This window comes from Meriones unguiculatus, chromosome 2 (genome assembly GCF_030254825.1).
Source record: "Meriones unguiculatus strain TT.TT164.6M chromosome 2, Bangor_MerUng_6.1, whole genome shotgun sequence".
Lineage (NCBI taxonomy): Eukaryota > Metazoa > Chordata > Mammalia > Rodentia > Muridae > Meriones > Meriones unguiculatus.
In genome coordinates, this window is record NC_083350.1 from 41,999,940 (window position 1) to 42,072,028 (window position 72,089).

Genomic DNA, 72,089 nt, shown 5'->3' on the forward strand with positions numbered 1-72,089 from the left:
CCACTGATAGGGGAGGTCCTCCTCCCCTTCCTTCTGACCCTAGCCTATCAGGTCTCATTAGAATTAGCTGTATTGTTATTCTGTGGCCTGGTAAGGCTGTTCTCCACTCAGGAGGAGGCGATCAAAGAGCCAGCCACTGAGTTCATGTCAGAGACAATTCTTCTTCTCCTTACTAAGGAACCCACTTGGACACTGAGCTGCTGTGGGCTACATCTGTGCAGAGTTTCTAAGTTATCTCTTAGAAACCCTGTGCATGGTCCTTGTTTGGAGTATCAGTCTCAGAAAAGACCACTGTGCCCAGATTATTTTGGTTCTGTTGCTTTCCTTATGGAGCTCCTGTCCCCTATGATATCATTTCTTATTTTTCATTCTAAGTATGTAAGATGTCATAAAGTGTAATAGTTCTTACTCTAGATCATTTATAATTTTCCATTTATTTATTCTTTACCTGTATCCTTTTCTCTTTAACTTCATTTTCTACTTCTGGTCATTTTTCTGTGTCTGAGACATCTTGTAAGATATTCAGTGAAGATCCACAGACAACAGCTTGAACTCTTTACTTGTCCAATAATGATAACATTTTATGGTGCCCTCATTCTTGGTGGCATCCTTTTGCTGATTATAGAGTTTTAAGTAGACATTTTCTTTTTAAACTGTTAAATACCCTTCTTTGTGTTCTGGCTTCATTAAATCTTCTTTCACATTGATTAATTGATTGATTGATCGATTGTGTTGGGAGTGTGTGTCAGTGTGTGTGTAGAAATCAGGACAACTTGCAGAAGTCAGTTCTTTCTTACAGTGTCTTCTGGGTCATCATGATTGATAGAAAACATCTGTACCTTAGCAAGCATGCCTTATCAGCATCACTGGCTATTACTTTTTAAATTGAGATTCTGTCACATCTTCTAATTAATCTGTTTGTTTGGGTGGTTTGGTTTTTCAAGACAGGGTTTCTCTGTGTAACTTTGCTGTTCTGGACTTGCTTTGTAGACCAGGCTGGCCTTGAACTCATCTAAATTAACTTTTTAAATTAATCTTTTTCTTTAGCTTTAAAGTTTCTCCGTCTCTTTGACTTTTCTTGCAAACAAAAGTGTCAGGTTTTCTCTCTAGTTTATTCCACTAGAGTTTAACTGGATTCCTGAAATTGCAGGTAGCATACACCTACAATCTTAGGACTTGGCATCTGAGGAAGAGAGATACCAAATTCAAGGTAAGCATGGATTAGTTAGCAAGACACTGTTTAAAAACCATCTAGAGAAAACTAGGCCATTTTTCTTCATTTGTTGCTTAAAAGACCATATTCCTTTCTACTTTGCTCCTGTGACTAATTGGAGACATATGTCTGCAAGATGTAACATTATGTTAAGTGTTGACAAACTGGCTCGTGAAACAGACAACTGTTTTTGTAAATAAAGCTTTGAATATAGGTTGATGCCTATAGAGTTTTGTTTTCATTTCTTGAACTACATGGAAACATTTAATTGTTGCAATAGAAAGAATATGGGTAGATAGGCTTTGGGATTAAAAATATTAACTCTGGCCCTTCAGGAAAAGTTTATCAATCCATACTGTATGTTTCTTTTTCCTGCATCCTTCCTTCCTTCCTTTCTTTCTTTCTTTTTTTCTTCCTTCCTTCCTTCCTTCCTTCCTTCCTTCCTTCCTTCCTTCCTTTCTTCCTTCCTTCCTTTCTTCCTTCCTTCCTTTCTTCCTTTCTTCCTTCCTTTCTTTCTTTCTTCCTTCCTTTCTTCCTTTCTTTCTTTCTTTCTTCCTTCCTTTCTTTCTTTTCTTTCTCCTTCCTTCCTTCCTTCTTTCCTTCCTTCCTTCCTTCCTTCCTTCCTTCCTTCCTCCCTCCCTCCCTTCCTTTCTTCTTTTCTTCTTTCTTCCCTCCCTCTCCCTCTCTCCTTCTCTTTCTTTGCAGTTTTTCTGAATATTATCTCCTGATTTATACCACAGTTCTTTGTTATAACTTTTAGCTACATCTGATCTATTAATTCAAGAAACATCTTGTTTTTTGTTTGTTTGTTTGTTTGGTGTTGGGGCTTAAACCCAGTGCCTTGTGAATATGAGGCCAGCCCTCTGCGTTTAGCAGACTCCTTATTTATTAGTTTCTTAATTGTGACTATTACAGTCTAGAATTTCCATCCAGTTCCTTTTCAAATCAGTCTCTCTTTATAGATCTTACCTTCCTGATGAAATGTTCAGCATTTCACTTTATCTTTGTGTACAGAAAACACTAGCTCTGAATTCCGTACCCAAAATTTTCAGTATCTGAATTTTTTTCTTCACAGGGTCTCACCAGACAGCCCCGGCTTCCCTTGAACAGTTGACCCTCACTGTGTAACACATGCTGCCCTTGAACAATTTATTTGTACAGTGCTGGGATTACAGGCACAGGCCAACACCCCTGACACGATCTGAAATTGAATGGGCTTGTTTCTTTTGTCTTGCTTGGCCGTTACAAGGACCCTATTCTGCTAGAGTTTTATTTTCAGAAATCACCCGAGCCTTGTCTGAAAACATCTGCCTGTGTAGAACATTTGAGTTTGCTCTGTCACTGCTGGACCTCCTTAACTGAAGTTTCTGCTCAGGATTCTCTGAACGTGCACTGGAGGACACTTGTTTCCTATTCACTTTCTCTCACAGCCTCTTCTCACTGACCTCACCTAGGAAGCTCCACCATCTCCTGCTGCCCTGCCCTCAGTGACTGCAGTGTGGCTCTGGGAGTTTTAGAGTTCTCCAAGCATTCCAGCACACAGACAGGCTTCAAATGTTCTGCTCTAGAGTGAAACCCTTTGATACCTCAACTCTATATGTCGTATTGATCATACTCTCCCCTTGTAGGCCCCTGGATCTGTTTTGTCCAGTGAAGCCACCAAATGTCAAAGCTCCAGTTTGCAGCTGCTATTCCTTATCAGGATAAACTTAACTTCTTGCCTCTCATAAGACCTAAGGTTTTGGCATGAATAGGTTTTATTTCTCCCATTTCCCTGTGGACTTTCATTGTTCCTGCTAAGAAATTTTACTGCCACAATTGCTTTTAGACTTCCTCTTTCCACCCCAATCCCACACAATGCCATTTTGGTTGGATATGGCCTTAGATTTCTTCTCTTCCCTAATTTTCAGAGCAACTGTTGCTGTGCTAGTGTCTAGAGCCATGGTTCGCAACCTTCCTCATGCTGTGACCCTTTAATACAGCTCCTCCTGTGGTGGTGACCCTAACCATAAGATTATTTTTATTGTTACTTCACAACTGTAACTTTGCTAATGCTATGAAACGTAATGTAAATATCTGATATGTGACCCCTGTGAAAGAGCCATTCAACCCCCGAGGAGGTCAAGACCCATTGGTCTCTTTGGTCAAGAGACCCATTGGTCAAGAACCAGTGGTCTCTATCTTCCACCTTTACTGAGTTTCTTATTTTGATTAAATATTGATTTCCAGAAGAAAATACTATGTCTCACTGTTTAATTTACCTATTTATACAAGTTCTGAGCCTGGGCCTATGGGGCAGCACCATCACTTATTTCTCTACAGCTTGTAGGTTTGAAGGTCTTCTATCCTGTGTCATCTGTCTCCTCTGGATATCTTTCTCCTTCCTGGTATTCATCTTTTCTCTTCTGTGCCAGAGATTTTCCTCAGTGACTGGGGGAACCTTGACCCTCTGACTAAGAGTGAGTCTTTAAAAGATGGTTCTGAGACTGTGTGTGTGGTTAGAACTCGATGACCTGTGGATTCCATTTAAGTGGTGTATGAGCTGGATGAAGGCTGGAAAAAGAAAGAGGCTGGAAGCCTTCTCTTTAGAATCATTTAGTTTGTCAGAAAAAGAATTTTCTGCCAGGTGTGGTGGCACATGCATTTAATCCCAGCACTTGGAGGCAGAAGTAAGTGCTTCTCTGTGAGTTCAAGGCCAGCCTGGTCTATATAGTAAACTAGGGCTACATAGTCAAGACCAAGTCTCAGACAAGACAAAACAAACAAAGAAACTTCTAACATTCTTTATATGCAGGTAGCATAGAGAGGCTGGCTTAAGGAAACAGACTGCTGTGTCAGTTAGCTTCTTTTGTGACACAAGCCAGGGTTATCTGGCAAGAGGTAACCTAAGTTGAGAGACTGCCTCCATCAGATTGGCTTGTATGCAAGCTTGTCATCTCTTGAGAATGATTGATGTGGGTGGTGCCGCTTCTGGGCAAGTGGTTTTGAATCACACATATCTGCGCATGCATACATGCATGCGCGCATGTGTGTGCGTGCGCGGCCACACACACACACACATACACACACACACACACACATACACACACACACCTCAAGTTGAGTTGAGTAAGCCAATAAGCAAATTCCCCCATGGCTTCTGTTTCAGTTCCTGTCTCCAGGTTTCTGCCTGAGTTCTTTCTTTAACTTCCCTTCACTTGCTGTCAAATTGTGATGAGGATATGTGAGCCAAATAAACTCTTTCCTCCCCAAAGCGGTTTTGGTCATAGTGTTCTATTGCAATCAAAGAAAACAAGTTGGGACAACCATGTAGCGCAATGATTTCTTTTGCAAACTTTATCTACCGTCCCTGGGCTGCCACCATCTGAGTAACCCTGAGTCTAAGCTGTTTCCAAACAAATTGTGAGGAAAAGAACTCTTTAATTACTGGCCTAACCACACATCCTGCGTCCACATGCCTCCAGCAACAACTATTGTTAGCTGCTACCCTTGACCCAGCCTCACCTCAGACTCGCTGACTCCAAACCCAAGAAGCTCAGTGCCTCAGCTCTTCCTCCACAGTGATTTTTTTTTCTGTATGACTCACATCATTACCTCCTCTGCCCTGCCAATCACTCACCTGTCCTCCGTCTAGTCCTGTCTCCCAAGATTGTGGTGAATTCTCTGTCAGCCTGTTTTCTTTCTTCACTTTGTCTTTTGTGAGTCTCTAATTTCTTTTTGTTGTATTATAGTTCGTTTTCTTTGAAATGGGGCCTCTGGTAAGAGAAGAGACAAAACCCCCTGTCTTAAAATGTATCCTTATTCACTTTAGACTTGTCTGTTACAAACAATTCTCTTGGGTTGTGTTAAGATTGACTTAGATTTGCAGATTAATTTAAGAATTGTCAAATCAGCTGGGTGGTGGTGGCACATGCCTTTAATCCCAGCGCTCAGGGAGGCAGAGACAGGCATATCACAGTGAGTTTGAGACCATCCTGGTCTTAAACCAGAAACTCTGTTTTGAACCCCTCCACCACACCAAAAAAAAAAAAAAAAAAAAAAAAAAAAAAGTTGTCAAGTCAGTGGTTGCCCTGTGTTCTTGATTCAAGGGCATTGGGAAATCTTTTAATTTCTTCTGATGACTGTGACCTTCTTTGAGTATTTGCCATTTCTTCATGTTAGACTTGTAAGTAAAATATTCCTCTGCGGATAAGTCAAAGCGATGTAATTTGAACAGAAACTTGTGGGCTTGAAGAATGGCCTAAGCAGTTAGCGCAGATCACAGCTCAAAAGGACACAGAGAAAAGTATGACAGAGGATTAAGAATCCGGAAGATTTGGAAACTCTGCTGCCTTTATAGCAAGATGTGGAAGAACAGAAAAGAAAGAGTGGATGGGAGGGCCTATTTATTGTTATTGATGCTATCATTTTGTTTTATTTTTAGTTTCCTAACATCTCAGAGTAAGGGAAACCACTTTTATCCTTCTCACACACATACCTTAACCCAGCGGTGCCAAAATTCCAGAAAACTCTAAAAGATTCAAGGCAGAAAAGTAGATTAGCCATGCCTTGCTCCACCCTCACTGCATTGTAGGATTAGCAACAATATAAGCAGCAAGTGAGAGATGCAAAGGCGTATTGCTTAGAACAGGCTTCATGTGCCTCACCTGCCTTGAGTACCTGGAAAAGAACACCTGGGGTCATCACGTTCCGTGTGCGTGTGTGTGTGTGTGTGTGTGTGTGTGTGCTGTCACTGGCCACTATACAGGCACCTCAAATTAGCAGCAGGTGGCTCCTCTGCCTTCCCAGCTGTTTTGATGTCTTCAGACTTCCCTGCTCTCCATTTTAGAGAAGGTCATCTTCCCTAACTCTCCCCAAACCTCTGATTGTCCCTGTGGTGCAAAAAGTGGGACATGGAAAGCATGACCTTGAGGTCCCCGTCCCACTGGAGTAAAGGAGGAGGGAGAATCTAGAGGACCGGGCTGTTGGCTTTGAGGTTACTTGAGTTCCAATCTCAGATTCCTAACTTTTTCTTTAAAGGTGTGAGCAACAGAAAAGAAAAATGTTGCCATTTCAAGATATTCTGGCAATTTCTAAGTGCTCTCTCTACAAGAGTACACTCTAACTCCTGTTAGAGCATTAGGCAAATCAGGTAATGATGTAGCTGATAGGCATGTGTGTATTCCTATATTTGTGCCAGGAATGTTTCATTTGCTTCAGAGGAACACCTCAAAACCAAATGAGGAAAGGGAAAGCGTTAACAAGGACAGTGTGATGACAGGTCTGGTGGCCTACACCTGTAATCCAAGCATTAGGAAGGTGGCATTAGGAGGGTCTTGAATTCAAATGTCTGCCTCATCTACATACTGAGTTTGAGGGCAACTTCAGCACCATAAGACCAACCAAAAACTAAAAAAGAAAAACTTTCAAAAGATTAAAATTTTCTCTCTCTCTTCCTGTGTGCATATGTGTTTTCATGCATGTGTGCCCGTGTGTGTGTTTGTGGGCGTGCCTGGCAGGTGTGAAATGAAGATTGCCACTTGCTGTCAAGCATTTTAATGACAACTGATAATCCGTCCTTGCTTAAACTGCTGCCCCTCCCCTCCTTTGCCGTCTTTCTAGGGAACTGGGTTGTTGCCTATCCTCATAGGCCTCTGGTTCCTCACAAAGCATGAAGACCAGGGTCATTTTCCTGACACATTAGGAACCCATCCGTTCATTCAGTCTCCTTGGGAAGGGAACTGGAGTCTTCCTCTGTGTCCCGCTTCCTAGCGCCTCATCCTATAAGGGAATGGCACTATCCCTGCCTACGTGACAAGCATGTTGTGTGTGGATGTATTCAAATTTCCTTAACAGTATTTAAAAAAAATCCAGAGGTCCTGAATTAACTTGGAATTCAAACTCAAACTCAATGTGACTTCCCTTTCCTGCCATGCTGAGCAGTCTCTGCTACTTGGAGGTGGGTGGCCCTGTAGTCTCTTTCTCTGTCATCTCTCTTCCTTCTCCTTCCTGGTGCTGCAGAGTGAACCCCGGTCTTGCATATGCAAAGCAAGGGCTCTAGCACTGAGCTACAGTAGCTACAGTTAGCTGTAATTAGCCGGAGCCTAACCCTTCGTATACTAAGATCTTTGCACACGGTCATTGTTTAATCCTCATGGTAATCCTATGTTAGTTCCACATAACAGGAGAGAAAACTGGGGACTTCGATTGGTTAATAAATTACTAAACTTCACAGCAAATGAATAAGAGAGCTGGAATCTGACCCCAGAAAATCCATATCTCCCACAAGCCAAGGTTTTTGGCCATATTGGCCATAAATCAGTTTTGCTGACCCATTCTGGATTGAAAGTGTTTAGTATTGAGCTGGCATTCCTCACTTCTTTGATGATGTAAGTAGAAGGCCATTCTGAGGCTTGGCCTCTAAGATCATACTTCTTTGTACCCAGTAACCCAGACAAACGACACTGATATTAGTGCCTATGGAGTAAGGCTGACAGTGGAAAAGAACTGTGTGGAATTAGGAACCTCAGGTCACTTCTGACTTTTTCAAACGGTCAGTCTATTGTCTGATGAGCCCCTGGCATTTTCCTTATGTTGACTCCTTTAATGGTCCCAGAAATCCTTTAAAGTATATTTATCTCTGTTTTGTCTTCATGAGGAAGCAGGCTGATTCGCCAGCTGAAAATCAGACACTAGTTCAGGTGGTAGAGCCAGGCCCAGGTCCTTTTCTAACGCACAGCTCTGCAGGCTGATTCTGGGAGCTAAGTGGAGCCTGACATCCAAGAGGTGAGGAAGCAGGGTTACATCAAGCGGCAGGCTGAAATTACGTAAAATTTGACAGGAAACGCGAGTCAAAAGGGGAAGATGCTCAGGTCTGACGTAGAGTGATAATCAGCTTGGGAAAGCTGAGTCATGCCCTGCGGCTCTCATTCATTCTTGTCACAACCACCAGGGTCTGCCAGCTTGAGCTAGTTTACTGCAGCTTTCAAGAGAATTGCCAGTGATTTGCCTAATTGGAGAGTGCAGTTGTTGGGGAGCCCAGCCAGAAGCACCAGATGAAGGGTAGCTGGACAAGCTGGAGAGTACTGGATTGAATGGAAATGCTCTTCGGGCTCCTAGGGGTAGCATGATAGAAGCCTGCTGGTAGTCTATGGTGGAATCAAAGGAAAAAAAATAGTAATTGAGGCTTGTCAGTCTCTACTGCTCACTAGGGACTCAGGGCTCAGGAGCCCAGTGGAACCACCCAGAAGCCTTTTGGGATGACTACATCCTGGAAACAGTAGACATTGGTCTGGGAAGGCAGGAAGGAGTGTTAATGGGCACCGACACCCTGAGATGGGTTTCACCCTGAGATGTGTTTCACTGCTATGTTATTCAGAGATAGATGCAGAAATATTTGAAGTGGCTCAAAGGCATTCATTTTCATGTTCTGATTTTTCTCTGTGGGAAACTGCTTTCAATAGGCTCCTTTCAATTCGGATCAAATCACATTCTTTTCACCTGCTGCAAGTGTTTATTTGTCATTAGTCTTTTAAAGTGTTAGACAACTGTTGAACGCTTGCTGAGCTGCTGATTCTCCCAGTCTAGGCATTTGAGATTAATTTCTAGCTACTGGCCCAAAACTACTGAGGAAAACAAGAGTCAACGTTGTTGCTCAGATTAAAAACATTTTTTTTTTTAAAATAACTTTTTTCTGAGAAGCCTAGCTGTGAGCTTACAGGTGAAGGTGAGCTGGGAGGGAGTCTTTCCTTGAGGAAACTGGAATTGCAGAAGGCTGGTGTGGTCCATGACTCTGGAGAGGGTGGGGGTGAACTGACCATTAATGAATATTCAAAGGTACCAGGAAGGAAGAGGAAAGCATTGTAGGCAGAGGGGTGTGTGTGTGTGGACAAAGAGGTTTAGACACAATAGAGCTTACATCTGCTTGGAGGCTGAACAGAGGGATCTTGTTAGGAGGTTGTGTAAGCACCCTTTCTTTTCTCCATCCACATGACACCCTACGTGATCGTGTTTCACTTTATGTCTATATGATTCCTGGACGTAGAACTCTCTAAAAAGACCTTTAATTATGTGTCTTTCTTGGTTTTCCCTATTGGTAGGGTGGAACCTTGGTTCACCCAGGCAATTAAGCCATATTTTCACCTCTAACCTATCAAAAGAGATATCAACCTTCCACAGAGATAATCTCAGATCTGTCCAAGTTTCTTTTACTTCTATTACTGCCACAGAGATTCAAGGTTTCCAACTCTGCTTGTCCTTCCATCAGAGCCCTGAATCCAATCCTTCCGTATGCAGCTCCCTCTTCTAACCCTGTCCCTAGCCTGTAGTCAGAATGTTACCAACAAGGCATCGGCTCACTCCCATACTTAAAATCCTTGGATGGCTTCTCAGGTTCTGAACATAGAATCTCATTCAGTTCCTTACTAGAGTCTATGTAGACCTGCTTTGTGGGCACCTCTAATGCCTATCATCAATGTAATTTCTTATGTTAGCTACTTCTGCATGATTCTTTGGTGGGAATCATCTCCCCCATGCACACACATGCACACTGTGAGTGGACTGATACCACCACCCCTTCCCTTTTGGGGAATGTGGACTGTGTAACACCCTACCCTCGAAATTCTCAAAGTAGTCACACACAGTCTAGCGTCTGGAATTCCTCTCCACACAAATGAAGCATTCCCAGCACCTCAGCCTCAGCCTCACGCAAAAACCCCTACCCACTTCTCCAAGGTTTATATAGCCCCTATTCCCCCCCAGTAAAGAGAGCTGTATCACTGGAAGAGCTGTGTCACTAAAGGGGCTGTAACACTAGAAGAGCTGCGTCAGAGGAGGTTTGCTCCCTCTGGGCATTCACCAACAGGCTGGAATCCTGCAAACCCACCCTTGGAGGAGTGAACAAAATGTGAGTTACAAAGGAGGTAACCAGTTGCTGCTTAGGAATTAAGAGTCAATAAGAGATTCCATCTTTTTTGGGGGGAGGGAGTTGTTGCCAGCTAATGAGAAAAGGGCTTGAAGCCATGAACAAGAGAAGCCATTCACTATGGAGCTAGGTAGCAACTGCATATCCTAACTGGCCTCTAACATTCTGCACAATCTGGCACGATCCCCACTCTTTGTAGGAATTCAGAGGTTCCATAGAAGACAACTAAGAGTCACACAGACATCTCAAAAATTTTTTTTTAAAAAGTGATGATAGTTTCAAGTTTTGAAGTATAAGGCTTTACAGTTTTGCTGCAGCTCTTAATGTGTGTTTTAGTTCTTGCGTTATTTTATTTTCTGAGACAGGGTCTCATGTAACAGAGGATGGCCCATTCCTCCTGTTTCTACCTCCCAAGTGCTGGAATTAAGGTGTGTGCCATCACTCCTGGCTTGATGGGACTCAAGGGGTTTGGAGGGTTCATGGAGAAACTTCAGGGAGGGGGCATGCTTTGACAAGGGGCAAGGCTAGGACAGCTCAGCCCACTGCATGCTTGTGCTCTTAAGTAATGTCACTGAGGCAGTAGAGATGGCTCAGTGGTCTAGGGGGCAAGCATACTGCTTTTGCAGGAGAGCTGAGTTCGTTGCCAGCGCTCATACCACCTGCCTGTAACTCCTGCTCCAGGGGGTCTGACAACCTTTTGGGGCTTCAATGAGCACATTCACACACACACACACACACACACACACACACACACACACACACACACACATATTCTCACACACACACACATACACACACAACTAAAAATAAACAAATAAAAATAAATAGTCCCTAAGACGGTGTCATACCCAAGAGTATCCACCACTCCCACAGAATCCAGAACCAGGTCTGGGTTTCAAAAGGACCCAGCAGAGGCTGCGCTGAAGACAAATCAGCAAGTGGGATATGTAACTTGGTGCAGGAGGATTCTCCTTAAGATCTTTGTTCTGCCAAATTGATCCACCCATCTTCTGTTTGCTTTGTAAGGAGGTACACATGTAGCCCAGGCTGGTGGGTTCTCCTTTACTGACGCATCCTCTGGCAGGTCCTCCTCTGTGCTCTCATGTAACTCTGCTTTTCATCAGAGTGTCTCTTCTGTGCTTGAAATGCCCCGTCATGTCTCTCCTCACCACTCAGCTCTTACAGAAGTGATCATTTTCAAAGATAAGCCTTTCTTAGCCTTAGTTTCCTCCTCTGTAAAGTGGGGGTAATAACAGACCTTGAAAAGTTTGTTGTAAGAATTAATGAAGACAGGGTATAACCTGATAACTGGGATACAGTGCTCAATGAATACAAGCCATGCTTGTGCTTACTTGTGTCTCCTCCAACAACATCGAGTCAAAGTGCTCATAGCTCAGTATGTACTCAAAGGAAAATGTGTGTGGGCATGCAAGAGCAGAGAAAGAATATATCTCAAGGGAACATATACCAATAACATATTGTATGTATTATATATTATAATATATATTGCTAAAATATAATCTATCTATACATACATATTATAATCTATCTATATATGCATATATATATGTTTATATATAAACATATATATATATCTCCTAGCACTTGGGATGTGGGGCAAGAAGATCAGGAGACCAAGGCTACTCTTAATTGTATAGCAAATTTGAGGGCAGCCTGTGCTGCCTGAAATCCTGTCTGAAAAGAACAAAACAAAATTTTAAGATAAAAATAAATAACGACATCAAAACTCTGTTAAAACAGCCCGATAAATGCAGAGGGACATGGTAAGCTGGCAAGGTATGTAACAACTCCCTATCAGCAGTTGGTTCATTGGTTGTAGAAGGATGAGTTATCCTGGAAAATGAAGCAGAGAGGAGCAGGAGGCTCTGAAGTGGTCTCCCTGTATGCCAGTAGCCCAATAAAGGGAGGGAGGAGGGAGAGGGTTCAAGAGGATGCCTCCATGCTCAGACCTACCTTCTTAGGAAACGTGAACATGAAAGCTATTTCCTTCAGGAGTTGGAATTTTACTAGTTTGGGGATCTGTGGTCCAAAGAATCTGTTTTCTTTTTTTTCTCCCTTTCCTCTCTTTTCTTTTTGCAGGAGAATGGGAGGTGGCCCACACATCTGCAGACCTTTTCTTTGTAAACCGGTTCTCTATGACAACCGTGGCATGTTGTCATAGAGCTGGGGTAGGAGACAGCTGAGTAAGGAATTAATCAAACCCTTTTATGCCTATTTCATCATCTGAAAAAAGGTCTTTACACAAAGCACTCCTAAATGAGCAGTGAATAAATATTCATAGATAGATTTTTCCCCCCTGACAAGCCGGAAGGACAGCACTCCCACAGCTGTTACTGCTTGATGGTAGGGGTGGACTGTCTTCAGCCTTTGTGCTTTATTACAGAGGGAAATGAATCAGCTCTGACACTGAAGACAGAATTTCCTTGTGTCGGTGATAGACTTGTCAAAGTCCATGGGGACTTTGGAGAGAGAGAATGAAGATTTCTCATGGTCCTGCTTGTCTGCCGTGTGTGGAACAGGCTCACCCGTGTACCACCATGAGCCTCTGGATCGCCCTCTCTGGCCTACGTGACTCAGTTTCTCATAACTTACTTTTTGATCCATTATCTTGCTAGAAACACAGTTTCCAGCATTCTGCCACGCATGCCCTTCAATACCAATAACTCCAACTGAAGAAGAGTCTACTGTTTGTGAAAGGCCTCCACGTGCATTATCTGTTTCCTTGCAAGGAAGGCAGGGTGAAGATCACGAAGCCCACTGCGCTGTGGCAGGGTGTGTGGTTGTCAGAGGTAGAGAGGATGGATGAGAGAATGACGGAGGGTTAGACTTTTCAATAGGTGCTTTTTATATCACTTGCGGTTTGAACTGTGTTCATGAATGAAAGGCTTCAATTCAGTCTAATCAGGTTGTTACTGCCAGGGCAGCCAGCTCCACCATGGGAGCTTCCAAGAGATATGCGCATTAGACTGGAACTCATTGTCCGTCCAGAGGGAACAAGCCACCCTAAATGGAGAGGGAAAATTGAGGGACTGCCCTGAGGCAAGACAGGACAAAGTGACTGCTTAGCAGATGAAGAACTCCCCCCCATCTTCCCCCCCCCGCCCCACCAACGTTGTTTTCAATGACTTTTGGAGTTTGTGGAAATCAGGCCCTTGCCCTGCCCCCCATCCACGGAACTGAGCGATGCCTGTCTAAAATTAAGTGCACACTCTACTGCTGGACTTGACCTCAACCAGCAGGAGGCCTGGAGTGACTTGGCTTCTAGAAGTGAAATCTTGGCACCGAGCGCTTCACCTCACTATCAGGATATGGAGACCTTAAACCACCCAAGGGCAGTGAGCCATTCCCACTCAGCAGCTATCTGACAGGTCAGAGTCTATTCAAAAGAGGCTAAACTTCCTCCTGCACTCAGCCATCCTTTTCTCACAGCCTCACCCTTTCCCAGCTACATATCCCTTTGATGTTTGCATAGTCAGTTTCAGAAATATTGTGTGTGTATATATATATATATATTTCATGTGGCGTAATAGAAGGGATACCTGTCTCCACCAGCCAAGCTGACAGGAAGCCTTGGTTGTTACTGCTTCCCATGTTCTACTCCACTTCATCATTGCTAGAATGATGAATTTTACCATGTCGTTAGAGCTCATAGAATGGCAAATTTGGGATGGAGTTGCCTCTTCCCACTGCAATTAACTTAATCTGGAAGCTCCCTCAGAAATGTGTCTTGAAGCTATGGTGTTTATAAATGTAATCAAGTTGACAGTGAAGATTAACCGTTGTCAGACCTTGACTCAGCAGCCTGTGCCCTTGCACTGAACGTGTCTCTTGTTCCTGTGGGTACAGCCCCTCAACTTTCAACAACCCCCCTCTCTATCCCATAAAACCCAAGACCCCCATGCCACATGCACACAGTCTCTACTTCAGCAGAAAGAGTGCAGCTCTGAAGTTGTACTTTTAAACAATTCTGCTTCTGGAGAAGCCTGTCTGCCTTTATTTCCACATCGCCTCTATCAACCCCCATGTACCAGTATAAAGTTGACAAGGAAATTAACCAAAATACATGCCTGATACATTAACTGTGTTCCTCCAACATTTTAGAAAAGAAATAGTCCCATGTTAATATATGTTCAATTACATTCTCTAAAAATTTCTCAGCTACGACTGATTGAAGACGAATTGGCTCACACCAAAACCTGAAGAATTTGCTTGCACATCAATTGGATTTGTTTTTCTTGAAGAATGGCATCATTTCAGTTAATGTATTAGTTTAAAACTAGCTCAGCAATTTATACTTCATATTCCTAATTGATTATTTCTGCTTTGCTAAAGGGCCAAAGTGAGTTCATTTATAGTCTATGCTGTCTTGTGGAAAGTAAGTAGTTCCCTTGAAGATTCTTTGATGTCTCTAAGTATCTGCTTTATTAACTCCCCCAGAAGGGTGCAGGAACCTTGATGTTCTATCTAAGAAAGCTTTAGAACTAGGAGCACTACATTACCCTCCTTTTCAGGTAAGAACCTTTGTTGCTATTTGATTTGAGGACATCCTACCCCTACATCTTTTTGAGGCAAGCTGACAACACTTGCCTTTAGGAATTCAGCTCCAATTTTTTCTCTAAGGAGAGTGAGGAGGAAAGCTTATTTTGGTTTAGGGTCTTCATTTGCTTGCCCTTAAACAGAGGGAAAAATTAGGTTGTAGGCAAAATTGGTTGGGACTTCCTACTCCATCTGGGAGAAAGAGATCAGGTGGAATGGTCCTCAGCTTGTCACTGGCTAAACCCAGACAGGCAGAATGGGTACAAAGGGAAATGATGATCACCAAAGGCTTAGGTTGGAGGTTCTAGGCTCCAGTGACTGTGAGGACTAGTGAGGTCATTGAAATAGTGTGGAGTGGACTGGCAGCCAATTAGAGAAATTACCTAAAACCTTAAGATCTTTAGAGTGTCAGTTAGCTGTCTGTCACAGTGACAAACATTCAGTCAACGTAAGTGGAAGAAAGGTTTGTTCTGTCCTACAGATTGAGAGGCATCAGTCTACAGCTGCTTGGCCATACTGCTTTGAGCCTGCAGTTACTGCTCAGGACATTAAGGTTAGAGAATGGAGCAGAGCAGACTGTTGTGGCAGCCAGGAAGCAAAGAGAGACAAAGAGAGAATGGAGAGCCCCAGCCCCCTTCAAGAGCCTACCCAGCATGGGTCTTGTCTAATCATTCAGAGGCCAAAGGAGAAGGAAATTCCTTCAAGACAGCAATCTAAGAACTCAATGTTTGAGTTTCTATTCTGTGGACATAAGACTCAAAGGTCAGCTCTTACCTGACATGCTAGCCTGCCAGATTCTTTATACTCAAGGACCATCCTTCAGAGAGAGAAAAATATAGCTCATGAGTTTGAATCTTTCTAAAAAGAAAAATAGTTTTAATGGTTTTTACTTTGGTTCTTCGAGAGGCCTTCATTTTTATTTAATCACAGTATTCCCTTGTTTTAATATTTAAGGTGGAAGGGGAATGAAGAAGGTTCAACTTTTTGTTGACTTCATTTACATCACAGTTTTGAATCCTATCAGGTATATATTTAGAAGCTCGTATCTAATGGAGCTTTATGAAGACAAGGTAATTTCCTGAGCCCAGGCTATTTCTATCTTGCTAATTTCAAAGAGCTCACCAGCCAAGGCAAGAAGGAACAAATAACAAAGGTGAAAAGAAAGGCCTGTTACGTAGGAGGCAGTTTTGCACAGAACATGTGATTTAGGTGGCAGGAGGTATGGATGTGAATCATGAAATTGTACAGCAATTTTTCCCCTAGGAAAAAAAGGTTCAATGACATAGACCAACCTATCATTGAAAGTGACATAACTGCTGGTTAATTATTGAGCCACAGAGAGTGCAATTGATTTTGACTTTTTCTTTCAAAAGCAGCTTATTTCTGAGGATAGATTTCTCCCAGCTTTCCAGTGCATTCAACATTACAGAAAATGTGATGATTCATGTAATTGAGCAAAAATATGTGTTATTATATAAGAGTATGAAAATGATTTAACTATCACTTGGGTGCCTCCCATTTCTGAGTTCATTATGCAAGATGTAAAAGACAGTGAAGTTTTTATTCTCTTAATAGTAAAAACTATCCTTTGGCTGAAACAGTTTCAGTTAAATGATTTGTATGAAGAACTTAGTATCAAAATGATAATGCCCCATTTCTAGAGATTTTCTTTGGAGGATGCTGAGCACTAGGTGGTACCAAGAGCACCAATAAAGGGATCTAATAGAGCAAGTGTGTTACTGTGTCAGATGCACTGAGCTGCAGGGCCATAGTGAGTGCATCGGGGGCTCTGGAAGGTATCCTCTGCCATCTCATTCAGTTTTCTCTCCTAGGCAGTTGTGGAATGAAGTAGAATAGTGTTTGTAGCTGTACTTTTTGATACTTTATTGAGTTCCTTTTCCTACCTCCCTACGCTACCCCTATCTCTACCACCCCTACAACACTAGGTAGGAGGAAAAGAAGTTTAGAAGTTGGTATCATTAGACTATTTCCTGCTGATTAGGGGCATTAGAGTTCCTTGGGAGCAAATTTGATCTTTGTAGTCAGGCTATTTCCACAGGAACCAGCAACCAGCAATCCAGCAAACAGCAACATCAGCAGGAACAAACAGTAACACAGGGAACAAGAGCCACTGCCTGCTCCAGAGCTGCAGCTGCTCTGCCTCTTGTGGCCTTAGCATTTATATACCCTCAGAATAGTCTCCCAGAATTTCAAACATAAGCTATCCACAGCTGGCAAAATCACACCTCTCCTAGAGCACGAGGCAAAGCATAGTCATCTTCTGTGGACAATCTGAAGCAGTCACATAAAAAAACCCACACCTGGGATTTAAACAAAAACACATTCACATAACATCTGTGTTTTTAGAGAAACCAAAAATTCTCACTACGGTGGTTCTTACCCTGCCTGGATATTCCCAGGAACATTTAAAGCATGTATAGGTATTGGAAGCCAAACACCAAAATTCCTGTTTAATGTGTTGGGGCTATGGCTTAGAAATCAGGGTTGGTTCTAATACGCAGCCAAGGCGGGGGCAAGAAATCAAACTACTCTCTTGGAGAACTGAATAACTCATGGATTACAGAATGTCAGAGTATGATTCAGAGACAACAATCTATTCCAAACCACATATCATATCAACAACAGAATTGCAATTAGAACCCATCCTGATCTTGTTGAATGTTTGCCTAGTTTTTGTTATTATTGTTTTGTATTTAATGATGCCCCACCATACAAACTTTGGTTGATTGGCTAGGGAGAAATTAAAAGACTTAAAAGGGTTTTTGAGAGTTGTCAAAATATTGTAGACATAGCTTCCTACTTTCTTTATATGGGACCAGGCATAATGGCTTCACCCAAACTATTGTGGGGTTGTTGAGTAGGTTGTTGAGTACGTAGAGTTAGACTGAGCCAGTTCTCCTAGAACACCTGTTTTGAGCTTTATATCTGAAGTTACAACACTTCCCACTGTAGGCAGGAATCCACAGGATCATTAAAATTCTGTGTGAGAATCCTACCCTTTCAGAGTTTCTTTGTTCTCAGAGTTTCTTTGTACACATATCACATGGCCTTTGCTGTGAGGAAGCTGGAGAGCCAGAGTCAAACCCCAGTCCACAAGCGGGAAGTAGCATCTGCTATGGAGAAAGCGCATGAGGATGCAGGCATCTTGAGCTGCCTTCGATCAACATCTGACAAACGTGAAGGAGAAGATACCACAGGGGACTTCCTTAGCTTGCCTGGCATCTCTTCAAAAATCACCTTTTCTCATTCCTGGGTTGTATGCAGGTGAGCAGTTTTACATTACACTTAGGACTGGAAACGTAGTTGTTGGCTATATCCCTGAATTAAATGGTAGGACCCTATTGCTGAAGAAATTATATGCTTCAGCTGCCAGATTTGGAGAAATAAAGCTAGAACATGTCCCAAAGGGTCCCCTCTGTGTGAGCTAGCTCCTGTAAAGCCAGAAGTTTCTACAAAGGTTGTTGGGGAGAGTTGGACCCCAAATCTTACTTACCTGTAAGTAATCCTGCATGCTTTACAATGGCCGTTCCAAGCAAAATGTGCCAGTCAGTGCAATAGTGGCTCAAATAATTATAGATAGAATCAACCTTCTGCTTTGACTTCAGGTCAGCTCTGCAGGGGGAAAGTCATATCTGGTATGGGGAATTTAGACAAAGGCCGGTGAGCACATAAGTCACAAGCTCCAACAGAGAAGCAACTGCTTCTGAGGCTCCAGGTAATGTGCTCCCTCACAACAGTGTTTGCAGTCATAGTTTCCTACTGCAATCCATGCCCATTTGCATTTTTCCATTTTCTGTTTTTTTTTTTTTAATTCTGTTCCTCATTGTGTTTTGAGTAGGAGAAATGACTCCAAGACTTTTCCCAGTAGTTTCAGAGACAGAGTTATGATGAAAGGGCACAAGAGTTCAGAATAATCAGTTTTATCACCCACTTTAAGGCTCAAGAACCTTTGCAGAAGAAGGTGGTGGTGGAAAGAATGAGTCAGAGGAAGAGGTGGAAATGCACATCCTTTGAGCCAAACAACTGCCATCTTGAGGTATTCAGCTATGCTTGCTTGCAAACAGTCCTCACAGCTGAACTTGCTGATTGTTTGTACCCAATAAAAGAAGGGTGGGGAGTGTCATGGGATCCTCACTGAGCATCTAGCTACTCCCTACCATCTGTCATGTCCAACTTTGCCTTAATTGCACAGGCCATTGTGGAGAGGCTAGAGAATATAAACTGTGGAAGACTGGAGGATGAGTGTTCCATGTATGCAACTATGGGGAATCCCTCAAGCCCTTCTGAGTAAAGACTTTCCAGGTATGTTTTTTTTTCTCTGTAGGTAGTCCCTCACCTAGTCTCTGTAAGGATGTCCAAGACTCATCAGATCCCTAGAGGAGTGCTTCTCAACCTTCCTAATGCTGCAACCTTTTAATATGTACAGTTGTAGTGATCCCAATCAGTAAGTTATTTTTGTTGCTACTCCATAACTGTAACACTGTTATGAATCATAATGTAAATATTTTTTGAAGATAGAAGTTTTACAAGGGGGTCACGACCCATGGGTTGAGAACCCTTTGGTGGTTTCCTATTTCCATTTCTCATTAGGTCCTTCGGAAGATGGGTAGACATTGTTTATGTAGGAGGGAATTTTTATCAACAAGGCCCTAAGACTTCCTGGTACCAGGAAGAAGAAAGAGGTTTCATTCTGTGGAATGATCCAGAACTTTATTATCTAGAGGTTAGAGAGGGTATCAGGGGAGCCACTGCCTTGCCAGAAGTTCTCTGGGTGTCTCTGAAGACTCTGGCTTTCCCGGTTACATGACACATAACCTTCAGCCCCCAGTCTTTTCCTTTGGCTCGTTTGAGTTGGGTATTTTGCCCTCCAACAAGAGTCCCAGGACTTAGAGCCTTGGCTTAAACAATTTGGTGCTTGGGAAATGTGCCCTTCAAGAATATCAAGCCATATTGAGGTTCATTGCAAACAACTCCAACATCTGATAAATCAGATCCATGGGCTATATCACTAGACCTTTTGAGGGCAATGTGAATTCAGGTGCTAGGAGAAAATTACTGGCTGTTGCTAAGTCAATTTCCTTCTCATTGATAGCACCTTATTTTGATCACATTAGCCAATAACCTCACAAGACTTCTTTCTGTTCAATACAAGCAGTTCTTTACTGGTCTGGATGCTACAGAGAGAACCAAATTTGTTTCTAATCTTGTCAGGCATACATTTGGGAAGTAGCTTAATTTGTACTTGTGACTTCAGCCAGTTTCTTCCTGTCTATAAGTCTATATTGCAAACTGCTCTGTATTCATCATATTAGAACTCTGTTGTCTTTTTAGTATGGTATTCCCATGAAAGACTGGCTCCAGGCCTGTTGCAAACCAGGATACCAAAATATGAGCTGTTCAAGTCCCTTAGATAAAATGGCACAGAGTTTGTATATAACTGGTGATTTCTTCCTTAATACTTTAAATGATCTCTAGATCACTTTCAATATATGTGTCTTGTAAACAGTCATATTTAGTATGACTGCAGTATATTCTGCCTAGGGAATAGTGTCAAGAGAAAGTGTGTGTGTTCAGTTTTTATGTTTAGTTTTGTGGATTTTGAGATGGGGTCTTGCTGTGTAGGTAGCCTTGGCTGGCCTGGCCTGGAACTCAGTACGTAGACCAAGGATAGCCTGGGACTTGGAATGTCCCTTCTGCCACCGCCTTACATGCTGTCTGATGAAGGGTCAGTACTACGACATCTGGCTTAGCTGACAGACATCAACAACAGCAACAACTGTTCCATGGATGGTGGAATGCAGAGATAGGTCCAAGGAGAGCCCCTGAGGGCCCACTTGCTTGACTGGGATTTAGAATTGTGCTGATTTTATTATGATCCTGTGGGGGAGTGAGAAATCCATCATTGTGACGTAGCCTCCAAAGAGTCTCAATGTCTCTAAATGTCAGGGAGCAGAAAAGCCAAAACTGAAGAAGAAAAAGATACAGTGGAGTGGGAAACAAAACCCAAATAAAAAGGAACAAAGGCTCCTTAAGGATCAGGGTAGAAGGCCCATCCTGGCAGAGAGCATTCTGGAAGTGTGTGCTAAAGGTTTACATTGCCTTCTGCAAAAAGGGGGAGTCTTAATTCCCTTGTAAACTGTTTGAGCTTTCAAAGAGTTGCTGGCTCTTTAGATTATTGAAAACACCCAACTGCTTTACGAACTGGCCGCAAGTGCACCTCAGTAAATTATATATATGGCATGTCACTGTTGCTGCAGGTTCCTATCAAGCCCCAGCTGTATAAACAAAGACTATTAACCTAATGGCTGGATTTAGCAGGCTCTTCAGACTGTTTAAATCCACTGACATTTTGAAAGATTGTGTCTCTAGATTGTTCAAAGATCAGCTCTTGAATATGACAGGGGCTGTTTCTAAATAGCTCTGAAAACAATGTGTGTGTTCTGAGCGTAATCAGGGGAGACCTGGGGCCTGGGGTTTTAGATCCACTCAGAATCATGGAGAAAACATTCAGGGGAGCTAAGAAGAGGAGTCAGGATGGCCTAGGAGACCGGCAGGTCCAAATAGGCTTTCAGGTATGGATGCAAGCTCTTGTATTTTTTTCCAGGGAGAGCACAGTGAAATATGGTTTTTCCTCTTCTCCTGTAATCTGTCAAAGGTAAGCCTTTAGGTGGATGTTTTTGACAGGCCCATTACCTATCTGGGTTGTTATTGACTAGTGGATCCCAGAAAGCACCACCAAGGACCACAGACAATGAGACAAAGAAGGAGAGGCCAGTGGGTGGGGAAGGACCCGGATCAGTCTTTCAGAAACCTCTGAGTCACTGCGGTACTTATTCACCACTCTCTTCATTAGGGCAGAGGTGCTTCTGGGTCTTGGAAACCTAGAGAATCCACCACATGGGCAGGAGTTTCACCAAAGAAGCTGTCTGTTGGCAAGGAAGGACTCTCTGATCCATTCAAGAGAACAGGGTAAGCGGTGTCCAGGTGGGGTGTCAATAAAGTCAGTTTACTCAAATGGTTATTGTTATACAGCTGAAAAGTTAGCTTTGTCGCGATGCATCAGACCTTTTTTCTTCAGCAGGAAGAGTGTCTATTTGACAGATTTTTTTTTCCTTTCTTTCCTGAACAGGACTTAAGTAAATTGATTTGAGTCAGGTTTCCCAGCTGTACCTTCCAATAATATTACTATGATTTATGAACACCAAGGCAATAAAAAAATCAGTTAGATTTCCAGAAAACCTCTGTGACATGAAATATTATAAAGTCATTACAGTCATACTTTACGACTTTTTAATAACCTGAGAAAACACTAATAATATTATAAGTGAAAAAATCAGATTATAAACTGCAGTTACAGTTATATGAGAAGAGCTTTTGTTTGTTTTTGCATAGAAGGGAAGAATTACACCAAGAGGAAAATAAATAGTGCTTACCTGTAGAAAGGGTAGCTACATAAGGGATCACCCTTTCACTTGTTATATTTCTCATTTCTTAAATGTTCTGCATTAAGCATGTGTGACTTCTAAACATTGTTATTGAGTAAGTGCATTTATTTGGGTTTCTCTCTCTATGATCAGACAGAGTGGGAAGCTTGTAGAATGAGCTTCAGGTGTACAGATGTGTCTTCACCTATGTGTACGCCATGACAGAGCAGCTTCCCTATAAACAGACAGTCCTACACTTGCTGAATTGAACACAGGAGGCAGACCACCACTCAATGGCTGTCTTTGCTTCTGGTTCCCCTGGGCAACCTTGCAGTCTGTCTATGCTCAATTCAAAATTAGCTCATGGGCCTGCTTCCTGGAAAACTTGCCACATCACCAGGGACTATCACAGAACTGGATCTGCTCATGAAGGCTCCTGCAGAGGTCTGGGGGAGGCCCTGGCTCACTCCTTCGTTTGGAGGAGACCTCTGGGGAGGTAGCACCTGGGAGAGGTGGCCTATGTGTCTTTGGGTGCTAAGCTGAGGGCTGCATTCTGGTCACAGTTACTTCAGCTTCTGTCTTCAGCTAGCCATCCTACAGTCTTGGGTAGCCAGGGGGCAGGCCATTCTTATCCCATCTGAGAATCAGCACACGGCAGGGAACACGAGAAGAGCCCAAAGAAGAGGGTGTTTTGCACCTTGGTACTCTAAGTTGACAGAGCTCAGGAAGGACAGGGACAGCTTCACCTGAAGACTTGTTACGCCACTGCATCTAAGTCATCAAGATTTTGAACACAAGACACTACATACTTGCTTGTTCTGTCAGTATGGAATGAATTCATTTGAGGAGGGAAATGGTGTGCCAGAAGCAAACACCTCACTAAGCTAAACACTCCACAACTCTCTCTCTCTCTCTCTCTCTCTCACACACACACACACACACACACATACACACACTTCTTAAAGACCTGCTCTCTAATCTCTAACCCTTTAGGACTTGGGCAACTTTGCTTAAGGAATTGGAAAAGGTTGAGTTTGACTTGATTCATTGTGGACGTCAGGATGGGCTGTGTTGTGGTGGTTTTTATACAGTAGTGTGTCATTTGATACCAGGGTGAAAACTCCCTGACAAGAGACCGTATAATAAATGTGGGAGAGAAGAAAACAATAAGCAAGCAATAAAAATGAGGCCACAGGGACACAGTAATAGGATTTCCATGAGGTGATATTTGCAGCCCCTTCTGCCAATATTGACTCACTAAGTATGAGACTGAAGAATAAACCTGATTTGCATTTGAGCCAACCAGGCAAAGTGCTGGGAGTCTCCCTCAGGGAGGTTTTCATGAGCCCTGGGATCCAGCCTGGAAGCCAGTACTGTGTTCTGTAGTCTCTCACTGAGAGACTCCCACACCCGGTCTATATTCATCTCTGATGGCTTACAGCAGCTTTTCCTCCCAGTGGCTTGAGAAATAATGAGTCAAAATCAACTGCAAGTGATGACATATGGCCCTATAAAAACAATCATTCTATTTTAATGTGGGGCTGCAGTGTTTGCTCCCTCCCTCTGTGTTTGCCCTGGAAGGACATCACATAAAGTTCCCTCTCATCCTGAGAGCGTTGACTGACCAGCGCCTTCTGCTACATCAAAGGACAAACGAACATTGCATTGGCTCCTCGTTTTACTGTGGGCATAGTAGTACCCAAAAGCATCACAAACGTTCCGGAAAGAGGACAGAGTTTGGGGAGATGTTTGGGAGGGAGCCCTCTTCATTAAAGAGGAGCCCACAGATGTCTAGAGCAAGGACTATGCCCTCATTCAGCTTAGAAGCTGAAAATTCTCACAGGAAAGGACTGCATGATGATCCTGAGAACATGGGGTCTCTTGTTTGGAGTTCTCAGTTCCTGCAGTAACACTGTTTGGGAAGTTCATGGGACCTTTAGAGGGTGGAGTCTCACTGGAGGAAGTGAGCCACTAGGGTCAGGCCTTGAGGTTTTATACCTCAGACCCCACTTCCTGTCTGATTTTTGCTTCCTGACTGCACACATAATATGACCTGCTGCCTCATGCTCCTGCCTTCATGGTTTCCCCATCAAGGTGGATTTTCTGACTTCTTGACAGTAAGCTAAAATAAACCTTCCTCCCTTAGATAGCTTCTTGTTAATTATCTGATCACAGCAGTGAAGAAAGTGACAAATGCACCATACAAATCCAGGCTGGCTCAGAAGAATGCCTTACACACAAAATTGTTTCTTTGAAGAAACTGGTCTCCTTAATTAGGTTACTCAAACTCTTTTTCTTTCTTTCCTTCTTTCTTTCTTTCTTTCTTTCTTTCTTTCTTTCTTTCTTTTTTATAGAAAAAAAACTTTGCAGAAAAAACAGTTTCCAAATTCAGTAATCCTTCTATATATAAGTAATTTTAAGAATGCTAAGAAACTAGCAGTAGTCCATAAAGTTGGGAGCCAGGAGGAGGAAGGGGATCTCATATCATGTGCCTCTGGCACTGTTTATTTGGTCTTGAAAGGAGATTGGTCCATTTTCTTGAGAATGATTAGCGAGGACAGCTCAAGTCTCTCTATCTAAGGCACAACAGGAATTACAAGCTCTACTGACTCTCACAGCCCAGGGGCTTTGGTCCACCACATGGCTAACATTCTCTGAATCATCACAGCGGAAAGGAGGGAAGGAGGGATATACAATGCCTTTGTTGGGGAAGGCCATAAGAGTACAGTTTCTGTAAGATGGAACTTCAATCATTTCACTGAGATATGCAAAGGACTATGCTGCAGATTCTCTAGAAAATTCCAGAAGAATTGTGAATCATGGGAGCAAGGTGTTACCACCATCCAGGCATTTGATGTCATGTGACAAAGAAGCCAGGCATGTATTTCAAAAGAGATGTCATAGGGTCATAGGGTGTTTAAAAGTGTAGTGCTTTATGGGTCAAACACAGTTGACATAGTCTGACCCCTGCCTTGGGCAAAGTGAACAAAGAAACAACAGGAGCCTGCAGCAGAGGAAGGAGACACGTTTGTTTTCCATGTTTGGATTCACAATCTTGCCTTGCCCTTCTTTAAAAAACCAAGTAAAACAAACAAACAAAAAACCTGACAATCCCTAGTTTTTAGAAGAAGGTTAAAAGTCCAAGAAACAGTCCTGGGCTTTGTGCAGATTCAGGGGAATTGAAGTTGATACCCTTTGGCCACTGGCTAAGCAGTCTGGGGATGTTGTCCCAGTCTCTCTATCTCTCTGCTGAGATGTAGTCAAAGAGAAGGTGGGCAACTTATTTCTCAGCCCATCCCAGCCTGCTGCTTATTCACAGATTTTCCTCTGAGACTCCTTGAAGCCTTTCCACAACTCCCTAAGCTGCAAGTCCATTTAGGGTAAGCAGAGGGCCTCAGCTGTGATCTGGTCACCATCACTGTAGAGCTGGCTGAGCTGGGAACAGTATGTTCAGACTGAGGTCAGGAGAATTGCATCGCCTTGAAGTCACAGGCTTCGGTTGGTCTGGAGCTGCCCTCCAGCTTAGCTCCTGCCAGAGAAAACTGGCTTCTGGTCAGAACCCTGTTGTAATGAAAAGGCATGCTGGAGGGAGACTTAAACCCAAGGGCAGTCCTACAATGCCAGAACATTGCCAGACTCTGGTTGGTCACTCATCTCTCCACGACACTGTCCCGAAGTGAGTGTGAAGTGAAGGTAGTTGGGACAGCCCCACCTTTTTGAAATATTTGATTAGGACAAAATATATATGGAAGGAAATCTCTAAAGTGGCACTGAAACAGGACTGTGATCAGCTTTGAAAGTTGTTTTTACACCTGTCCAGGACCTGGGAGCTGGAGAATTTTAGCACAAGATAAAGGCAAAGAGAATCTGGGCCTTTGGGTGAGGTGAATAAATGAAGGGTGGGGGTGGGGACACACACAAGAGCAGAGAACACAGTGGAAGGGTTCCTGCCCACATCCACCTCAGGCTTGTTCATACTGCTGATCCTCAAGATGGCACCCACTTCCTACTTCCAAAGACACCTCGTTTGCCGATGGATGATTTTTCTACTGGAAATTTCGGTTGCAATACTGATTATCTTCCTTCCTCCTTCCCTCCCCCTTTCTGACTGTATGGGTGTGGGTGTGCATTTGTGTGTGTGTGTGAACCTGGAGTTCACCATGTTAGCTAAACTGGCTGGCCATCAGACTCGTAGAATCTGCTTGTCTTCTCCCACGTTCTGGAATTATAGGCACGTGCCTCCATGCCCAGCGTTTATGTGAGTTTTGGATATCTAAACTCAGATACTCATGCTTGCTCAGCAAACCCTCTACACAGTGAACCATCTCCCCAGCCCCTTTGTTGCAGTATTTTAAGCAGAAAATTCCTTGCTATGGGACCACAGGGGCCAATGGCTGATTTTCCACTCTGGGCCTCTTTGGTCTGGTGAGACACTGGTTGTAGCACCTTGCAGGGGAAGCAGAGGCCTTTAACTGTTCACGAATGGGCCCAGGAGGCTCACTGGCACCAATTCAGCTAACAGAATAATGCTAGTCACAGCTACTATTATGGAGCACTGTGTGCTGGCCAAAGGCTGAGCCGTTTCATGCATGTTTGCTGTGTAACCTTTCTATCTACCTATGAGCCTGTTAGGCTGTTATTTTACACTAATATCATGAAGAAGTTAGGAAGAGTGGTGGAACTTCACTTGCCCAGTCTGTCACCAAGGCAGAATAGACTCTGAACCCAGTTTGTTTGAGCGCTAGATCTCAATCATAATCTGTGTGCTGTTATCTCTTAGGTACAAAGATTTGGATCAAGTCAGCCCAAAGTTGTCTGGACTTTGGCAGAATTACAAAGTCCTTATGAAGCAAGTCAGTCCTGGACACAGAGGAGACAAGGATACAAGAAGAAACCACTCCCTAAAGCACCTGACTTGTTCTTTTTCAAAACTAGAATAAAGGGCAAATAAGATAGGAGCTGAAGAGATAATTTATCTAACAAAGCACTTGCATTAAAATCGCAATGACCTGATGAGTTTGAGTCTCAGATCCCACTTAAAACTCCAAGGCAGTGTAGCACATGTTTTCGATCCCAGATGGAAACAGTAAGACCAGGTGATCTAGCCTAATTGGTGAGCTCCAGGCCAATGACATGATTCAATAGTGTACCTGAAGCTGGCACCCAAGGCTGTCCCCTGGCTTCTCTGTAAGTGTGCACACACAACCATGCATGCACACATAGCACACACACACACACACACACACACACGTAACAATTTCTTCTGAGTTGGAACTTCCCACCCTGGGATGAGAGTTGTTAAAGCTCAGGACATTTTAATTTGAAACATTCCATTCTGGAAGCTCCATTAATGAGTCTTAAGACTCAAGAAGATCATAACTTACAAGTCTCAGGGAGACCCTAGAATTGACATGATTCACAGAACTGCTCCTTCCCTGAGGTTATAAAAACAGTAATGACTTCTGAAGAAAGGAGATTCTGCACAGCCTTGCTGCCTGGAGAAGAGACTCCCCAACCCGTCTGACGGCTTGCAAGTTGTGTAGAATTCAGGGTTGCAGCTTTCATGATTCCTACCGTAGGCTGGATGAACCGCTCTGTGATGCAGCCGCTTGTTCTGTTAGCAACTCTTCATACATGTCCCTGTGAGTAACCCCTCACCCATACTCCTGTATGTAACTACAGTGAATATTTTGCATCATCTAGTTGGATTTGGTGGAATTGTTAGTTTGGTTTGTCTTTCATTTCTTGTCTAAGATGAGTAGACGTTTGTTCACATCTTCTGAGGAAAAGTTCCACAATACCCCCCCTCCCCACACACAAATAAATAATACAATTCTTGTTGTTGTTTGTTTTTAAAAAGCAGTATTTCCTTTGGTAAGAATGAGCATTATTTTTCTTTTGGAGTTTTTCTGCACTGGTGTAGGACAAATATGATGTCGCAGAGGGGACAGTTTTGCTGATTGGCCCAGCTAGTCCTATGCTGATGTTGGGTTGGCCTGCCTCATACCTGTGCCCAATATGTACTAACTCTTCTAAATTCCACAATTTGTGAGTTTAAAGTAGTAAGTTTGCAAATGTATTTGTAACATGGAAAATAGGACAAATGCCTCAAATAAGAAACTATCCACAGGAGAAGTCTTGGAACCATATGGAGAGATGTACCAGACCTAAGATATGACTAAAAGCAAGTATAATGGGTGAAATCTGAAATTATGTGGGCTTGGAGGTTTAGAATGGAGTAACTATTGTCCAGCACTGTGCTCTGGGTTAATTAAATAAATCCCAGTCTCTGTGTGATGATTTGGGTATACAGCTGGTTTAAGACCAACCTCTGCTTAACTAAAAGATAAATCAATAATAAATATTAATACCCCCCAAAAGAAAATATCTCCCTGCAGCATTATGGGATATTTATCCACATATCAGTGATTCCAGCCCTGCTTGAGCTTTTGTTAATAAATCATAGGTCCCTCTAAGAGTTGTTTCTGAAGTGTGTTTGACAGGCAGGTTGGATATCTATCTATCCATGAACCAATGCAGAAAGCACAGCTTCGAGTAAGCATCAGGGAAACCAAGATTGTTAGGCGCACAGGCCTGCTTTCTTCAACAAAAGGGAGAATGACTCCCAGTCACCCGGAACACAGGAGTATAAGTGGTCAAACAACCTGGTGATCCTTTGCTAGTCTATTAGGAGCCAGCCTCCACCTGAATTTTCCCCAAAGCCTGAGAATTATTTAGGCCCTCTTTATGGACTTTGTGTCTCAGTAAATAGGACTCCTCCTTATGAAAGAGGCCTCATGTACTTTTCATCCTCTGACATAGAAGCCATTCTTATGCTTATAAGACCCCTGCACAGATGTAGCTCATGGCAGTTCAGGATCCAAGTGGGTTCCATTGTAATAAGAACAGGGACTGTCTCTGACATGAACTGATTGGCCTGCTCTTTGATCACCTCCCCAGGAGCAGCCTTACCAGGCTACAGAAGAAGACAATGCAGCCATTCCTGATGAGACCTGATAGACTAGAATCAGAAGGAAAAAGAAGACCTCTATCAGTGGACTTGGGGAGGGGCATGCATGCAAAGGGTGGAGGAAGGGAGGGATTGGGACGGGAGGAGGGAGGGAACCACAGGGGGGATACAAAGTGAATAAAGTGTAATTAATAAAGAATAAAAAAAAACATGACAAAAAAAAAAAAAAAAAAAAAGAAAGAAATCCTCCCTCTCGGTCAGTGGTTCTCAACCTTCCTGATACTGTGACCCTTAATACAGTTTCTCATCTTAAGGCAACCCCACCCTCCCCAACTATAAAATAATTTTGTTGCTACTTCATAACTGTAATTTTGCTACTGTTGTGAATTGTAATGTTAATATCTGATATGCAGGACATCTAATATTTGACCCTCAAAGGAGTGGTGACCCACAGGTTGAGAACCCACCTTAGCCCTGAGCACTATTTCCCAGTTGATAGAACTCATTCTTACGACAAGGCTCTCAGGCCCTTTGCCGAAGCAAGGTGTTTTGCCAGGGAAGGTTGGTGTAGCCATCCCGGAAGCTTTGTTATGAGAACTGTCACACGGAGACCTTTCCCCCCAAAGTTTTACTCTGATGTGTAAGAAAATTAAACCACAGGATCAGATTCTCTAGATTCTAGAGTCTGGAAGTTTTGATCTAGTGTGATTAATTCTGGCTCTACAGAGTTTTCATTCTCCCTTCTTTGTGGTTCTTTTCCCGGTGAGCTCTGATACCTGCAGGTAGGGGTCCTCCAACAAGCTGAGGAAGCATTTTCACATGCAGGGAGTACATACACTTAAAATTGCTTAGTAACTGAGTTTGCCCCAAGCAGCTGACACTGACCGTGTCTAGCTCCTTGTTGCCAGCTCCAGAAGGCATCATGATCCAGGCACTGCCACCTGTGCCTGTGCGAGGAAGGATGCTGGTTTCTTTTGGTAAGGTCTGGTGGCTTGAGCTGTAACGGGGAGAATGTGAGGCTGTAATGATGAGCATTTCCTTCTTGACATTTTACAAGGACATACCAAGGATGGTGTGGAGAAATAACACACAGAGCTATGTTCTTTGGAGGAAATATTTTATTAGATCACAGAATTTTTCAGTGACATCTGTACTTATCAGAAATGGCACTTTTGATCTTAACTGTCTTTCTTCTTATTTTTTCATGAAAATGAGAGTGAGAAGCAGAATGGAGAAACAGAACTACATCCTCCACAACATCCAGGGTTGTCAGTACATTGGGCTTCTATGGTAAGACTCTTCTCTTAACTGGGAAGAAGTGTGTTCTTATGTTATTCCAGTCCCTTCCTGTATTCATGTGAGACTTAGGGGTGGCCATGTCTATTAGACTTTTATGCCGACATCCTTTAACTAGCTGTGAGACAGTAGCACCTTGGTTCCTCAGAGGTCCTCTCCAACTCACAGATTCTGCACTTCAGTAACTGCCACCGAAGTGGCCCATGGTACAAGCTACATTTTAAAATGGCTTCTCCTTAGCCCGAGGGACAGCTGGGTTTCAGCTGCTGTTCCTCTATAGCAACCAGACTGTAATAAAAATAAGAGACGGAATAACTCGCTCTCAGCTGCCCTTGCTGAGCTCAGTGCTGGGGAGGACAGGAAGCTGAGACTCTTACAAGCCTTGTGCCTTTTGTTGCACACTGTGCTGCTCTTCATGTATACGGTCTTATATAAGACCTGGGCACGCGGCAGCTTGCCCTTCCTTGTCAGGACACTTTACAGTCCACAGGATGATCCATGCTCTATTTTTGGAAGGCAAAAAATTCAGGCGCAGGGTAGCCACTGGGAACATATTCACTTATTCTACCGAAGAAAACAGAGACAGATTCCTATGGAGAAGGCGGTGCAGAAAAGTTAGGAACTTTGGACCTAGGGCTGGGCATCAAAGAGAGTGAGCTAGACAGAAATGTATCTGGATTCCCACTGTCATGTCTGCCTTTGGCTGCCACAGAGATGAAAACTTGGAATTGCAAAAGTGTAATTTTTCGACCTAAGTGGAAAGAACCTCCGAAACTTATGTTCAGACTATATGTGAAGAAGCATATATAATTCTGACTGTTCACCACCTTGAGGAATTTCATGGCTCAAGCATCACGGAGCATGGTGACTGCACAATTTTTGATCGGATTTGCTTTCACAATCACTTGGTAGTTAGCTCCCTCAGTACAGGAAGAGGGAGTGGGTATGGTGATAACTGAATATAGGTATTTAAGGATGAGTGGTCTGAACTCCCGTGTCTTTGGTGGTGGTGATAGAGTATGTGTGTGATCAGCAGGGTGAGTAGGGTCTGTTGGGAATGACAGCTCTGAAACTTGGTATGTCCAAAGCTGGGAAGAAAGCATCAGGCTGTGACGTAGAGATCTAAGGTAAGAAAGAGCTGCCAAGGCAGGCAGGAAACAAACCCTCAGATCATGAACAGGAATCAAATCAGCAATGGGCTCTCCTATCGTGTGTGTGCAGTTGTAGAACATACACTAGAAACCTTGCTGAGAGATCCATCCTGAAGACATCCCGAAAGTCCAGATATTGGCAAAGAGAATGCGAATGCAGGAGTCCAAGGCTGATCTTGTTTGTACAATGGGCAGGGGTTACAGCCACCTAAATGCTCTGCCAGAACTTTTGACATCTGATATCTTTTTGGGTGTGAACACTGACTATCTCTGAAACTCACAACCAGAAGTTTTCTTCAGAAATAATGTTTGAACAGCACCAATTCCTTGTCAGCCACCCCTCAATCCTTAATCAGAAGGTGAAACCTACCCACTTTAGGCTTGTGCCAGGTGGAGGATGTATGGGTGACTGGGATGCCTGCTGGGGAGGCACTGTACTGGTCCAGAAAAAGATGTTGGTGGGGTGTACATGGGACAATGTATAGATGTGGAAAAGGGGGTAGTTTTGGGTACAGATTAAGCCACTTTGCAAATTCAAAGGCACATAGGTTTTTGTTGTGTGGTTTAAGTTTTCCATAATAATTGCTTTAGTTCTATGAAAACAACCGATGGAGTTTCAACCTATAAGCGAGCTTATGAGCCTTAAGCATAGCTTTCAGTTGTAAGGATATGTCCTGTATGTAAGGACTGACGCCAAGGCGTCCAAAGACCAAAAGGAGGCAGAGAAGTTTGGGACTGCACAAAGCCCAGGTCACTGAGAGACTAGCCATGGTAGCACTGCTGGTGTAGAGGTGGGACCCTGTGAAACCTGGGCTTTCTGACAAGTGGACCGTACACATGGGTGAAGGCAGAAGTCACTGCATTGTTGCTGGATGCGGTTAATTTAAAAAACACTAACATCAAAGAGTCAAGCATGCTTGTGAAGTGCTCCATACTGCTCTGATGAGAAACCAGGAGAGGCTGCCCTTGGTATTGTAGGGCGCCATATTGAATGGTGGCTTCCACTCATGTTTGCTGCAGGTGTGCCATCCACATGGGATTTTATTCAAATCCTTGATTCAAGCCAGCTTGGGAAGTTGAGACCATCTTTTCTCATGAAGAAATTATTACATGACAAGTGATAAAAGCATTGTGGTAGTTTTTAAGGAATCTATCTTTTCAGGATATGCAATTAAATTAAAAAAATTTTTTAAATTAAATATAGGGAACTGAAAAAGAATTTGTAAAAGAAGATTGGCTTTAAGTTTGATGTTTGTTATGCTGGTTGATGGGGTTAAAGGGCTGTTGGTACCAGGAGCTGGTCTGTGTGTGTGTGAGTATGTTTGTGTGTGTATGTTACCTGTTGGTGCCACATACCAAGGACATTCCAAGCCACACATCTGCTCATATAGATTAATTTTCATATTACATGAGAACAAAGGCTTACAGATGTGCATATAACAGAGCGGAAACACAGTCATGAGTGTTGGGGTTGTAGATTTTATGTTTGTATAAAATGTGTATATCCTGTCCTGTTCTTTCTGCTAAAAATCCAAAGGAAAGCACACTTGGGATTTTATCTGGAATTTACCTGATGATGTGGGAGAGGCTTTTACCTCCTTTCTTGTCTTTCTTAGTAGCGGAGACTTGTTTCACTGGTTTCCTTGCTTCTCAAAGAATAAATTTTCCAGACTCCCATATGATGTGTGGCCAATGTGATTTGGCTTTAGCCAGTGAGGTAAGGAATGTTATACAGGCCTCTGGAAGGTTCCTCAGAGCCAGCTGACTGTAGGGTGGCTTCCCCTGCTGTCTTCCTCTTTCCTGCTGCCTGGAATGCAGATGTGAGGCTTAGAGATTCCATAACCATGAGACGGCTTTAAAAGTGGAAGCCACATTTTTCACACACAGAAGGGCCCCACTGTTCCTTCTGATCATTGACACATCTTTCCTGCCTACCACTGGGCTCAGTTTACCAAACAAGAAGTGTCATTAAACCAAAATTGCCTTATGGTTCCGATTATATACAAAGAAATTTGTTATTATTGATCAGATAACTAATGATTCCTTCTTTTGAGGTTTGTTCGTAACAGTCTCGCTCTGCATCCCCAGCTGGATTCAGATTTAAAACTGGAAGCAGTGTAAATGTTACAGCTCTGAAAAGAAAGGTTTCCCCAATGCAAGTGTTACAGCTCCGAAGGGAAAGGCATCCTGGCGGTCAGAAGGCAAGGAATGCCACAAAGCCACACTGTATAACAACCCTCATACAAGAGGGTGGCTGCTTCTGCTCGGATGAGAAGCAGCAGGGGACTGAGCAGGATACAGACTTATATAGGGTTTCTTGGGGGCAGAATCTTCCAGGGTAGAGCTTTCCAGGATGGAGGCTGGTGGAATTTCAAGTTCTGAGCTTGGGGTGAATCCAGAGATAGGTGGTATTTTGACAGTGGTTTCTTGAGCTCAGGGATTGATGAGCTTTCTAACCTGAAAGTGAACTCTAGACCTTTTGCCCTGCAAGTAGGCTTCCTGCCCTAGCGTCTGGAATGCTGACATTACAGGTATCATCATCATGCCTAACTCTTATTGGTATTGTCAACAAGGCATGATGGATTTGGTATTATCTATCAAAAGTCCAAGTACACAGAGCCAATCCCAGAGTTAAGACTTCATTCTGCGGATACCCACCCAAGAGATCTTCACATTTATAATTTCTGATGCTATAAACAGCCCAAGTAGCTACCTGTGCTTGTGCAGACCAGCTGTTTGGGGGGACAAAAGGCAGTCATTCTGAGAATGAGCTCTGGATGTACTGCCATGGAAGAGCACCACATCCCATTGTTCAGTGAGCAAGCAGACCATAGAAGTTCACATGTGTATGTACATTGCAAGCGGTAGGGCCTGCGTTCAACCAAATGCAGAGCAAAGATAGTAGAAATAAAGTTGTGTCTGCACTCAACATGTACAGGCTGTCACCGTTCTCTAAGGGAGCTAACCTAACAATTATTTAGTGTCTATTACAGTAGACTTTGTTCATAGACTAGAGAGGATAATAGTGAGTGGGAGGTGTGCAGAGACTGCATGAGAATACCATGCCGTTAAAACAAGGAACATGACATCTGAGACTTTGGTATCTGGCATCAATCCCCTGTGAGGAATGAGAGGTGACTGCACATACTTATGTACACACACATTTATTTATTTTTTATGGCAAAGGAAAAATTCTGTTAAAGAGAGAGAAAACCAAGAATCTGATTTCATGGAGAAAGGCTTTTGTGACTATATTTTTAATGGATTAAATTAATTTCTCTATTACCTGTCTTTGTGATGGAAATATTTCTGGTAACCCAGCTTTCCGCATGGTTTAATTGCATGAATTAATAGCACAAAGAATCTGTCCTTGTTGCAGTTTCTTTGTCTTAAGGCAGGTCCGACTTCTATTCTAGGGATTTTAAATAGTCACAATAAAGGTCTTGTTGGCTCCCGTCCAGCCCTCTCTCCCTGCCCTCCTCTCCCCATCTTCCCCATCCTCCCAATCTTTCACCTCCGTTCTTTCATCCTGTCTCTGCCCACCTCCTCACTACAAAACCATAATGGTAGGTCTTTAAGAACCTCGTCTTCCCAGAGCCCCTGCAGAGGATCAGGAGAGCATCTTTTAGGAAGGGTAAAGCCAGTTAAGGAGTCTCTCTGCCAGCCCTGAGCTGGATGCTGTTTTTCTGCCAGAACACAGTGTTCTGGGAACACCCAGTAGCCCTCAGGTAGATGAAACCAGGTTGTTTGTGTCTTGCAGATGAATGAGGACACATGCTCTGACAGGAGTTGGCGTATGATCAGGGGTTTATTTACTTAGGCTTCAATGGAGGCAAAGGTTTATTTTGACTTGTCTTGTAGCACTGAGCTGTCTAAGGGAGCAGGATGTAGCCACAGTAGGAAGGGTGCAGCGTGCCAGCCTGATCAAGGTGCAGATGGCAGAAGGAGTCTTGTGAGCTCACAAGAGAAGCTCATTTGGCCTTTAATTTTAGAACAGTCATTTTCATGAGAGGTGACTTCAGTTGCTAGCTGCATGCTTTCATGCTTTAGTGCTAAAGCCTAGACACTGGCAATCCATGATTCAGAAAGGATTACTGTGTTGGTCAAGAGAATGTGTATCTACACAGTGGCATATTCTAGGTTATTCCAGGGACAGATTCTCACATAGATTAATGAGTACTAATCGGTTTCAGGGACGGATCCTCACAGAGATTCATGTAAGCTAATCAAGTCTAAGACAAGAAGGAAGATATAAGTGGGAAACATGGGATCCCAGAATTTCTCATGAGGCCAGGCATACTGCATATGAAATGCATGCCCACATCAAGCTGGCAGATTCATGGATTCAGTCCCCGGAAAATTCAGTAGGTAGTCACAGGCACAGCTTAGTCAGAGCTTTCATCCAGGTTACTCTGCCTCTCTTCCTCTTGAGCTTGCTGTTTATGACATCACTTCCATCCACAGGCAGGCATTTTATATAAGGAGTCAAAGATGGCCCCTGTAGTGGGGGTGCTGCTCTTGCAAAGGATCTGGGTTCAGTTCCCAGCACTTGTGAGTTATGAGTTGGTAGCTCACAACCACCTATAACTCCACTTCTAGGATATCTGAAATGCTCTCCTGGCCCCCATAGGGACATGTGGCGCATAGACATGAAGGCATTCATGTTAAAAAAAAAATCAATAAATATATAAAATAAAAGATGGCCATCAATTGTTCTATCTAGCCGTTAGTTCATCGTCCCCAATACCACTTTCAACAAACTCTGGGCTGCTTTTCATTGATTCAACCAAGGCTGTGTACCCATCACTGCCTCTGTGACTTTTCAGGTCCAGACCACATTCCTCAGCCTGTAGCTAAAGTCAGTTCAGAGGGGAGTTCAGATAGGAGTGGGGACACAAAGGAAAATTAAAATGCCCTCAGGGGCAGGGAGATGGTTAGCAGAGAACAAAATAGCCACTGTTCCAGGGAAGACATCACAGTTTGTTAAGTTTGTGTTGTTGTTGTTTTTTTTTTTTTTTTTTTTTTTTTTTTTTTTTTTTTTTTTCAGGAATAAATGAAAGCAAGAAGTGGGGGACTATCAATACAGTAAGCGGCCTTTGCCTTTGCCTGAAATGTTAGCGACTCAAGGCTTATTCTAGCCTTTGAGTGTCTTCGGATTATCTCATGTGCTTGGCTTGTAAAAGGATTTAAACTAGCATGCACATATGCATATTCTCCAGGCTTGAGTAAATTCCTGGCCTAGGTGTCAATTGAAAAGTTCTTTTTAAAGGGCTTTTGAATTTCCTCTCTGGAGAGGTTTAGGGTCCAGCCCCAAGTTATTTTTGTTCCGTTTTTTTGCCTCTGTCATACAGATCAATAAGCTGGGGTTTTCACAGCAGCCAGCAAGGCTTGGTCAATGTGCAGACTTCTAACCCCAGGCCACAGCCAAGCTCCTCTGACCTAGGTGTGGGTAGTAGGTACACAGAGCTACAAAGAACACTGGTAAGAACAAGATGTGTGTCATGAAATCTTAGCAAGGTTGAGAAACACTGTCATTGAGAGAAAGAAAAGAGACCATAGTGACTTTCAAAATGCATGTTAAAGGCTGCATCAGAATGTAAGTTACATGAGCAGATGGACTGGCCCAGAGAGTGGCAGCCTGCCCATGCCTGCCTCACTCCTGCCCACTGGTACCCTATGAGGCAGTTAGCTCACCTCAGAAGCTGTTGGCTGCTAGCTCTTTTTCTACTGATGAAGTATTCTAGAACTTTTATTATAGACCTGTTTTTAAAATAAACATTAGCAAGGAGGGGGTGGTATAGTGTGAAAGCAGAGATCGTCTCTTTGCTGAAATTACTTTCCAGGGGGAGCCATGGACAATGCCCACCCCTTTTTCTAAGGTTCCAATGACAAACTGAGGCATTCTAACAGACTCTCCCCAGGGGGAACCAATGGGTTTATTAGGCTTATTTACAGAACAGTGGGTGGGGGCTGTGGGCAGGAGAACAGTGACCTTAAAGCAGCCACCCTGGAAGATCTGTGTCCAGCAGGGATGATGGCTTCCCCGTGGCTGTGTTGATGGAACTCCCCCTCTTCTTCCTTCCCGGTTATAAACAGTGGCACCTTCCAGAGTCATTGGGGCCACATGCAATTACAACAGAATTGTATACAACTGATTGGGAGAAGTGGCTAGGTACTCAGATGAGGGTCTCCTAACATTCCCTGACCTCTCCTTCCCAGAAAGATCATCCACAATGGTGATCATCAGTAAGCGAGCACAGCTGGATTCCTGAAGATGGTCGCAGTTTGACCTGGAGGATTGCCCTATACAGCAGCATCCTAGAGTCAAGAAAACTTACGAGAGGCCCATTTTCACCTATGTTCTCAAAAACTGACCATGAGAAGCTTGTCAGGGATGATGCCAGTCATGGTTCCTGTCAGACCTGGATGACCACCTTGTGCAAGCCGGATGTTGTCCCATAGCATTGGACCATTGACTGTTCAGTTTTGCTTAGAAAGATTAAGGTGTGGGCAACATAACTTTCTCTCTTCTCAACTTAAGACATATACAGAGAGGGACCAAAACCTGTCTGCCTACTTGTAGAAAACCCTCAGGATATTGTTCACACCTTCTTATTTGACTACAATGTCCAGAAAGAAACCGTAATCCCACCCACCCAGCCATTGGACCAAGGTGGCATCTTCACAAGCAAGAAATCTACAGAATTATTCTCGTGGAATTCAGGACTCAGACAGGTGACAGAACTTGCCAATTGGTTGAGGATCATAAGGAAACAGAGGTGTGGAATATGTCCACACATAAGGCACAAGTTGCATCAAACCAGCCACAAACAAGACATATTGCTTGGCCTATGAGGATTAAATTTGAAATAGTTGCCCATGAGAGACCAAAAGATAAGCAGCGATCGTTAAGACTATGTAGAGTAGGTAAATTCCCTGAGGGGAGAGCTACCTCACTGCGTTTTTTCCCCACCCACTAGAGATACAGTTGCTAGGAAACTGGACCATCCCCTAGGGAGAGACACCTGGTCATTAATGGTCTGGGAACCTTCCTATAGCCAATCGATTCAAAATGTAGCATCTTGACCAATAGATGCTTGCCAGGCAGGAATTGCCCCTGCCTTGGGCATGCTGGGATGGACCAGAATCTATAAATCACCCAACTAACCTGGGGCGGAGCGTTCAGCTCCCACCGCTTTGGCAGTGGGGCTGTGTAGGCCCAAGCTGCAGCTTGTAATTTACAATAAAAAGACCCTCATGTGTTTTGCAACGGAGTCAATTCCTGGAGATCTTTTGGGGGCTCACGAACTGGGTATAACACCCACATCTAAGAACTGGGCAGTTTTACATTTTAAAATGAGTGGGCCTTCCAGAGAAAGATACACAGAAACTGTAGCTGTTTAAATGGGAGCACACTGACAGCATAGAGGCCAGACTTCAGGTACATTTGAGGCTTTTCAGACTTCCAGACTTACACATGGGTGTAGTCCCTGATAGTTTCATCCGGAGCAGCAGAGGACCTGCTCTACACTCACTTGGTGCTCAGAATAAGCGAACAACCTCCAGCAGACTCCCCAGGGGACTCACTGGACAAGGAATTCCTTTTCATAAGTTCATGCGAATAGCCCAGAGTCCTCAGCATCTGCTGTGGCTCCCAGGCTCTGTGAGTTTCCAGTTTCCGTTTCAGATTTTGCTGCTTCACATGTATGCTCTTGCAGGCACTGCCACTCAGGACCCTGCCAGGTGGGAAGAGTCTGTTCTGTGCCTGTGGAAGGCTTCCAGGGGGTCCCTTTCTGCCCCTTCTGAACTCTTGAAAGATCTCTAGAGTGAGCCCTCTCCCGTGTCTCTACTGTAACCATACCATACACAATGCATCTGTGCCAGTGTGAGTGGGTTTTAGGCTTTATTTCCTGTGCTGGTTATTTTATCTATCTGTCTGTCTGTCTATCATTTATCTACTTACCTATTTTCAACTTGACACAGGTTAGAGTCTTCTGGAAAGGGGAATCTCGACTGGAAAAAAAAAAAGTCATCATAAGATTGGCCTGTCTGTGGGGCATTAAAAAAAACAAAAAAGAAAAGCAATGATTGATGTGGGAAGAGGGGCCAACTCACTGTGAATGGTGCCAGCCCTGGCAGGTGATCCTGGGTTACATTGCAAAGCAAGATGAGCAGGCCAGCAAGCAGGATTTCTATGAGGCCTCTGCTTCTGTTCCTTCCCTGACTTCCCCAGAGGATGGACTGCAGCCTAGAAGGGGAAATAAACCCCTTCCTCCACAAGTTGCTTTTGGTCATGGTGTTTATCATGGCAATAGAAAGCAAACTAGGACACTGCTGAAGAGTCTCTCACTCAAGCAGTGGGTGAGAATCAACCACGCAAAGAATAGATCGTGTGTGGACGGACACGCCAGTGTCCCACGATGTCACCTGGAGCCATCAAGTGCCTTCAATAGAGCCTTCACATGCCTCTTTGGCAGTCTCAGGAGCCCTGCTAATGTGTCTCCTTCCAGGCTTATTCCCACTGCAGCATCTGGGCATAGCTAACTATACCATAGGAGACATAAGGCTATACATGACTCGATTTTTAAATTTTGCACCCACACTTTTCTCAAGGATAACCTGCATGCTTTAATATTCGTAAATCTTTGCTTGTGTCCCTCCCCCCCTTCCCAGTCTTGATGAGTGTGTTCATTGGATCTGTTATTGATGGCAACAGAGGAACATAGCCTTACCTTGGATGCTGAGACACCAGTGTTTCAGGGATCTTGCTCAAGGGAGTGGGTGTGAGCCAAGCTTTCAAGCCTTTTGTGCAGGCTTCACTCCTTTTTTTTTTTCGTGAGTCAGAGTCATGTGCTGTCTAAAATAGGTGGTGAATGTGGGCAGGGAAGACCAAACACAATGGCGATTAATGGAGTTCAATGCCAGGGAGAGTATGACCACTTAGTCCAAAGTCTCAGTCAGGCTCTGTTGGTTACTGTTAAATTGAAGTTAGACTAAGTATGTGAGCCTGGTGAGCTGGCTTAGCTCAGTGGTGTTTTCTCTCAGATACAGCTGTATCTGGATTCTTAGGGAGGCGGGGCAGCTGGATTGCAGCAGTGTCTGCACAGCAAGGAGGCAGGCGCATACTTGTGGCCTGACTTCCTGATAAACCGTGCCAACACACAGATTCCTAAGCGAGCGCCAGCTCAATAGATGCAGTTCAAGACTGGGTGAAGCATTTTTGGGATTTTTACCCTTTTAGAGTGCACGTTTAGGGGTGATACACGTTTGCGTAAGTGCGTTCTCATGACGTTCACATGAGCACTTACGAAAGAGCTGGTGCTGACTGGAGGACCGGTGTCTAAATTCTGAACCTCCTATTCAGCTTCCGGCCAGTGAAGGAGGAATCACGTGACTCCCAGAAGGTGCATGTGATTGATGTATGTGCTTACGTCGTCACTTCCTTGAGGGGGATGAGCAAACCGAAGGCAATGCACAGCAGGGACACAGCAGAGCACCGAGCGGCCAGCCCTCCCAGGAAGTAGCACCTGGCCAACCGGAAGTGGTTGTTTAAGAGCATTGCAAAACTCCACTCCAGCAAAAACAGAGTGGCGTCTAAGGCTGGCATGTGGTAAGAGCCTGCCATAACAAGGAAAACCTTTGGAGACCACACACAGACTCGTGTGTGTGTGTGTGTGTGTGTGTGTGTGTGTGTGTGTGTGTGTGTGTGTGTAAGCAGTTCTTATGAAGGAGAAATACAAGTATTCAGTTAGCCCTAGAACTTTATCTCTCTGAATGTGGGTCTGTTCCCTTTTTTTCCTAATGTCTATCATTTCTCTCTCCAGTGTATTCTTTGTTTATGTTCTTAGTCCTAAGGGTTTTCTTCTAAGTGATGCCACCCCCATATCCCATGTTCTGCCAAAATGCCACTTTCCCCTCTCCCACCCAGAAAGTGTTTCCAGTCAACATTCCTACCTTTTATCTCCCCCACTTCTGGCTAACAGAGTCCTAGTTTGGTGGGCCACCCAACCCTGACGTGGTGGGTGTTGGGGACTGACAATTGTGTCCCTTCATTATACAAAGGATAGATATTCAGACCTAATCCCCAGCAGATTTGGAGCTGTGACCTCTGAAAGGTTGGGTGTGTCGTGAAAGTAGATTCCTTGTGGGTGAGTTAAGTCCCATAAAGGGCACAGAATGTGGAACATGCTGACTTTCCTTACTGTGTGAGGACACAATGAGAGGTTTGAAGTCTGTAGCTCAGAACTGGGCCCTCAGCGAAATCCTACCACACTGTCAACCCCGCTCTGCTGTTTAAGGGCCATCCAATCTTTGGTACTTTTTAATAGCAGACCAAACTGCTTAAATCAGAGAATACGGGAAAATTCTCCAAAGCCTGTGTTGAGGTGTCCTGGTACCCTCCTCACTAGCCATGCACTGATCACCTACAGATGGTCCAAATCCCTTTCTAGGACATAGTCACCTCTGCAAATTTTCAGTATTTCTTTTTCAGGTGTCCAGACCCTTGGGTTTTTTGTTTGTTTGTTTGTTTGTTTTTTAATTTGGTGTTTCTATGCTCAATAATCAAGTTCCTCCTATACAACCCCAAACTTCTTTTCTTCTTCACAAAGCTGACACCACCTGTTCTTTATCTTAACACAATATCCTTTGGGCCTGAGAAGCTTGGTGTTTCCCTACCTCCTGGAGGAGAAGGGGCCGTGGTACAGGTGGAAGGGGCTAGGTGATTCACTACCAAAAGTGCACAAGAATCTCACAAGACAATGACGTAGGGCCCAGACTGCGGGCCCCATAAGCAATAAATACAGCCCAATGCTACAGACAAACACATTCCTCTTTCAATTATAGGTCTATATGTCAGTGACTAGTACCGATTTCAGCAGGATTTGTAGAACAATGAGCTGTACTTAAAGTTAATTCATATTCAGAATCCATTTAGTTAGTCTTCTCTTGATTTTTACTTGGAAAAAAAAATGTATTGAACATTAAAAGCCAAAAGAGAACTAACCCTCTGTATCCTTAATCCACCTCCATGGATTTGAGCAAATGTAATTAAAAAATGACTTATGCTTATACACACACACACACACACACACACACACACACTTCCCTTAAACAACTGTTGGTACAGCACTTATGTTGTATTGGGTACTAAAAGTAATCTAAAGATAACTTAGTGTGTATAAATGCTTCACTATTTTATATAAAGAGTTTAAACATCACAGGGTTGTATGTCTGAGAGGGCTCCTAGAACCAATCCCCTATGGGTGTTTGCACACGATTCTTTTAGGTTGACATCACTAACCTATGTACTGGAAAATGAGCATCATTAGCTGATACTAAATACAATAAAGCTATCTGGAAAGCCTACCAATCAGAGCAAGGCCTAACACATAGGGAAAGCTGTTTATTCCAGAAAGTGCTAAAAAATCTGTGAGTAGAGCAACACAGATATAATGCAAAATGTTAATTATCCCTTGTGGTGACTAATGATAAAATAATGATCATCTATCCATTACTTTAATATGCATGTGTGGGAGGGAAATAGGAGGAAGAGGCCAGAGGCTTTGATGATAAAAGGCCTGGCTGCCAGGTGGTTTCAAGCCCGTGCTAATCTGAGGTCACCAGCTCTGCTGTTTTAAGTAGTGGGCCTCAAAACCTGGGGAACTTTTAAAACGAACCAACCACCACGGCAACGTGTACAGATTCCCAACATTTCACCTCAATCAAAATATTCATCTGACATCAGTACGGATCTAAAAGCTGTTCAGATGATTCTGCTGTACAGCTAGGGCTGAAGGCTACAGCTCTGGCGGGGCGTGGGAGGGTGGTAGCTAATTTCCTGTTTGACCAGGGAACCACATTCTGTGTCAGGGAGGTGGGCTGAGGGTGCTTCAGGGACCTCCATTAGTGGTCCTAAGTAAGAAGTGATATCTTCAGCGAGTCAGAGATCCTAAGTATGGAAGAAATCCTAAGTATGGAGTATAAATCTGGCCGGTCCAAAGACAGGACACGCCATCTAAAATATGCACGTAAAATGGTGAAAGGGTGGCAAGATTGCTGCATCCTTAAAGCAGTGGCACAGTAGCAAAGTCTGGCCTCTTCAGCATGTGGGTCCTTGTAGGCACTGCTGCAGGAGAGGTAGATAGCTCATCCTCCTCAGGTGCCCCTTCTCCTGCCCTGGGACCAAATGGTGACAAAAATCTGTCCTCTAGATAGGAACTGTGTCTGCAGAGCCCAAATTAGACAGCCATGGCCATATGTCATGTGACTGGCTATAGCCATAGGGTATCAGACTTTCCCTAACAGCCAAGCAGAACAACAGCCCCTGATGGAGAATATAGTTCACAGAGCATCTCCATCTTAAGGAAGAAGACAGTCAAGATTACCACACATTCCAGGACAGCCAACACTGTGCAGGTAACTAGAGGTAAGAGATCAGAGAGCAAGCAAAACAGGAACTAAGAATTAGCATGAAGGTCCAGCAAAATAGGTCATTAGATAAAGTGCGTGCTGTGAGGACAGGAGGACCTGAGTTCGACTTGGGTGCCCACATAAAGGTAGAAGGCGAGAAGCAACCCTGCAAAATTGTCCTCTGCCTCACACACACACAGTCCCTCCTCGATAGCATGTGGGAACTCAGGTGCACAAGCATGTACACTCCCCTCTCCCCCAGACACACACACACACACACACACACATACACACACACACACATTAATTTATTTTAAAACTTCAAAGGACAGTTAATCTTTAAAAAAAAAATAATTTGAGGTGATTGGAGAGATGTCTCAGTTGTTAACGAGTGCTCGATGCTCATCCAGTGGAGCAAGTTCAGCTCCCAGCATGCACAGCAGGACAGCTCACAACTGCCTGGAATCCTGGATCCAGAGGATCCAATTCCCTTTTTTGGTATTCACATGCTCCTGCACAGTAACGTGAAAATAAACTCATGGAGGCTTACCCACACACACATTAAAAATAATAAATGTTTTAAAATAAAATAAATTAAAAAAAATTTTAAAAGATATGTTAGCATGAAGCACTGGGAGGTAACTCAAGACCAGAAATGCAACTCAGTTGATAGAGTGCTTGACTGGCATGCCCAAAGCCCTGGATGTTTTGTTTGTTTGTTTGTTTTGTTTTGTTTGTTTCGTAGGTTTCTCCAGACAGGCATTCTTTGTGTACGCTGTCCTTCCAGTCACTCAGTAGACCAGGCTGTCTTGGAACTCACAGAGATCTTCCTGCCTCTGCTTCCCGAAGGCTGGGATTAAAGGCGTGTACCACCACTACCCTGCTAGAGCCCTGGTTTAATCCTCAGCAGTGTGCGTTTATGATACTGTGTCAGTTTGAATGAGAATGGACCCCACAGGCAAAATTGTTTTACTTGGTCCCAAGTTGTTGGAGCTGTTTGGGAAGGATTAAGAGGTGTGTCACTGGGGTCAGGCTCTGAGGCTTCAAAACACTCCAACCATTCTGAGATTCTCTCCTTCTCTGCCTCCAACTTGTGGATGTACACGTGAGCTCTCAGCTCTTCCTGCCTGTTCTGTGCCATCATGAACTCTAGCCCTCTGAATGATAAGCTCCAAGTCAAAGACTTTCAATTTGTAAATTCTTTGCTTATGGTACCTTATTACTGAAAGGTAACTAAACTAAATCCCAAGATTCTGGAGGCAGAGGGATGTAGAAGAAATCTCTCGTGTTTGTATGGAAGCACCATCTGTCAACAAAAACCTGAGGCAGGAAATAAGGAGGGGAGAGAGGTACTCTGGGAGATAGTCAGAGGTAGAGATTCACCAGGAAATTCTGAAGAAGGTACATGTATGAAACTTGCACAGATAACCAGCCATGTGGCAGAATTAAGAATGGAATAAATGGGATGTTAGTTATGAGCAAGTCAGGGAACATGCTTAGCTATATTGGCCTAGGCTTTGTAAATATATTTAAGCCTCAGAGTCATTATTTCAGGAGCTGGGGTGCAGGAGGAAAACATGCATTTACAGAGGGAAGAGGAAAAAAGATGAGAAAATTTAAGGTCATTTTTGGCTATGTAGTGAGTTCAAGGCTAGCCTGAGCTATTGTGAGACCCTGTCACAAAATACATAAATATAGAAAAAAGAAAGAAAGAAAGAAAGAAAGAAAGAAAGAAAGAAAGAAAGAAAGAAAGAAAGAGAAAGAAAGAGGAAGGGAGGGAGGAAGGAAGGAAGGAAGGAAGGAAGGAAGGAAGGAAGGAAGGATCTGTTCAGATTTTGCATCCTTTCAGGGTTTATTTTCCTTGGAATAGATTAAGCATAATCAGGTATCAACTCCTTTGATCTAGAATAAGTAACTCCTTCCTGAGCAAACTCAATGACTTCCTGGTTCTTTTAATCTGCCATTCAAAGCCTTGCCTTTTACATGTATGTACTGTTTAGGACTGCTAGTTATTTCCATGTGGTCTTTCCCCAGGCATGCCTAATGCATTTCTGTTTCCAAAGAAAAAGTATCCACTGACTTTAGTTGTTCTTTTTTAAAAGGTATATGGTGTTACTAATTAAGACAAAAGTGTGTTAGGATTAGATAAGTGGAAAGTTGATGCTACACAACACATTTCTCTTCATTTTCTTTTTCTATTTTATTTTATTTTTTTGAGACAGGGCCTTACACTGTAGCCCAAGCTAGCCTGGAACTCACCATATAGTCCAGATTGCTATTGCCTTCATGACAATCCTTTTAATGCAGGACTAAAGTACACATTTTTTTTCTTACAATAGAACATCCTTTATTTATTCATTGACAATTTTGTGCACAAAAAGTATCTTGATCATATGCACCTCAACTCCCCTTTCCATTCCTCGAGGTACCCCTCACCCACATCTCACTCACTTTTATATCTTCTCATTTTAAAAAATTTTCTTTCTATTTTGAAACCCAGTCAGTCTGCCCAACATAATATTGACTCATCTTGTAGGCTTTATCTTGTGCAGGTAACCATAGTTACAGTGAGTTCATGAATGCAATGGCTGTGTCATGTCCAGAAGATGCCCTTTTACAGCACCCTTTCCTATATTCTGCCTCTTAAATTCTTTCTGCCCTTTCTTCCACAACATTCCCATGGGCTTTGGAGGTAGGTGTTGTGAAAGATGTCCTATTTAGGGCTCAGTACTCAACAGTCACTTATCGTCAGCTCTTTGACCAGTTCTCAGTCACTGTGTTAACTGATGACCACTCTAAAGAGAAGCTTCCCTGGATGAGGTTGAGGGCAGCACTAATTTATGTGTGTAAGCGTAAGTACTTAGATGTCAGTCTGACAACATGTCTGTTTAGTAACACAACAGTAGCAGCTTCACTCTTGGGCCCATAAACCCTAGAAAATAAGCTATTGATCATATTTATAGTAAGAGGCATAAATACCCCCCTATGGAGCAGTCCTCCAATTTAACCTCAAAACAGCTGGTTACCCCCATAACTCTCATGCCACTATTGCACCACTGGGTCCGTCTTGCCTGGCAGATTGCTATCGCAGCATTCAGGTTTCACTGCTGGGAAATTCCGTTAATGACTCTTCTTCCCTAGAAGCCTGCATGGTACTTTCTGTAACTATGAACACTAGCCAGCAGGGAGAAAGTTTTCATGTAAGTTCCTGCTTGATTCATCTGTATCCAGTTACCAAAGCAAAGCACATGCTTCTTAACCAAACCTCACCAGAAAACACAAGAACTCAACATTTTTCATTACAGAAACTTTAATTTTGATGCCTATCCAAGAATTTAAACCACAATGTCACTTTCTAATGTGCATTATATATTTCAAAATGCACGTGTTTTCAAAAGCAAGCTCTAACTAAATAATATTTTCCTAGGTATTCTTTGATACATTTTTAGAACACTAAAAATCCCAAGTTTGAAAGCCAAAGGTGTGTTTACCAGCAAAATAAATACAATGTATGTTGCCAACTTATAGTTTCCTCAATTAGGCAGCAGTCAATTTGCTTTCTGTTTCTGATCAGTAAATTCAGTTGTTTTTTTTCCCCCCTGCAATAATCTAAAGTGTTTCTCAATCTGTGGGTCATGACCCCTTTGGGGTGTGTGTGAATAACTCTTTCACAGGGATTGCCTATGATTTTTTGAAAACCCAGGCATTTACATTACAATTTATAACGGTAGAAAAATTACAGTTATGAAGTAACAAAATAATTTTATGGCTGGTGTTCATCACAACCAGAGGAGCTGTATTAAAGGGTCTCAGCATTAGGAAGGTTGAGAACCACTGGTGTAGAGTGTCTCTCAAAGTCTTGTCCCAACACCAGGAAAGTCTTTTCTGACACCAGGTCATGGAAAGTTTCTGAGGTACTTTCTTCAGATTAGCATAATGCAATCTTTAAATTTTTCAAAGAAGCATGACATCCTTGGGTCTGGTCTGATTGGCATATGCTTTAGTCTCAGCACTTGGGAGGCTACGGATCTCTGAATTCATAGCCACCATGATCTTCATAGCAAGCTCCAGGCTAGCCAGGAGAACATAGTGAGACCCTGTCTTAAAAAAACAAGAAAAATAAAACCACAAGCAAACAAGAACCCAAAGTAAACTTAACAACCCCTTGCACGTTCTGAAGAAGTTATAATATTTCCAATTGTTCTTCTAACATCAGTCTAAGGGGGTTTTAGTATATAGGCATCTCTGATAGTTTGGATTCTGCTCTTATAACAGATGACTAGACGAAACTAGAGAGTTTCGAAAAGGACATCTTTGTATGGGATCCATTGGCAGGCACATCCTTAGAATACAGAGCAAAATCAGTGGGGGAAAGCAGTGTGATTTTCAAAGAATCCAGGCATAGTAAGCTCAGAGCAATGAATTGTATTCACCTTGCTAATTGTACATCTTTCCTCTTAGGGAATTGAGGCTTCCTGGTTAACTGTGGAACACATACAAGGGACCAGATCTCCTGGTTTCTGTTCTGGAGAATGCTTCCAGCACTTTCCTGGTAATAGTCTAGAACCAGTTCATCCGAGTTTTGTAGTCTTTGATGAAGTCTTGAATGGGAAAGGAACTTTATGCCAATCAATCTCTGCCTCTTTCTATTTTTCTCTCTCTCTTCCTTCCTTTTCTCTTTCCCACCTCCTACCCTTTTTCTTTCTTTTTCTCATTCCTTTCCAAATTCTCCTTTTCCTTCCTTCTCTCTTTTCTTTCTCTTTTTTTCACCCAGGGCTAGGGCCTGCTCCTTGCTAGGCAAGTATTCAACCCCTGAGTCCCAGACACTTGTTTTTGTTTTAAATACAATAGAAATGTTCATTCTTTATCTGGGGAATGCTGGAGAGCAGGGCAATCTCTGTGTAACAAGTTCTGGTTTATCATCCCTGGGCTGAGTTACTCTCTCCAGGCAGCTCATTAAGCCCCAGCTTTGTGGTTTGGAAAGGCTTTAATTCAAATTTGCAGACCATCCACTGGCTATGTGACTCCTCCCAGCACTTGGTTTTAGTTGATGGCCACAAAGGGTGGGTACCAGGTGTATCTGATAAACCCTATCTGCAGCTGCTGTCTTAGGGAGTGTACTGAGGGAGATATATCCCAGCCGGTTAAGCTGGGGGAGAGGTTTCAGCTCGTGAGCATAGTCCTGACATGACCTGGAATGAAGCATCCTTGCTCAGTGAGAATCTTGCCTCAATCTCTAGGTCACATAACCTAGTGAAAAGCATTCTTGCTCAACAAGTCTTTCTTCCCTCCCTCTCTGTCTCTTTTACAAATCTCAGCCAATTGTCGTGGTCTTGGAATAGTCTGAAGTGGTTTGTTGATTGATTGATTGACTGATTGATTGATTGATTGATTGATTTTTTTACTTGAAGTGAAGATGTGCTTGCCAGAACGTGGATCCCCTAACACTATCAGACACAACAGCTCTCAGATAACTCCACACAACCATGCTGAAAATCATATATGGAAACAAATGTTAAAATGTACCTATGAAGCAAGCTAGAAGCTGATGGCAGCTCTCTGCCGCAGAAGAAAGACAGGAGTGGATGGTCCTATCTGCAAGAATGGAGGCAGGAGGGGCCATTAGAAAGCTAGTTCAACAGATTAACAGAGAGTCGAGAAAGTTCTGTTTTAACCTAACTTCTCCAGTCATGAATGTGATCAGGCATTTTTGTTTACGGGCCATTTGCATTTAATTTCTGTACATACATGTTGTGGGGGAAAGCCAGGGAGCCTGGGCTTCACTCATGCTAGCCATGTACATACCCACTAAGTTACACCATCAGCACTCCGTACAGTTTCTAGTTTTCATTCCATTAAGTTTTACTTTTTTTGCGCTGGGTCTTGAACTCAGGGTCTTACATGTGTTAGATAAGCACTCTACCATTAAGCCGTTTTACTGTCCCAAAAGTTTAATTATTGAACCTCCCATGCAGTTTTGTTTTATTTTGTTTTCAAGACAGGCAGGATTTTTTAAATGCAGTTTTTATTACAATTTATTCACTTTGTATCCCAGCCATAGCCCTACCCTTGTCCTCTCCCAATCCACCCTCTCTCCCTCCCTCATCTCATCCCATGCCCCTTCCCCAGTCCACTGATGGTAGAAGACCTCCTCTCCTTCCATCTAACCCTAGCCTATCAGGTCTCATGAGGACTGTCTTTCATAGTCTTCCTCTGTGGCCTGGTAAAGCTACTCCCCACTCAGGAGGAGGTTATCAAAGAGCCAGTCACTGAGTTCATGACAGCCCATGTTCCCCTTACTAGGATACCCATTCAGAGACTGAGCTGCCACAGGCTACCTCTGTGCAGTGGCTCTAGGTTATCTCCCTGAATGGTCTTTGGTTGGAGTATCAGTCTCAGAAAAGACCCCTAGGCCTAGATTTTTTGGTTCTGTTGTTCTCCTTGTGGTGCTCCAGACTCTTCCAGGTCTTTCTTTCATAAGATTGCCTGCGCTTGACAGGCAGGATTTTTTAAACAAACAACTCTCCTTTTTTCATGTGATTTTTTTCTTTTATTAACCTTTTAAAATGGCATGCAAAGCAAATGTTTTCATTATGCTAATTTGCATATGTATCACTGTACTTGCTAATATTTATTACCCACTCCCATTATTTTCCCTCATCTGCTACCCTCCCCCCCCCCCCCACTGGTCTTCTTGCTAGTCTCAAATAAGCCTCTTCAAGCAGCTTTCTGCCACACAGTTGATACGGGAAACAGCTTCAGGAGCCACAAAAATTCTCAGCTCTGCCTTGAGTGGTCCAATTGCACTGGCTTGATACAGGCCCTGTATCATATGATGTTAAAGCTATTTAGGGGATGCTGAACCACCAACCACACATCCCTTCATTCCCAAGCCATTCTTGAGGCACCTCATTTCTAAAAAGTGATCTGTAGAAATAATGTGATGGGTTGCCATCGTTCTATAAGCAAGCAAGAAAGCTATTTCCAGTACGGAGGTGTTGAGAGCAGAAACCTGATGTCTGCATTTGTATCTTGTGGGGGCAGAACAGAAATGCTGCTCTAATTTTTCAGGCTTTCAAACACTGTTTCTGCTCTTCTGAATGTTTAAATTAGTACTATAGTTTCTCCTACTATTCTCAACACTAAACACATAGATTTCAAAAGGTTTATGGATATTCAGTAGAATTTGGCTCATATCCTCCAGCAAAAGAAGAAAAGAACGTTATAATATAAAATAGTGTTTTTGCACATCACTAATTTCCTGCCATTCTAAAGAAGCCTCACATTACAGTCTTTTAGGATAACTAATTATATACACAAAAGGTGATTCGTCCTCAGCCTTTCTATTCCCCTGGAATGGATTTAGACTTCTAGTATATTTAGTCTTTACTGAGGTGTCTAATTTAGTATCAGACTCTGATCCCAGAATATCCCAGAGTATTCCAAATAGAGTGTCTTCGAAGAGCTGGTAGCATTTGCTTGTCTCTAGGTCTGAGTGGGAGAGAGTATGCTTTGGAACAGCCTGTGGCAGACACAGATCTGACTGGAAAGCCAGTGAGTCACGCTGGCTCCCGAGGCTGCTTTACTTTTTAGTCTCCTTTTCCAGGCCCAAGCCAGACCTGTGGAGTTAGTTCTTAATGGTGTCTGCTAAAGAGTCTTGAGCAAAATAACACTCAATCTGGAGGAAATGTCTGAGGCCACAGTAACTCATGGAAGAGTCGGGTTCACACGTGGCCTCCGAAGTTCCGTTCCTAATTCATGCTGCAGGGTCACAGCCACTCCCAGCCTGAGGGATTGCAGACATGTATTGAAACTTCCTAGATACATCCTTCACATTAAGGGAATTCAAACAGCGTACAGGCGCTTCCCCGGATAAGACCTTTTACCTGTAGTATTAACCCTTCTAGAGCAGTAACTTGTGTGAATTTTTCTGTCCACCCCTCAAGGCAGAGACAGCAAAACAGGAGATCACAGGCGATGAGGTGAAAACCATGGGAACAGACTTCACACTCACTCATTGACCGAGCCCAGCAAGCTTTAACTGGGCATTTATTTTTGGGACCAGTTGTACTACACTCAGGGACGCTGGCCCTGCCCATCCCCCGGCCACCCAAGAAGCATGCAAGCTCAGGGCCTGCCCGTGACTGTTAGGGGTCAATGTTTTTTGTTTGTTTGTTTGTTTTGTTTTCCCAAAGTGTGACAGTTGTCTCTCTGAAGATCCTTGAATGATTGTAGGTCTCTGGGAGAGACTATCATTAACCCCACCCTGAATTTTATAGGTATATTATATTTTAAACTTTTGAATTATGAAAACTGTAAAAAGATACATAAAACTGGAGAGATGGCAAAACAAGCCCTGCATATCTATCATCCATGTTCAATGGTCAATATTTTGCCAGCTTGCTATAGACTTATTTTCTGCAGGACAGTAAACAGTAGCACTTTCTGTTTGTTGGTTTGTTTTTAGACAGGGTCTTACTGGGCATCCCTGGCTGTCCTGGAACTGTACGTAAAACAGCTGGCCTCGAACTCACAAAGCCTCCCCTGTATCTGTCTCTTGTGTGCTGATATTAAAGTGAGCTTTCTTTGTCGATATCCTCCAATCTGGCATAGCTAAGTAGATCTAAGTTCTTTATTAGGTCAAGATGCGTTTTGTATTGTTTCTAATATGTGTTGATCTTGTCAGTATATTTTCATTTCATTTTGTAAGTTCAAGTACATTATTTCACAAAAGCGTAGTTTTTCTTTGTGGCTAGGAACATTAATTTATTTTCTGTAGCAACTTTACTATTGCATAAGTTGTTCCACGCCATGTTCTTTCTTCTGTCCCATCTAAGTACTTGAAATTTCTTGGTGTGTGGAAAGGCTAAAATAAAGGAAACCATTGCAATACAATAAATAAATAAATAAATAAATAAATAAATAAAGTACTGCACCAGAATGCCTGGCCATAGAACCTTTTAGAAAAGGTTTTGTGGCACACACTTTTAGTTCAAACACTTTGGATACAGAAGCAGGTGGATCTCTGAGAGTTCAAGGGCAACCTGATCTATAAAGCAAGTTCCAGGTCAGCCAGAGATAGGTAGCAAGACCCTGTCTCAAAAAACAAACAAACGAATGAATAGAAACAAAAACAAACAAACAGACAACACACAGAATGCTGTAAGTAAGAAGTGAGGAGTTCTTCCTATGCTTCTTCCATTGATGTTTCACTAGGGCCTGTTTGATCTGCTCTGGTGATATTTAGAACTGTCACAGCTGAGGAGAAGCCATGCCACTGGCATGTACTGGGTAGAAGCCAGCGAAATTGCCAGCTAATGCTGCCCAGGACAGTGCTGGTAAGTTTACACAAACCACCTACTGCCTGGTCACGTTACTCGTAGAGACTTTTACACACATGAACAAGCTAATCCAGAAACACTTGCTGAAGCTGACAGTGGACAAAATGATCTGCTCAATGATTAGAAACAGAAAGTAGATTAAAGGTAGGTCAGTAAAATTAAAAATAGAACTACCATGTGAGTAGCTATTTCATCCGAGGCATATCCCCAGAGAACTTCACACCCTACCATAGATTCATTGTTCCTCCGTGGTTATTGCTGCTATATTCTCTGTAGCGAAGAACCAGAATCATCCTGGATGTCCATCAATAGATGAATAATTAATATTAAATAAATTATAATTATTTTACATGATACAAGCATATATTTATATACATATATTTATAACCTTATAAAATTATAAAATATATAAAATTTTAATCATTCATCTATGTATATGTCATATGATATATTGATATATAAATATAGTATTCTAAAACTGTAATCACAAAATTTTCAGGGAAAATGGATGAACTCAGAATATATACTGTTAAACAAGGTCACACAATCGCAGAATAAAAGGCTTCATATGACTCTTCAAATACATAGCCTACGTAGCCAACAATATATGTAAGCAAATGTACATGTGGGTACATTTGTGAAATATGTGGAGAGGAGAACCAGAAAGGCTCACTATTAGGGCACGAGGAAGGACAAACTGCAGGGAATGGGCATGAATTATGAAAGAATACAGAGTTGGTTGTTTATTTTCTAGTTCTAACACTGTTGCAGAATTTTCATTTTTTTGGTGGTGAATAAGTGCATAAAAAAATACTTGATGGTGAAAGTGTAAAATCCAGTGTGAGGCTCCACAGCTTCAGAATGGCTGTGCTAACTGTATAGAAGTTCAGCGAGATGTATACAGATTTTGGGTCTGGTTCATTTCCGTGTGTGATGTTTCTTCCTTCCAACTTTTTTGCAATAAATTTAATTTAAAAAAAAAAAGAAAAAGAAAACAAACAAACAAACAAACAAACAAACCGTGGCCTTTGTGAGATATGTGGAGCTTTGGAGGTTAATAGAAGGGAAAGGAATTCTAAATCCTATCTCCATGTAAGTGCTGGTTTGGTTCCCAGCACCCATATCTGGTGCCTTTTCTTTCTTTCTTTCTTTCTTTTTAAGATTTATTTTAAATGCTCTTATGTGCACGTACATCTGCATGCCATAAGGAGGGCAGTAGAGGGTATAGATGGTTGTGAGCCACCATGTGGGTGCTGAGAAGTGAACTCAGGACCTCTAGAAGAGCAGACAGAGCTCTTAACCACTGAGCCATCTCTCCAGCCCCCTTGTTCCTTTTCTATAGACAATTTTAACATATAAATTTACTATGTCATGAGCCTGGACAGAGACCAGGTTTGGCCTGTCAGGGTAGGCAACTGCTGGGGTCCAGGAAGACAGGTTCTAAGTAGGTTGGTATGTGGAATCTGAACAGGGAAACAGGAAATACTTAGGGGTAACCATAGCCACTGAGCGAATTCTAAATTCCTCTCATTTCACTGGTTGCCCATCATCATCAGCAGCCACATCACACTGCCTCTTTCTACAGTCATTGAAAGACAAATGTGGTAAATGCGTGCCTTTGATCTCAAAGGGCGTGGCTGGGGGAACCATCCTTCATGAAAACCTTAGTGAGTTGGGCATCTCGGACAACTGCTTCCCATGAACATCTCCCACAGGTATTAACTGGTGCCTTTCATGACTGTCTACTGCTCATTCAGAGATGTGCCACTAACCATGTGATGGTACCCAAGATGGGGAAATAAGCTGCCAGCTGCTTTGCCATTCTTGAGAAGCCAGAGGGGACCCTTCTAGGGCTGGTTCACCCGACGTTGCATCATCAGCTGTCTGAATCTGCAGCCACATCCGTCTCATGCATCTGTAACTCAGAGCTCTATAGCTTTGTACCTCTGTAGCCAGCTCCTGCACTGCTGTTTCCATGACACCACAAAGGAAACTAAAGGTCAGGCTGTCACTTCATAACCTGTTCATACTGGTTCCTCCGACTCATCCAGGGAGGATCCAATTACACTGTGAGCTCTGTTCAGAGGGCACTGAATTTTGTCACCCACTGAAAAGTTTGCTATAAAAAGTAGCTGAAAATAACAAATTTTTTGATGGAAGGGGTTGGGTTCAGTTTTCTGAAAAGTTGAACGACTTGAAACATTCTCCTCCACAGGCCAGCAGACAGGGCTGTGCGGAGTGGCAATCCTTGGGTGCACAAGACTTCTGGCTGCTGTCATTTTTGAGCCAGCTGGGTCTCAAGGACGTACGGTCACTTCAAACAAACTTTTAAACTGGAGTAGTATTAGATTTTGAGAAAAGCTGCCAAAGCAGTATGCAGATTTCGCTCTACCATTTGCTTCTTATATAAACCGAAAGTCTGTTGTTGACCCCAGACTTTATCTGGATCTCACCAGCTCTTTCATTATTGTCCTTTCTGCTGCAGATTCAAAGCCAGTATGCTGTGCTACAGTACACAGACTTGTCTTGTCTCTCTAGCCTCCTCTTGCCTGGAACAAGTTCTCTATTTTTTCCTTTAAAAAATTACCTTAACATTTTAAGGAGTACTGCTAAGGGACTTAGAATACCCCCCAGATCTCTATTTGTCCTGTTGATCACATGGTTAGCTGGGGTTACATGTGTTTGAAAGAATAGTGTAGCCATGAAGTGTCCTACCTGTTATATAACATCCAGGGCCGAGGATGCTAGGCATCACTCCTGGCAATGCTCAGAGCTTGTGGTTGTGCAAGGCGGTACCTGACGCTTTCCCTGCTGTCCACACACTAGATTTCCTTCCTCCTTTTCTCATCTTCACAGCTGAATCATGAAGTACAGCTGCTTTTTGGAAGAAATTAGTGGGCAAGACTCTATCTCCTCAAATGGAGAACATCTGTAATACTCCTGAGAATTTTTGGGTAAGAAAAAAATTTATGCTTTCATTTTAATTTTAATAAGATGTTTTAAACAAACATACTGACCCCTGAGAGTTAATAAAAACTTGACCATTGTGTAAAAAATGCTTCAGATCTTTATTTTAAATCTTAAAGGCATTATTAGCAATGTATTTGAAGTCTCTCTTCTCAGCCATCTAATTCTTCTCACTCCTTTTCTATAGACAAGAATAACCATGTTTTAATGTATAGTATCTCTCCAGGAAAGGAGTTTTTATCTATGTATTTTGTTTTGTAACTGGATTGTTTCATTCAATTGCATATGTTCTGGGACCTATCCAGGTTGAAGCATGAATATAAGAAGGCATTTTAATATTAATTGTGAACTGTCTCCGATCACTTTATAAGGTAGATTATTTGAGCGAAGGTTTTCTATAGTCTCCTTAGAGTCACTCATTATTGTTGTTGTTGTTGCTAGTTTTTAAAAACAGGGTTTCCTATAGCCCAGGCTGGATATAAATTCATTCTGTAGCCCAGGCTGGTCATGACCTCCTGATTCTCCTTTTCCTGCTTCAAGAGAGCTAGAATACCATGATTCTTAATCTTACCCATGGGGTGTGGGTTCTTCCAGGGTTCAGTGGTGAGATGTGAGTGGCATGTCCTGATTTTGTTCTTAGACACTAGACTAGGGATTGGCCTACAGCAAGATAAGAGGGAAAAGAGCAACTACTCATTCTGTCAGGTGGCTCTAACATCCTTGCTCACTGGTTATTTTTATTGTTCTCTTGTTATTTTTTTCTTGACTGAACACACGTTCTTCAATATCTGTCTTCTGGCTTCTACACCCTCTCGTGAGAGCAAGTACTCACAAATCACTGAGGAACATAGAGGATGTCAAGAGCTGTTCTCAGAGAGGTGAGACTCTGAGGATAGCAATGTTTCAAGCCATAAGTCCTAAATATGTCTTACATTCCCAAATGCACACATCATCTCCCTACAAACCTTGCTCCTCTATCCATGTTCCTCGTTCACAAAGTGGGAAGGTGAGAAACCAGCCTTAACCACGCCTTTTCCTCTGTCCAGTATATCATGTTCCAAGTCCCTTTATTCTGACTGCTTATCTAAAGACCTGTCTTTCTTCAGCTCTCTGCCACACCTTCGCCCCAGTTACAGTAACTCAGACCCAGATCCTGGTAGCATATGTTAGACCAGCTGCTTATGTCAGACCTGCTCCTGCGGACCTACTTTCTGTTTTGCAGGTTAGGGAAACCAAGCTATCTTACCTTCCAGTTCTACTTTCCCTACAGTCTCAGCACAAAAGCCGACTTTTTTTTTTTTTAAGATTTACTACACTGCTGAAACTGTGTGCTCATGTCTAGTCATTTCCTGCCTTGTCTCAAATTCTATTTACCAATCACAATCAGGTTTTTATTTTCCCAAATGTTCTGCTTACCACAGCTGAGGCCTTTGCATACTCTTTTCTCTCTGCTTTGAAAACATCCTCACTCAGGGTTAATCAACTTTTAATTTGCAGCTTAAATGTTCATTCTTAAAAATATTTGTGTGTGTGTGTGTGTGTGTGTGTGTGTGTGTGTGATATGCATGTGATTGTATGTCTATGTGCAGGTATTTCTGTGTGTGTGGGAGTGTGGATATATGTGTCAGTGAGAGGGCAATTTTGAGTGTGGGCCCCAACCTTCTACCATGTTTGAAATGGGTCCCTTTAGTGCTTTCTACTGCATATGGCAGGCTGTCTGGTCCACTAGCTTTGGGGATTCTCCTGTCTCCACCTCCCATCTCACAGCAGGAGCACTGGGATTACAGACGTGTGCTATTGAGCTCAGCTACATGTGAGTTCTTGAGATTCCCAGTAAGCTCCTGGAAGCTGCACATCAAGTGCTCTACCCACTGAGACATCTGTGTAGCCCAAGTCTTCCTTTTGACTAGGCCTTGTCTGTGGGCTCTACACCCATTTGTTGTGGCATACGGTAACAAAAATCCTAAGTCTGTTTACTGACATTTCCCTTTCCTTTGCTATCTGACTACCTTGCGCAGATGATTAAATTCTTTATCCCACCTCTTTATGTCTAAGCCTATGGCCTTAACAGAAATCCTGTTAAGACAGTTTGTCAAGACCCCCCCCCCCCCATCTTCACCATCACTCCTAGTACTTTTCCATCTGCTGATTCCCTTACCCTGCTTTCTGGCTATAAATTCCATCTGTTCTGTGGCAGATGGCTTCTTCCTTTACTGTAATAGGCACTGAGTAAACCTTGTCTATTTTTTTTTAAGATTTATTTATTTTATTTATATGGGTATTCTCTTTTCATGCACACCAGAAGAGGAGATCAGATTTCATTACAGATGGTTGTGAGCCACCATGTGGTTGCTGGGAATTGAACTCAGGACCTCTGAAAGAGCAGTCAGTGCTCTTAACCACTGAGCCATCTCTCCAGCCCCCAAACCTTGTCTTTATTGTCCTGAGTGTCTAGCTTTTGCTGAGTACTTTCTGACACCTAGACGGTAGGTCAAGACCAGATAGGAACTGTCATTTCTTCTTTTGCCATCCTCATACTTTAATGTAGCAACTTCTATACTTATACTATTCTGTGTGTTCTGAGAGAAAGCCTTGTGTCTTACTCACCATCATGTAGCTTAGAGCTCAGCGCGTGTTTCTGGACACTGGGGTGAATTTCCAGGGTTCCTTTTTGCTAAATGAAAGGTTCCAGGATGAAGGGCAGTTTTAAACATTAGGGCTTGTAGTATGGCAGACCTGTGGCATATCTAGAATGAGTCTGGATCTATTTCTGTGCTGTTGGGAAGGGTTCAAAGCCTCCTGTGGCATCTGATCTTCCGTGAAGCAAAGAGCCTGAGCTCATTTTCTTCAGCAATGGCCTCAAGAAGGACTGACCATGGCCTAAGTCATTCATTACTTGAGCCCACACTTTCCTCCTATTCTAAAAGCTCATTGTTACCTTCTCTGTACCTGTTTACTTGTCTCTGCAAGTTTTCAGGCTATCCTACCCCAAACAAACAAAACATGTCTAAGCTAATTTAATTGATGTTGGTGCTCAGGCATGAAAGTGTGATTTCAAAGTTCTCTGTTTAACTGATGAGCAAAATGGATCAGGCCATAATAGCCAGCTTTCCTTGAAAGCCCTCCAACCTTGGTTTAATCCCAGAAGCCACCTTGGAAGGAGAGAACTAATTCCCAAAATTTATCCTTTGATCTCCACATGTGTGCCAAAGTGTGTTCAACTCTGCACTTGTGCACATACATCATGCACACAACAGAATAAAAAGTAAATATAAGTTAGTTTAAATGGAAGTTCTCTGTGTGATATAACCATTCCTTATTTTGCATCTCTTTCTCTGCTCATTTCTCTCGCCAGTGCTTGGAAGAAATTGGCTGGTTTTCAAACATTTGTCACACTAAGAGCTACACATATGTCTTAATTTTGATCAAGGGTTTTCTTGAAACATAAAAATGGCTGCTAATTTTGAAGTGAAAATATGTTCATTTTTCAGTGTATTTTAATCCGTTTTGAGTGTGGATAAACACTCAATGAGGCCACAGTCATCTTGGTACCTAAACCACACAAAGACCCAACAAAGAGAGAGAACTTCAGACCAACCTTGCTTATGAAGATTGACACAAAAATTCTCAATAAAATACTCGAAAACTGAATCCAAGAACACATTAAAGATTATCATCCACCATGACCACGACCAAGTAGCTTTATCTTAGGCATGCATGGGTGGTTCGGCATATGAAACTCCATCAATGTAATCCAACACATAAACAAACTGAAAGGAAAAAAAAATGATCATCTCCTTAGAGTCCCAAAAACTTCATTAAGACAGTAACTTCATTAAGTCAAGTGGTCTTTATAAAGCAAATAGAAACAGAATTATTATTAATATTGATAGTGACAGGCAAGGGGCTATTCTTTTTTTGGGCTAATTAGATCAAAGAAAACATGATTTTATTTTCCACATAAAAAGATCAGCAAAACTGAGAAAAAAACTGGAAATGCTGCACCTTTTATGGTAGACATCAGAGAATCTATACTCAGAAACATTTTCTCTCCCCCACACCGAATTTCTTTGTTTTCTGTAAACATCAATGTGATTCTCATTCCTTCCTAAACATCTGATCATTTAATAGCGTCATTACAGACCATTTAAATAATATTATCTTTTCTGTTATTCTTTTTTAATTTTTTTATTAATTACACTTTATTCACTTTGTATCCCCTCTGTAGCTCCTCTTTCCTTCCCTCCCAAACCCTCCCTCCCTCCCCCTTCTCCATGCATGCCCCTCCCCAGGTCCACTGATAGGGGAGGTCTTCCTTTCCTTCCTTCTGATTCTAGTCTATTAGGTCTCATCAGGAGTGGGGGCATTCTTAAGTCCTTCACAGAGCACCAGGGTGGCATAGCTGAAGGAAATTTTTCACCAAAACCTCTGACTTGAGAGCACTTCATGGTTTTGAAGACTCATGGGAAAGAGAATTCCATCACCTTCCTGGCAAACCCTCCACAGTATTAGAAGTGAAACCTGCGTGTATTGATTTTTTTTTCACTTAAGCTTTTCATTGCTGCAGGTAAAACCCAATTCCATCTGCCTTTTTGGAGTATAGGAGAAAACAACATCTTAAAGAGGTTAAATTACCTGCCCACAATCGCCCTGTAAAAGGTAGATACAAGATCTAACTATGGCCTGATTCTAAATCACCCCTCCTGTTTTTTGCCTTGTGTAGTTAATGAAATTCTTCAGTAAACAAGGCAACTGGGCTTCCCAGCCAGCTTGGATTAAAAGTAATGCTCCATCTTGGTCACAAACTCTTAAGCCTTCAGCTATTTGTGCAGAGCTGGGTTGGAAACACTGCAGACAGAAACAGGAAACAGCAACACCTCACAGCCTGGTGTACTTCATGAGCAAGCCAGGAAGGTCATTGGCCGAGCATCCCAGTCCCTTGGAACAGTTTTATATTTTGTATGACTCTATCCAACTCTGACCCTAGAAATGTAGAAAGGGGTACCCTGGGCTCATGTCTAGGAACTGAATCTATAAAATGATGGAATGGTGCCCACCTCGTATTTCCAGTGAGGATCATTGATGTCTTACAGTGGGTGGGACAGACTGGTGTCTCACAGCAAAGGGGACAACACAATGAAGAGAGATGGCCTGCACACTGGGAGAAAATTTTTGACAGCTATTCATGGGACTGGAGATAAATATCCATAATATATAACGAACCTCGATGCAATTAAACTCAAAACAACAAGTAATCTGATAAATGAACTAATGAAGTGAGAGGACACAGCCCAAAAGGATTATAAACAGCCAGTAAATGCATGGAAAATCTTCAGTGTTTCTGTCAAAAGATTTTTTATTATGTTTTATTCATTTGGATGTGTGTGTTCATTTACCAGTTGGGGAATGGAAGTCAGAGGACCACTTGCAAGAATAGGACTGCTTGCAGGAATTGGTCCTCTTCTTTCTGTAAGTGGGATGAAAAGATTGAACTCATACGGTCAAGGCTGGCAGTAGATGCCTTAACCCCTTGAGCTATTTCACCATCCCAGTGTTCAATGTCTCTAGCCATTATAGGGATGCAAACTAAAGTTCACTGAGATTTCATCACATTACATTTAGAGTGGCTACCCAAAAAGACAAGAGATGTTGATGAGGATGCAATAGGATAAAGAACCCTTATGCACTGATGATGAGGAAGTAAATTAGTGTGGCTGCTATGGGAATCAGTTTGGGAGGTCCTCAAAAATGGAACAGAACTGCTGTATAATCCAGCTATACCACTCTTGGGTATTTATCTGAAGGAATAAAAGTCAGCATGCAATTCTCTCATACCCACGAGTCTTGTGGCACTATTCACAGTAACTGAGTTATAGAATTGGCCCTGGTTGCCATCGACAAACAAATGGCTGAGGAAAATGTGGACTACAAAAAGGGAGTATGCATTTAAGCATAAAGAAGAGTGAATTCACGCTGTTTTCAGGAAAATGGGTAGAATGGAAGGTCACCGTGTTAAATGAAAGGAGCCAAATTCAGAAACTCAATAATCACATGTTCTCTTATATGTGAGGTCTAGGGGAGGGGAAACTTCTATGAATGTGGAAGAAGGACAATTAGGACACAGGAAGAAAACCAGAGACAAGTGAGAGGAGGAATAAGAGAGAGAAACGAGGGGGTGAGGATGGTTAAAATATGCATGTATGAAAAAGTCCCAATGAAATCCACTTTTTGTACACTTAATATACTAATAAAATATTTTGTGAAAGAAAGGTTTCCATTAAGCTTAGGTCTAAATTTTATCTTGTTCTCTGTCTCTGCCTCTGTGTGTGTGTGTGTGTGTGTGTGTGTGTGTGTGGTGTGTTTTGAGGTAGGGTCCCAAGTAGCCCAAACTATCTTCAAAATTTTTATAAAACCAAATAGGCCTTGAACTCCTGATCACACTGCCCCTACCTCCTAAGTGTCAACACACCTGACTCTGAATACACCTTTTAATTGTTACTGTTGGTGAATGGCATTATGGAACAAAGTATTTAAACATAACCACCACCAATTATGTTGATTAGATGCTCTGCAGTCATGTTCTAGACTGTCAAGAAACTCGGTCAGAAGAGAGAAAAAGACGGTGACTTCAGTAGCTGCTCCTAAAACAAATCCGCACCTCCAGAGTGCCTGAGCACACTGTGAATTTCATATATTCTCTTTAGCTTTTCCAAAATGTCTATTCACTGCTTTTGAACTTTTAATAGTTTCTCCTAAAACATTACTATATTTAATTCTTGTCCCCAAAGCATTACTTTGAAGCGCCGTCATTTATATCCTATAGTTCTTAAATTTCTTTTGAACAGTAGATTACCGATTACTTTCTTTAGGGTTTGTTTTTTCTTTTATTATTATTTTGTGTGTGTGTGTGTGTGCGTGTGTGTGTGTGTGTTATGAGTGTGGGCGATCACAGGCTGCAGTGTGTGTATGTGGAAGTCAGTGGAAAGCTTTGTGGAACTGGTTCTTTCTCTCCTACCACACTTATGTGGATTCTGGGGATCAAATTCTTCATACTCTTTAGGGTTTTACAGTGATTTTTTTCTCCCCTTTTTCCTTATGTTGGTTTATATCTAGTTAATCCTTAATCTTGCATTTACATTTCTTCCACAGGGCACCTGATTTTTTACTTATTACTTAAAAGATGCTTAAGGATCTGAATGCTCAAAATGCACAGATTTGTTTCTTATGAAAACATCTACAAATGTAAGTAAGTCTCACAAGCAAGTGTCCATATGTTACTAGCTTCAAGAGTTACAATTACGGAAACCGGATGTCCTGTTTTAAAACGTACAGTAACTAATGCTTGGAAATGTATTGCATTGTCATGAGCTGTCATCTGACCTTGTCTATAGTTCATTAATTGCCAGCTATAGCCTTTGCAGGCTCGTTAGATGCTTGTACAGTCATTCCCTGCAGGACTACATGAGCAGATGAGTCAGCTGGACTCCTGCCTGCCTCCTCTGCGGTTACCGTACATCACCACAAACCCAGTGGGGCTATACCCCTTCTGTGCACACATGCCCATGCCCACATGCCATAGCTTTCCCTCGGAAACTTTCACCCTGAAGACTATACTTAATGTGCATCTTGATGAAATTCTACCTAAAAAAGAGAGGTATATAAATATGTCATGGAAATATACTAGCTCAGCCACACCTGCAACTCTCTTTCTTGCCAACGACCCTGTATTTATTCATATATGGCATATGTATTCCAAACATGCATATGCGTGTGTTAGAGCCAGCTGGAGTAGAAAACAGGTACAATGAATTGTTTAGAAGTGAAATGAAACAGTGTTTCTCTGGGTACTAGTAAGTGTCGGGTCACTATTATTCATGCACTCGTCTACTTCTGAGCAAAAACTATCATGGCAAAAGGCATTGAGATGGGATCCTTGGACTCATGCTAATATGTGGACTTCATTGAGAGGTCAAGATCCCATTTAGGCAGATTTCATAGGATTTGCTCACAGGACCTTCTGAGTCCAGTGCTAGCTTGTACATGCTAATCACATATGCCTGCCCAGGGCCAGCTGCCCTCACGGAGGGTCCTGAGCATTTACACAGTGAGTCAATGGATGACCATCCTTCTCTGAGGCAGGTACAAACTCCAGCTGTAGCTGTTTGCTTCCTCCAATGCTGACGATCTTAAAATCTTGCTTGCAAAAGCAAAAGGTATCAAGATATCAAATGCTTTCCATGAAGTCTTTTAATTTTTATTTTTTTAAGACTTCTTTATTCCTATGTATACGGTGTTCTGTCTGCATGTGTGCCAGAAGACGGCACACCAGAAGAGGGCACCAGATCTCATTATAGATGGTTATGAGTGACCATGTGGTTGCTGGGAGTTGAACTCAGAACCTCTGGGAAACAGCCAGTGCTCTTAATTGTTGAGCCATCGCTCTAGCCCTCAAATGCTTTCCAAAAGATACAGGGACTGCTTGATCTGATGTTGAGTTAATAGTACTTTTGCTTTGAAGAGTGAAGGTAAGATGGATGAGTCAGACTTCTGAAGTCAGTCTATGACTCAGCCAGCCACCAGGACACAGATCAAAGAACCATGGCTTCAGTCTGCAGGTGGAACCAGCTGCTCTGTGTCAATTATCTGGATGGGTCACAACATCAACAAAGGTATTTGAAAAGTCAAGACCTGGGCCATGGTCCAGGGTGGCTTTTCGAGGAAATAGCTATAGAGCCAGGGACTTAGCACTATATATAGAAACAGGTTACAAAGCTCTGTCCAGAATGTTGTTTTTAATAAGCTGACTTTATTTTCCATTCTTACTTCTTTCTTTCCTCACTTCCTCCTATTTCCACTTGAAGACTCCTCTCCCCACCTCTTTGCTTCTACTACCTATAAGCTGTAGGCAGAGAGAAATTTCTAGATTTCTAAAGATTCTCTAGGAATGACTGCTAGAATTCTCCTCTTAAAATATAGTTATGTTTATTATTTTAAATTATGTGTAGGTGTGTTTCTGCATGCGGGTATGAACATGTTAGTATAATTGCCTGCAGAGGCCAGAGGTGTCTGATCCCCCTCATCTGGAGGTATAAATTGTTGTGAGCCACCCGACAAACTCTGGTTCTCTGGGAATGTAGCACTGGACCATCTGTCTAGCCTCTAGATTTCCCACTTTTGTGTCTATGGGACAGAACATTAAATGATGTGCTATGTGAGGATTTTCAAACTGTTGATTCTAAAACTTGCAAGTGACTTTTTTTTTTATGGTTCTTGTTCTGTTAAGGCATTGCTCGAGCTGTTTTTAAAGTAGTGTTCCAATTATACTTGTATAGATTTTTTTTTTTTATCCTTTTCTCTCCATGCACTCAATACTATTGAACTGGATATTTGCCTTGGAAATTGAAAAAGAAGATGGGAGTGGAAATTATTGATTCTTAGGCTTTACAAATGGACCAGTTACAAAAAAACACTTGTTCTCATAGAACTGGCCTTGGAAATAACCACACACTGTTCTCTCAGATAGATCTTGCCATACAATAAACTGCCCCCAAGATTTGCAGTCTAGAACAACAGCTATTTATGTGACTGACAACTGCGTGGAGCAGCAATTAAGATGGGCTCAGCTGTGGGTATGCTGGGAACTGTGCTGCTCTCAGCATGGTTGGTGCATTGCTGCTTTTCATGGCCCAGATGCTGTTCAGCAGATCACTTAGGCTCTTCCACATCATGTCTGCATAGGGCCCCAGAGAAAGACACACTCAGGTATTAGAGTGTAGGAGAAAGATCTGGAGGAGACAGGGCTCCACAAGGAGACCAACAGAGCCAAAAATTCTGGGCTCAGCGGGTCCTGCAGAGACTGATGAATCAAACAAGGACCACACATGGAGAGGACCTAGAACCCCTGCTTGGATGTAGCTCATGGGCAGCTCAGTCTCCAAGAGGGTTCCCTAGTAAGGGGAACAGGGACTGTCTCTGATATAAACTCAGTGGCCTGCTCTCTGATCACCTCCCCCTGAGTGGGGAACAGCATTACCAGGCCACAGAGGAAGACAATGCAGCCAATCCTGATGAGAGCTGATAGGCTAGGGGCAGAGGGAAAGGAAGGAGGACCTCCTTTATCAGTGGACTAGGCGAAGGACATAAGGGGGAAGAGGGAGGAAGGGTGGGACCAGGAGGAGATGAGGGAGGGGGCTACAGCAGGGATCCAAAGTGAATAAATTGTAGTAAATAATAATAATAATAAAACAATAAAAAAGAGTCACTCCAATGCCAAACTTGGAATTAACATCACACCAACTCACCATATTCTCATTCACTGTGACCAAGACACAAGGTTCATTGCCAGCCCTGCTCTTGATAGGAATCTATCTGAGTTGTGTTCTTCAAGACATGGAGACAGAAAGTCAGCCATCTTTAAAAATCTGTCATATCTCCAATGAAGAGTGACAACAAATAACTATCACATGTTCCTTATTTAAAACAATAGCATGCAGTCATTTCTGCTAACATTGGTACCACAAAGACAGCAGATACTGAAATAAATCTCAGTTTAGTCCTAGATTCTATACAATAAATATATAACCTTTCTTGGACACAAAAGCATTCATGTGGCCATAGTCTGTGCAGATCCTTATTGTAGGCTGGGTTCTCTAAGTAGACTGAAGTGGACATTATAGAGGATATTCATCAAGGCTCATCCTTGAGGTCAACACTTGTGGAAGAGACAGAGAAAGATGGGAATGATTGTGCGGGTTCACAGCTTCAGTGGACCCCACGGGAGCTCTGAGGCAGTGAAGGCCTGTCAGTGATTGGGTAGTGTGGTTAGGCTTCTTCCTGAACACATCCTTTTCCATGCACTGGGTGTAGGCCTCCTCTGGGGAGAAAATAACCTTGGGCAAGGTGGCTTATTCAGCTGAGTCAATTGCTGAAAGTACTCGGAGATAGAGACACGGACAGCAATTCTAAGGCCACAGGGCCTTCCTTCAAGAGCCATCAAATGCTAATGGGATTGGCAAGCGATTCCGGTTACACACAGCTGCCTTAGTCTATGGGAGACACACAGAGTGGTATTTATTGACTGTTGTTTTCCTCAGAGGGTTTCAAATAGCTTCATGAAGGGTCTGACTCATAGCCCCTATTACCTTCATTTGGATGTGAAATATAAGTAATGTGCTCACTGAGGAATTAATTCATTTCCCGTACAAGTCTGTTTTTATGCTACTTCTGGCTGTGGCTTCTCCTTCCACAGAAACACAGGTTTGTGCCCTCCTGTCCTCTGGTCAGCAATTTAACTCATTGGTGCTGGAGATCATTGGTATGTGCTCTTATGCCTGGTTTTGAAAATAGATCTTATGTAGGCTTCCATTTTAAAAAGCAAGAGAGCAGAACATGGATCAGTTCACACAGAACTGCATTTACAAAATATCTATAATTGTTTCTGTGGTGCCTGAGAGCAGTTGGGAGAAAAATGCTCACTTACATGAACTCAGGGGAAGTTCAGCACCTAAACAGGAGTTGGGGAAGGGGATTGTCAAGCAGATTGAAGAGTCCAAGAGGTGAGGGAATGTGTCAGATCTAGAGACTACAAACAGAGACAAAGCACAAGGCAAAGGGAAAGCAGTTTCTAAATATAAGAACATTTTATGTCATTGATGAAATCTCAGCACCTGTTCACCCTAGAACAAGACTTCACTAGAGTTTGGTTTATTCTTGTTGGCCTCTTGTCTCACAGTAAGGGCCGCTGCTAAACTTGCAAACCCTAAGTCTACAGAGGCTTAATTTCAAAGAGTGGCTTAAATGTGTGTCTACTGCCAATCAGAGGAAGTTTTACTTGTTACTATGCCTCTCGGCTCGGTCACCTCTTATCTGGTTGTGTCATAAGGAATTAGCATACTCAGATTAACCACTGTGTATTATTGAGCCATGATCAGTGTCTTATTTAGAGTTTTATTGCTGTGAAGAGACACCATGACCATGGCAACTCTTATAAAGGAAAACACTTAATTGACTAGCTGAAGCTTATAGTTCAGAAGTTTATTCCATTATCATCATGGTGGAAAGCATGGTGACACGAAGGCAGACATGGTGCTGAAGAAGGCGTTAAGATTTCTACATCTGGATCTGTAGGCAGCAGGAAGGAGCCTGTGCCACACTGGGTGTAGCTTGAGCATATGAGACCTCACAGCCCACCCCCACAGTGACACACTTCCTTTAACAAGGTCACACCTACTCCAACAAGGCCACACCTCCTATTGGGGCCACTTCCTATGGGCCAAGCATTCAAGCCCATGAGTCTATGGGGGCCATTCCTATTCAAGCCACCACAGACTCACATTATAGACTTTCAAAGAACTGGAATTTCATGGGCTGTATTGACAGCCATGGTATTAGAAATAGTTTGCCCTTTTTTTGGTGGTTTAGAAGAGCTCTGAGATCTCCCATGACTTCCTTTCACCTCAGGGTTTCAATGATATGCAGGTGTGGTGTTCGCATAGCCTAGTGTCTGAGTCTGGACTTTGGGAATGTTTTTCTGGTGAAAGAAAATGCTTGCAATTTGAGTATTTTCCTAGCTTGTGTTCAAGTCATGGGGATTGTCCTTTGGGCTAGCCTCAGATATATGCCATCCTCAAGACATCAAAGTCTGAGACATAGGCAGAAATCCACATGAGGGAATGCCTGCTGATCTCAGACCCCCCCCCATTGCCATTTCTCTGGGCCTATAATAGAAACCTTGGGCTGGAGTGTAAGCTGGCTGCATTTCAGTCTGATTCTGTAGTCCCAATAACAAAGGGAGTTTGAAGGTTCTCCAGGACTTCTCAAAAGAAGTGCCAGTTCTTTTTCAACCGGGCAGTCAATGTTCATATGTAAACATGACCCATGTGTTCTAAGGTCCTTTGTATCCAAGTATTTTTGTTGGTGTGTTATTCTTCTTTAAAAGTAGGGACTGTACAACTTCAGTGACAACTGACTTTAATACCGTGAAGAGTCTGTAGCCCAGCTCTGACCCTCATACAAGTAAGTCTCAGTGTCCCACATATCAGTTGACCACTAGAATGTCAAATCAGCCACTGTGCAGTCCAGGCACCAAACCTCTTCAGAGAATATGGTCAGACCAGGATTACTGGCATTGATACCACCTCGCATCTAGCTCATTTCCCAGTGTAGAGACCACTTTCAAAAGTTTTAACTTCCCAATTTATTGCTGAATAAAGGTACAAAGTAGCTTCTATGTGCAGTCCTTAAATTATGTTGGTTTTTTTTTTTTGGAGTGGAAAATCAACACTTGTTCTATTTGTTATTAATACTTGACATGTCAAAGGTTCCTATCAAAAGATTCATGTTGCAAGTGCAAACCCTGGGCTCTTGGAGCAAAGAGTTTGTCCTCCCTTAGTTGGATGAGTCTCTGGAGAATAGTAATCAACCAATCTGTCCCTTCAGGATCACAGACCAGCACTAGACACTTCACCTCTACCACAGCTTTCTTTCTTTCCTGACCAGGTTTAATTTCCTGGCTGGCAACTTACCTGACAGCCACAGCTTAAGTGACTTGAATGGATTATGTCATTGTATTGTCATACTGGGCTCTGATCCTTTGCTACAGATAGGGAAGCAGGACAAAGGAAAAACAAGTTTTCCCAAAGTCACATAGCTAGTCGGTGCTGGACGGACCCTTGCAGCGCAGTCCCCAACCCTGCATTCCAAATGCATCATTCTGCTGCTCTGAAGAAATGCACTCTGCCCAGCAGAGTCGTGTGCATTTACTGTGCTTCGTGGGCAAGTGTTAGCGATGCGTTTGAATATTGCAGGGGGAGGGAATTGTTGTAAACTTGGCTGCCATGTACAGTTGGGCGGATCAACATTACCCAACTGCAGGGGTCCCACCCACATTCTAGTCTCTAGAAAAAAAACATCCTTTATAGCTATGCAATGCACCACACACCCCCTCTGTGTCCCACCTGACAAACAGGAAGGATGGTGAACCATGTGCAAATTATCCAAGTGCTCACGCCTTCGATCCCAGCATTTGGGATCAAAGGCAGATCTCTGAGTTCGAGGCCAACCTGGTCTACAGAGCTAGTTCCAGTATAGCCAGGGCTACACAGAGAAACCCTCTCTCAAAAAACAAAAAGAAAAAAAAAAGAAAAGTTGGTAAATTCATTTTTATTTTCATCTGTATGCATCAATTCAACAGGCTGGACCTATTCACCTTGCTGTGAGAGAGGCTAGAGATGGCGGGAGCTACAATCTGGCTTTTCACGCTTCTTTCCACTGTGCTCCGGTCTTTGTTAGTCACATGCTCAGTGTTTACAGGGTTTAAAGTTTATTGAGAATGAAAATTCCCACAGTTGCTTCGTGTCAGCCCTGCAGCTAAATAGATCCTCCGTGCCTTTACTACTCTTTAATTTATGTTAATTCATGTTAATTTCTGAATTAGCCCAAATATCAGCAGTTTTGTGATTTTTGTTAGTGTCTTGTAGAATGGATTCTGAGAGCTTGGTAGGTAATAGGATTCACACGTTTATAAGGCCCATTTATATTGACATATTGGCCCTTTAGAAGACTGAATTACTTCATATACTCACCAACAGCGCACGAGAACATCTTTAGTTTTGTGCCCTCACCAACTCTGGTTATTATTATTATTATTATTCTCATTATATTTATTTGAAGAGTTGAATAGAGCACTTTTGGTCTCAGTGGGTAAAGGCATTGTCCTCCAAAGATTTATCTTCAGAAACTACGTGGTGAAAGGAGAGAACTGACTCCAACTTGTCATTTAATTTCCACATGTATGTAAGCATGTGCTTAAGCATGCTTGCACACACACACACCAAATAAAATGTAAAAGAAAGAATAATTTTACACAGAATTCTTTGCAGAGATAATGACTGATAATCTTTATGTATTTCCATTCCATTTTGATGCTTTATAATCATGAAATATACACACATATTCTTATTATAAAGGACACATACTAACCAACCTTTTTCTATCTTTTTTTCTCTCATTCAGTGCCCACCTGATCCTATATGACATACACCCATGTAGTTTCCAAAGCTTTCTAATCTATGGGAGTTACCCTACCTGGACGCTCCAGTCTTTACTTCATGTTCTAGGAGGGGTTTGTAAGCTGCCCCAGACTTTAGCTTTAGGCAGTGCTGTGGTTCATACATTCTGTCTGCATCTTCCCACATGTGTAGAAATGTGCCTGTGGGGCAGATTCCAAGAGGTGACCTTTCTGGTGGCAGGCACACGTTGCTGTGGGAGTCGATGTTGCTGGGAGCTGGCTCCTTGGAGATCCATGCTTTTCAGCTCCTTAGCATCTGCCACAGCTGCCTCTTTCCTCAGGGCCTCTGCAAAATATGTCTGTCAAACCGTGGGGATGCTACCAGAAAGATGCTAATGCTCTCAAAATGTTGTCTGCTTAATTTTAGTGTGCACATGTTTTATTATGGATAACCAACTGATAAGCTTTTTGGTATCTTTTCTCACTGAACTCTTTATGTCCTCTATCCATTTTCTCATGAGCTTCCCAGTAACCATCTCTTTTGGATTGCTAAAATGTATTTACTTAGTGATTATAGTTGACTCCACCATCTGCTTTGTTATTATCGGTTTCCATTTGTAGTTTGTCTTTGGTTTTCCTTTGAAGTGCTTTTGGACACAAAGACTATTTGTTTTTAACTTTTGTACAGACAAATGTGCTAACAGCTCTAGCTTTTGTGTCTTCTTTAGAAAGGTTATCTTTATTCCAAGATTGAAATTTTAAAAAACATTTCATACTTTCACTGAGCATTTTTCATGGTTTTATTTTTACAGTTAAATGTCAGACTCAC

The 72,089-nt window shown here is 42.7% G+C and overlaps 2 long non-coding RNA genes across 5 annotated transcripts; one reads left to right on the forward strand and one right to left on the reverse strand.

The window, feature by feature from the left end:
• The first annotated feature begins 17,352 nt into the window (after window positions 1–17,352).
• On the forward strand, window positions 17,353–37,904 carry LOC132652319 (uncharacterized). Of its 4 annotated transcripts, XR_009589825.1 has the most exons (8): window positions 17,359–17,957; window positions 18,631–18,729; window positions 18,886–18,995; window positions 21,298–21,348; window positions 21,547–21,662; window positions 26,898–27,759; window positions 30,303–30,377; window positions 37,754–37,904. It is a non-coding gene; the product is annotated as an uncharacterized LOC132652319 (long non-coding RNA). The 4 variants fall into 4 exon arrangements; XR_009589823.1 differs by lacking the exons at window positions 30,303–30,377; window positions 37,754–37,904 and adding an exon at window positions 29,078–30,273 and having other exon boundaries at window positions 17,362–17,957; XR_009589822.1 differs by lacking the exons at window positions 30,303–30,377; window positions 37,754–37,904 and having other exon boundaries at window positions 17,353–17,957; window positions 26,898–28,101.
• Window positions 37,905–38,868: 964 nt separating this feature from the next.
• On the reverse strand, window positions 38,869–40,761 carry LOC132652320 (uncharacterized). Its single transcript, XR_009589826.1, has 4 exons — window positions 40,267–40,761; window positions 39,650–39,782; window positions 39,498–39,547; window positions 38,869–39,270 (listed from the first exon to the last, which is right to left on the reverse strand). It is a non-coding gene; the product is annotated as an uncharacterized LOC132652320 (long non-coding RNA).
• Window positions 40,762–72,089: the final 31,328 nt, after the last annotated feature.